The following is a 71,467-nucleotide window of genomic DNA, read 5'->3' as shown; positions in this document are numbered from 1 at the left end:
GAAAAGCTACCTAATTATTATTATTATGGATTATGCCAAGATCATTTAAGGTTTGTAAGATGTTGTGGTATAGAGGCAGAACATCCCGTCTTTCAAGTTCAAACATATGAACGTCAGATTGAATAAAAACTCTAAAGTCCTGATAGATAACTGTATAATAGAATTGTTGCTGTGTTTTCATGTTGTAAGCTAATTCAGTGCTAAAACAACCTCGGAATGAGCTTAGGCTGTTTCGGGGGAAGCATTGAAGCTCCTGGCTGGTCAAAAGAAAAAAAAAGAAAAAGCAGTTTTAGAGAACAGCCGACATAAGGATCTACGATATGCATTTGAAGGATATCAAACTGCTATTACATTGCAATGTGTGCTAACTTTGCTAGCGGGGCTGATGAGCTAATAGCCATTAGCGTATACATTTTAATACACTCCATCTTACTGAAACAGTTTAAAATGACCGCACAGAAGTATTTACCTTCCACAAGCCTCAGAATGCTCTTTACCTGTAGTTACACAATGTCCGCGCGGTAACATCATGCTTAGCACCAGATAAGCATCTAACGTTTCTCTACCACTTCTTGACGATGCACAATACGGGGTCTCCTTTAAATGCTGCCCTAACACCGTTTTGATTGGGCTCATAGCTCATTAACAGATAATACAAGTAAAGAAATGACCATGGACCGTATGACCCTCTTTATGGTTTGGTAGAAAACTGAGCAGCTACTTTTTTTTCTCTTTTTATTTTTAACTGAGAAAGTACAAACAAACAAGGCCTCTTTACGTTACTCATTCACCTCAAGTTGATCAGTATCAAGATCAAATCAAATACAGAATGGCTGAAATAAAACTAAATTGAAAATACTTGCATAAATAAAATATAAACATAAAACATCTCAAAGTAACTTAAAGCATGAACACTCTACTATTATGTGTATAACTACTAAACTGCTTGAGCTGCAATTAACTTTATTTATAAAACAAATATTTCTAGACCAGCAGTTTTCTGTTATAAGCTGTTACATTTACTATGAGCTGTATTTAAACAATGTAAATGAACTAGTAAGTCCAAACATGTTAAAACTAAACCATCTGTTGCTGTTATCATTTACTTAGTTGCAGTGGTGGGCCGTCAGGGCCTGCAAAGCCTTTTCTGCTGGCCTAAACAGAATCACAAAGTTATAGCTATTTTATAATTTAATAATTTTTCTTAAATACACTAGATGTATCATAATTTATACAAATATTTTTCCCATTATCTTATTTTGTCATTGCACAGCTACTGTGTTCCTCAGTTGCTCTGCTTCAGTGCAGCTTGTTTTAAGTAGAGCTTTTATCCAATCAGATTTCACCTCTGTGTCTCTAGGTAAGAAGAGAGGCCCCAGCCTGCAGACTCACCAGTGCCTCCATGTGTAGGTTAAGTGAATGGGGACGATATTGTTGATTGGCATAGTGTTCAACCAATCAGATCTTTAGTTTGAGATTCTTAGCCGGCCAGAGCGGCCTGCAGGCCTACAGCTACGTCAGCATTACTGCAGCTCACTTTGTAGGAGTGAGGTGCAATGTGTGCTGTGATTGATCAGTGGGCGAGCACGTGACTATTGGAAAACGAAACTTAACTTGCCAGCAGAGCTTAGTTGGAGGAGTACAAGTTCAAATTGAAAGAAATTATAACATTTTTAGGGTTTTGATTGGTGTAGTTTATTTATTTTTTTACCTAGCTTTGTTTTTTTAGCACTCAATGGCTGAATAAGGAGGAGAAACAGATTTAGTGGCGGAGTTACTGACAGCGTCTTTCTCAAGAAAGACATTTCAGGAAAAGCTGGATATCGTAAGAAATGGTCAGTCAACGCCACAGCTGGCAGCCCTGACTCAGCAGGAAAAGGATTTGTATGAACGGTGTTTCTTGCTGACAGCGTCGGAGAAGTGTTGCACAGTTTATGGCTGGGTTTGGAGCTATGCTACGCTAACCTGAGGACACCATAGCATTTGAAAACTTTTGGAGAGACTCGAGTGGATCTACAACTCAACAAACACTTTCACAGGGAAACATCTCCACAACCACGGCCCGACGTGCGGTCAGCGCCGGTGGGCTCCCGGCCCCGCTGCGAACCTGCCGCAGCAGACCATACAACTGAGGATCGACTGTCATCACTATCTCCATGAATCGAGAAGGACTATTGGAACTGAAACGATGTGCTGGGATTAAACTCTTTAAGTTTCGGTAAGTCACAAACCGCGTCAGGTTTTTTACATACTAACGTTACTCATGTTCATTTGTCTATTGTATCGTTTTTTTGAATATTTGAATGGCTCGTGCTCTTGTGTGGTGGAATGCGTGGATCCGCTGCAGGTTTGCTGGATTGATGCGTCATAATGAAGTTATTAGGAGGTAATTCAACTGTAGTAGGACAGCACAGAAGGCCCAGGTATAAAATGCACGGCCCACCACTGCTTAGTTGCCTATAAATGTAATTAATAGACTGGGCTACAGCAATAATCAATAATTCTGTGTGAAACTGTGGCCTGGATGCTATAACTGATTTTGAATAACTACTTGAGAAAGAAAAGGTATATGTTAGCAGCCCTCGGCTATATTTTTGCTCTGAGTTACATTCAAATTAAACAGCTGCTTTAATTTGCTCAGTTTCCACACATTTGAATGTAACTTCAATACAATGACACCCGTGTTCCTTTTCATTCAGATTTTGAGGTGAGCAGTCATTTCATTCTTCAACGAAATGCCCACTTCCCAGCACATCTCGCTGAAAATTCATTGCACCCAAACCTACTTAGCATAGATGCTGGGGGGCAAAACTCGATTGCATAGGCAGAAAAGAAGGGACTTTTCCACATTTACAGCGAGACTGAAAGCTCAGTCAGTGCTTGAAACATGCATTGATCCGGGGCCAGAGAAGCTCCCTTTTTTTTACTGCGAAAAGACCAGAAAGTCATAACGGTTGAGCCAGGGGAACAGGGATCTGCTTCCCTTACGATGGATTATATAGCTGACGACAGTGAATCGTCCTTTATTATCCATATATTCACGGTGTCTACAGGTATACACTAGAGCTTTGTCCCTTTGTTACCTGGAGAGCACATCTAATGAGAGTTAGGATGTCAGGTGAGAATTGCTTTCCCTTGGCTATCTTAAAGGATCATTTTGATTTCTTACAACTTTAGTTTTGGCATTAATTTCTATTGATTATGAAAACATTTTACTGAACAAAGTAGTTGCGGAGATTCTTGGAGAACACTGCAACTCTGCTACAACAAAGTCCAACGGGGCAAGAAATGAGCAGCAGCATTAACAGAGAAGTTGTAAACCTGCCAACAGTTTAGACAGATTATCTAAACCACAAGGGAGCTTGGCCAAAATCCCTGTAACAATCCCTCTTTGCACACGAAAATACACTACCGGTGAAAAGTTTGGAATCGCCTGCAACCTTTTAACAACATATGTGTTATTTCATATGAAGGGTCTGCTGCAAACGTCATGTTTTGTACGTGGAGAACAAAATGTAGAAGATAGGTTCAACCAGACTGACTGAAAATACAGAAAGAGACAATGATCCCTCTGAGCAACAGATGAGTAAGAATAGAAGAAATCTCCAGTCATTGGCAAAGAAACTGGAAGCTTAGCATCACAATGAGTGCAGATGTAGGAATAGGAACAGCTTCCTGTTTCAGTGTCAAGTGTTTCACAATAATGGAGCCTATAACAAGCTGGAATTAACAGGCAACATGTTGCTGTCACAAAAGATAGAGAAGGTTGGTGTATTCGGTTAGGGCTGTTGGAATTGGATCAGGGAATATTAGCATATGGACTGGTAAACCACAGTTTAAATCACAATATTTAGAGCCTAATTGCACCGTTTTGTCATTTAATAGGGATCTAGGGTCACTTACACAGTATTTGGGTAAAACATGGTTCCAAAACTTAGGGGACATCGACTAAATGTACGTTTGAATCATTTAATTCTTCTTCTTTTGGGGCCAAAACTAATTTAAATGTGAATAAAATATATTTGGTGCCTGAACTGGTCTCTTTTTGTTTCTGTTAGAATAGCCATTGTTGAAGGAAAGAAGAAGAAAATCAATATAACAGGTGCTTCCAAACTTTCCAACGATAGCGTCGGTCAAAGTTCCTTCCCCAGATAGCAACAATTACCTTAGTGAGCCCATTATTGTATCTGATAGGAATGATAGCTAGAACTACAAAAAGTAAGAGCCAAGTTGTGATAAACTGGAATTATCTTTTTAAAGCTGCTCACAGCAGTAGGTTTAGTGATGCATCTTGTCTACCTGGCATCCCTATATGTGTGTGGTGTGTGTCCAGTTTCAGGACATGTGGTGATAGCTGCTCGTTCCCAGGCTGGAACGTCTGAATGAGAAGAGATGCTGATTAGCGTCCACACACAAGCATGTGTGTGCGCACACACACACATACACGCAGGCGCAAATTCAAACAGCCCAAACTAATCCAGCCATGTGTGCCTGGGAGATAAGGTGCATCCTGCGTACTCTTTCTACATACTCTCTCTCCTCCTCTGCCTCTCTCTTTCCCTCTCACTCTCCCTTCGTCTCTGCCTCTTTCTCTCTCTGGGAGAGTAGCACCTAATTCCCCCTAATTCCCTAATCCTGAGCAGGGCCACTGCACATACAGTCAGCAGTGACCGAGGCAGTACACACAAAGCAGCAAATGACGGGGGATTTTTCTCGCCATTTCTTTAGCCAATATCAATAACTGGTGTGTGTGTGGGGGGGGGGGGGAATACAACCACAAATATATAAATCTCTCTACCTGTGAGAATTTCTTCAGGTGTTACATGAACTTACCTTAAATTGGTCTTAAAGTAATTCTGGCAAACTTGAAAGTTACTAATCATAATAATACAAACTGTAGCTGTAGCTGGCAAGCTAAGCGCTAATGCTGCATTCACACCAAACGTGGTGCGAATTATTTGCGCGAGTAGATTACATACAGTCTGTGCACAGACAAGATGAGACTGGAGTGACGCTAATTGGCGATGGCGTGGCGCGATTGTCGCAAATTAGAATTTTGTTCAACTTCTGCGAAAAAATTGTGTGCCGCTGCGGCACGATAGCCTATCAGCGTTGAGATGCTCCACCTGTCATCACTGACGTCCTGCCGTTGTTGAATCAGGAAACAAATACTGTAGCCGTCTGTGTTCACCCAGAGCTCTACGCTACCTCATATTAATAGAGACCGGACCAAACATATGTGTATATGTACAAACAATGAATAGACACTTTTTGATAGAGCTGTTAGCTTAGCCTAGCACCGATCGATCCGAAATTTTAAAAGTTATTTTCTTGTCATCTTGCAGAGAGAATTAACAAAACATGAATTCAAACTTTTTACAAATCGGCATCATTACGTAGTTATTTCAGCATCCCTTATTGTTCGTTTATTGCAGTTAAACCACAGCTAAATCAGTTTATTTTGTGTTCATACAGCTGTAGTAAACCAGCCGACGTCTGGCTTGCTAGACACAGTGAATACAGCTCGATAAAATCCACGGAGCTCCTCCGGACTATGTTATGAACCCAGACAAGACGGCGTTTAGTTTCCCGGGATATCTGGGACTTCCACAACAAGTACTAAGCAGAAATAGAGGTTATTTCTTCCATAGTTGATGGCGGAAAATAAATGGCTTAAATTAATAACGGCTTCCAAGGAGATAAGCCACGCCCCCTATCCAGCACGTCTGGCGCGATTCACGCAAATGACCACAAATGGTGCCCGGCGAGTAACGTGACGTGAATGGCGCGACTTAGTGTGAACGCAGCTTAACACTCGAACCAGCCAGGAACATGCTAACTAGCAACATGCATTTTTTTTGTTTTTTCTCTGTGTTGTGTACTTTCCAACTGTTATTTTGTTCTTGGGATCGCTCACAATTTCATCGTTATTGAAGAGAAAAAGGCTCCTTAAGCTAATATGCGCGATAACCTTTTACCACCTTTTGTTTATTAGTCAGTTCTGGGGCTCCATATTTTTGGCTCTCGGCCATCTAGTATCAATGCAGTATATATCTGGACACAATTACACACTCAAAGACACACACATCCAAGACCTGTGGCGGTGTGTCTAAGCATATATATCACATCCTCCAAAGTGTAAGCGACTGAGAGAAACTGTGTCAGTAACCGGGGCTGGCTGACTGACCAGGGCACAGAGGAGGTCGACAGCTTCCAGGATGAGCTCCTGATGTCCTATTCTGGTGACACCCAGCTCCTCCAGCTCCTGATGGGTGATGTGCAGCAGCTGCTCTCCCCCCATCTGCTCCCGCTCGAAACTCTTCACGTACTGCTGGAGACAGTCATCCAGACCTGAGGAGAGACACAGACGGACACAGATTAGCCAGTGCTGAGGCATAGTACTGTGTGTATACGATAAAGGGCCTGCCGGTCAGCCTCGGCCAAAGAGGACAAAATATTCTAACTGGTCTAGTTAGGGTTTTCAGAGATTTTTCTGTGCCTCCAGAGACAAAAATGTTAAGTATAGGAAATATTGATAACAGACTTGAATACAAATTTTAGTTCCTGTCTGTCATGTTGTGCAATCCTGGTTCAAATAGCTGCAACACAGAATTAAAAACATGAGTGCAGACACCCACACATGCACAAGTCAATGCGAAAAGTCTGCCAAATAAAAACAAAAGCTAAACACCAGCCTAAAGCCAGGAATTTCATCAATGCTTTATTGTCAACTTTCTCTCACCTACAAAACACATATCTGTTGGTTTGGCTTTCCGATATCGGTTAATGATTGAACACCATGCCTTTTTTATTTGACATGCAAAAGAATTAAAAGCAATGCATTTTTTCGTGTTTTTCAGGGGAAGGCAAGAATACAGACGTTCAAGCATTTACATTCTGAGTGATTAAGGGTGTGTCCAAAATATACCTGGAGAGATGTGAGCAACATATCGACGTATGACTTTCCGTTGTTAAGCCGTGGCCGCCTGCCACGCAGAGGGCCAATCAGCCGCACATGGACGCGGTGGGTCCGGGATAGTATTGATCACTGTGAGCCTCAGGCTTTGAACCAAACAAAGTCAGCAGAAAGCACACCTCCCCACAGACTTAATGAACAAGTCCACTCCACAATGAGCACACGCAGAGCAACAAAAAGCACGAGAGGAATCCACACACACACACACACACACACACACACACATGTGGAACCACTGCAACACACAAACGCTGCACACTGTGAACGCAATCACACAAATACAATTAGGACTGCTGCTGTTATTCGGGGGGTCTCGACGCCTCTGTGGAGGCATGTTGTTAAAGAAGAGTGGAGCTGTGAGGAAAAACATTGATGCCCAAGGGAGGCGATGCTGACAGTGTGGTAGCACCTCAACACGGTCGCCACACACACACACACACACAGTCGCCACAAAAGGATGAGCGGGAGGCATCTTGCTCTCGGTGGGCCATGGGACATCACAGACGTAAGCCCTGCTGTTGCTCCGAGTGACACGGGCAAACAATCGCGTTACATGCAGCACAGAAGAGCAATCGTGACTCTTAACACGTCTGTAAGAGGCTCCGCTTTGGAGAGCCACAAGTGGAAATTGTTTCTAGGAATACATTCCCCATGGACAAACTCCTCATATCACACGTGTTAGTGTGTGTGTTTCACGGCTGTTGCGACCTGAAGTTTGTGCATGAAGTCAGTGGAAACATGTGAAATCAAGTAGGTACATGGGATGACTTGTTTGTGCACGTGTCATTTGGTGTTATCTTGTTAAGAAATGAAAAATGTCTTAAAATAAAAAACTGCTTCAATATTAAAGTGTGGTGGAATGTTTGCTGATTTACTCAAGTACTGTACTCATATTATTTCACGCCTGCGCAGTAAGAAGTAAACACAGCAGTGGCCTTGCGATTCCTCCAGAAACTTCAGCCTCAACAGTAACAACTCTGGTGTTTTGTTTTCAGTTATTTGCGTTGGTTTTTAGCTGGAGCTAGTTTCACAGAATGGTTCCTAAACATAAGGACTGATAAGCCACTGGTTTAATCTTAAACAACGTTTTGTATTTTATGTGGTCATCATGTTTTTAAATGTAAAATCTGAATCTGAAAAGTAACTAATAATTATAGCATGTGAAATAAATGCCGCGGAGTAAGAAGTGCAATACTTGTCTCTGAGATGTACAGTAGAAGTGTCGAGCAGCATTCATTTAGAAATACTCTAATAAAGTACAACAACCTCAAAATTGTACTTAAGTGCAGTAATTTAGTAAATGCACTAAACTACTCTCCACCACTTTATGTGCCATTTGTAAAATTGTTTTATTTTTCCAAATCTGACTTGCACATTTGTTCTCTTTGAGTCATCATGTGATCACATGTACATTTTTCATTTTTTCTGTTGAAATCTCTTTGAATTGTTGTTTATTCTCATATCCAGTTTCTCGTCTTTATTGAGACAAACTAAAAAAATATTATTTTCAATACAGTTCTGCATGTTTGTTTGTTTCCACAAGAATCCTCTCGGTGACAAATTCTTCAGGAAGAGTAAGTGCACTGCTGCGATTCCAGCATTATATTCAAATTAGCTGTTTGTCTCTGCTTTCAGTGTAAAATGTGTATTACAGTGGGGGAAATAGTCTAGTGTGGTCTAATAAATCATCACCAGTGTTGGAAAAAGTGGGCTGACCGTTCAGACTTCTTTAGCGAGCCAGCTTTTAAATCCAGAGACAGCCATGCAGGGAACATGGAGGCAGAGCAGAGAGAAAGACTGCAGCTAATGATAGGACTTCTGAATGTGTGACTCCTGACCCCCCCCCCCCACACACACACACACACCACGCGAGAGGAGACACAAAAAGCGGTGGTGGCCGTTTCTCAGAATTCAAATCTTTATGTCCACACTTAATGGAGGTGAGCCTCTTGAACCAAACCACAATACACGCTTCTCATTTCCTCTGCCGCTCTCACGTGTCCTCCCCCGTCTGCCTCTCCCTCTGGCAGCGCTTTTTAATAGCAGCCATGTCGTACGTTGTGGTACGTTATGTCGTCATGCGGATGCAATATCTGACCAATATTCCAAAATGATGCCATTGCAATATCTTAAGTGCGCGTTTCAGATTCTCTGCAGGGGAAATGAACTGTATGACACTTCTTGTTGTGCTCGTCACTTCAGCCCTCTTCCTGGCGTCGAATCATTAATAGTTGCACCTTTTTTTACCCCCTTCTCTTTTTATCCCCTCTCTCCACCTACAGTTAGTATGAATTATATAAAGAGGTGATGAATAAGGAATCAAAGAAGTCCAAGCTGAGCACCTCTGTTCCCTATGGGAAAGCCCCCCTACCATAGCTATGTCCTACTTCTGCAACACACACACACACACACACACACAGATGAATGAGCTGCCGAGTTGACAGCGGTGCATCTTTTGTGACGTCCTCTTAAAGGTATGCTGGGATTTGCTGTTTCCAACGAATCACAGCGCATACACTTGCACGAGTATATATGCGAGCTGCGCACGGACACAAACAGGCATGCAATCACACATGTGCATATACACGTTGTGACACACAGCTGCTAGCCAATCAGATGAGTCAGAATGCCTCCCCTAGAGGCCAAACAGCTGATCTGGGTTCATCTGCTGAGTTCATATGCCAGCTGGAAATAGCACATGCTGCTCATGCTGCACACACACACACACACGCACACTAACCAACACATATGGGCGTCAGGTTAGTCAGCACTACACCTCGCAAGTCAGTTCATTATGTAGATGTGATCAGTCAAAACCTGCACCAAACAACAACAAATACCCTTCTCTGCCTCCCAAGTGCCTTCTCACATTCACAGTAACTGCAGGGAACATAAGAAACTGATGTAGTGTAGTAGGAGTCCTAGCCCGCGTGCAGCCGAAACAAACAAAAAAGTAATTTTGCATGAGTAATGTCGGAAGCGTCTCTCTGTGTAATCAAGTCGTAAGCTGCTGATAGTTTCCCCTGGGAGCGCTGCTGACTTTGGAATGAGATATTTCATCAGCTTAGCCAGAGATAGCTGAAACCCGGGCTTCCACCGAGCCGCTACAGCGTGGCTGGCTGCTCGTGTGGCGGTGGCAGGCCACACTAATGCGTTTCCTGTAAATAATGCCTTTCCTGCTGCCATTCAGGAACTAAATATTGAGCAGTATTTGCTGAGCCAGGGCATCGCCGGCATATCTCACGCATCCATCACTTTGAATAGCTCGTCCCAACACACATTTGTCAGTTGTCAACAGTCTGCTTTTTTTTTTTTTTTACTTCCCACAGTCTGATAGAGATAATACGATTACTGCATGCAGCAGGTACTCACAACCTGCTAAATGCTGCTGCGACACAGGGATTTTTCACTTGAGCTGAATGAGAGCCTTTTTCAGGATATTTACTAATAAGTGCTGGCGTCTGGAACCACTCTCTCTCTCGTGCTGCTTTTCATTGTGAGTTAAGGGATCCTGCATAAATACACATCAGTGTCATAACTATTTTTGGTTACTTCACTTAAGAGATTCCTGTATTTGTATTTTCGGCTTTGCTCTTGTCACTAGTTTCAATTGGACGGGACTCATTTGGGAAAAGCAGAGTCACCTTTTTTCATCCACCAATCAGGAAATCTGATGCCATTGGTTTGATGGTTGCTAATGTTGCCGGGCCACTCTCACTCAGATCTGATCAAACGGCACCAGCACAGTCCCCATGAAGTCTTTGAGGGTTGACCCCTCCATTGATAATAGGAGCTTTGATCGCTGTTTAGACATGAACATGTCACGTTAGATAGAAGAACTTTGGATTTGAAACCAAGTTTTCAGGGGCTTTGAGCTCCAACTATCTCATCAGATATTTTCGTTCTTCTCTCTTTGTAATTGACGTTAAGCGATATTCATGTGGCGAGGGAGAAAATGTGTTATCCGTCCGTAATAGCTTGAATTTTCGTTCAAGACGGACAATGTCAAAGTAAAGAAACGAAGCTGCCAAAAACATGCCAAATTCGATTTTGAAAGGAATTGTCAGTGTAGAGTTGTCGTGTTTTTAACAAATCAAAATCGGTCAATCAAAAAGATTCACATCCTGTAACTTGAGTCTACGCTTTGTATCTTAAGTACTGTTAAACTTTACCATAGAGCAAGATCTTTATTCTTTCTCTTGTCTTCCTACCCGCACGATGAGGTATGCAAATATGTCTGTTAGCAGACCTGAAACATCTCTCTAAGACACACTGAAGAAATCCCATGGCCCCCCCCCCGACCGTCAGCAAATCCCAGCGTGCCGAGGCTTGAGCGAGCATCGCATGTTGACAGCTTCATCCACATTTCATGCAATTCCCTCCGATCTTTCCCTCTTTCCTGAGCAAAATAAACGCCTCCCCTTCGGAAGACATGAGGGTTGCCAGGCAACCGGAGCGAGAGAGAGAGAGAGAGAGAGAGAGAGAGAGAGAGAGAGGCCTCCGAGCAGAAGTGAGGGATCAGCAGTTGCTGCCCCTCAGGTCCCTGCACTGATGCTAGGCTAAGGAGCACACACACACACACACACACACACACACACACACACACACACACACACACACACACACACACACATACTGTAGCCTATATACTGTATGTGTTCCACAATAGAAAAGAGCAGTCACTTTGCATTAACATCCACTGAAATCACACCTGTGTTCTTTGGGGGGGGGGGGCCTTGTTTAGGTCAGAGTAAAGCCTGTGCTAAGAGCGACGGCAGGCAGCTATGACTCCTGTCCCGTCGCCTTGCACCCCCCCCCCCCCCCCCCCCAAAAAAAAATAATCTGCAAGCCTCCAGCTGGAGTAAGTGCTCCGGTGAGTGGGAAGAAAAGGCCCAACGCTCACTAAAAATATTCCTCCTGTGAAATATTTATCACATCATGACAGAATATTCTTAAGGCCGTGGCATTTTCTCGCTCCCCGGCATACGGGCTTTCAAGTGCGCCACAGCCTCCTTCTCGACGAAACGAAGGGAGGTGTCAAGAGGCAATCTGAAGGAACACGAGGACGGGAAAACAGGGTCAACCGGCAAAAGCTGCGAGGAGTTCAGAGGCAGAGCTTGACTCTGAGGATCTAACCGGCCTCGGAGAATCTGAAATGACCCTGACCCCAGCAGAAGTAAGATGTTAGCATGCACTTTAGCGTTACCTATCAAGAGGGAGCGTCAAGGAAGCGCACTTGAGTGTCACATGTTGACACGCTAATGCAGGTTTAAGAATGAAATACGTATTCCTTTGGCTGCAAGCAGTGTGATTGGTCAGTGTGTTACAAGTGCACTATGTGTGCACACGCTTCGCTGGGTTGTTGTGGTTAATACTTAACTCATTATTTGCTATTAGTGCCATGTAGTGTATTATAAACACCTCAAGAGCCTTGGTGCCATAAAGTCATTTATTTCATGATTCTGAGGCATTATGTTAGAACAAGCTGTTGGTCTGAGCTTCAACAGACAAACTAGCTTTGCAGTGATGTTGACAGCTAAGCTACTTCCTGGCAACTATAAAAGGATGACAGCTTCAAATCTAGTCTAATCTTTTAAGTCAGGGTTTAACAACATGCGCTGGCTTGTAAACCTAGCAATTAAGTTGTCACGTCAATTTGAATTTTCACACAATTGTTGCCATTTGTAGAGAGATCCCCAGTGGCCCTCCTCTGCTGCATCGTGCGACCTCATGTGGGGTCCCGACCCCCAAGGTTGGGAAACTTTGCACCAAGTTAATATATGTGGTCGTAAAACTGCAGCCCCCCGGAACAACAGGTGCAAAATCAACCCAGTAAAACACATACCAGAACACACACACACACACACACACACAGGCCCCTCTGTCCGAGCGCCCGGATAGAGCGGGTGCTTTGATATGATGCCCACTGCATCCTCCCATTCTCTGCACCGCTCTGCCACCGCCTCTGTGTGCCCCCCCCCCCCCCCCCCCCCCCCCTCTTTCTCCGGCATGCCCACCCTTGCACACTCGGTTCCTCCCCCATCTTAGGCTCCTCAGCCTTTCTTTCATTTTGCTTCGCACATCCCCATTTCTGAATGCCTGTCCCTGCTCTCTCTGCTCAGGGCCATAAAACAGGAGAGGAAGCTTGTGTGTGTGCGTGTGTGTGTGTGTGTGTGTGTGTGTGTGTGTGTGCGTGCGTGCGTGCGTGCGTGCGTGCGTGTGTGTGTGTGGAGTGCGGCATGTATATTCACATCACTATGCGTAAGTGTTCAAGGCGTCCAGGATGGAGATGTTGGGCATCTGCGTGCGTTGCTGGATCCCCCATCTTATGACATGTGCTCTGACTCCGACACGATCAGATCTGGTTTCCATGGCTACGGATGCCCCACTTAAAACCGCTGCTCCAGAGTTTGTGGCGTCTATGCATGCGTGTCAGTGCCCACGCACACATAGGCTACACGTACCGTATATTCCAGTGTGCATGTGCATTCCTTTGAGCGCCTGTATATCTCTGCATTTCTTTTTGTGTGTGAAAATCGAGGACTGTGGGGAGTTTCCTCTATATGTGTGTGCGTGTACGTGTGCGTGTGTGTGTGTGTGTGTGTGTGTGTGTGTGTGTGTGTGTGTGTGTGTGTGTGTGTGTGTCCTAATAAGGCACGCTCTTTAATCTTTAATGCAGCTGAAACTACAACAAGCACACAGTCGGAGCCAGGGGAAGCGTGTTTTCCAACACAGACTTCTTCATCATGTCAGCGGGAGACTAAATCACACAGTATGGAACGGTAGTAGACATGCCCCCCCCCCCCCCGTCCCCCCCCGTCCCCCCCCCCCCCCCGTCCCTTCTTTGGACACTCAAAGGGCCAAATAACATCAAGAGGATTCCTTAAACAGAGGAGCAAAGCTTGTCGTACCCCACCTGCTACGCGTTGACTTCCGTCTAAATTCGTACATCTCAGTCATTCACAGTCTCCTGCGCGGACTGAATTGTCACACGTCACCTTTATTTTTAGATGTGATGTTTGGGTTCCAATACATCGGCACGCAAAGAGGAAAAAGAGCGATCCCTGCAGGAAAAGTGAGCTGCCGTGTTCATTTTCCCGTCACATGCACGCATCCTTGGGCTGCCGGTACCGCGCGCCCCCCGGAAATCACAGGGTGATCTGATGAGGTGCACGCCGCACCGAGAGGATGAGGAGAAGTCCGGTTTCTTTCTTTCTTTCCTTGTTGCCTAACACGTTAAAGCACAGATCCCTACGCGTCATTCGTTTACACATCAGTTGCGTCTGCAACACACACACACCCCGGTGCATACCCCCTCAAACACACACGCACACACACATAGAGGAAACTCCTCCGGTGTGGGTGTTCAAATCAAAACAAACGCTGATGAGTCATCTTTCTGTGAGGCTCACCAGTGTTCTGCTGCTGGAGCAGTCCTTCTATGAGAGACACGGTAAATTGCTGCTCGGCCCGGTGGCGAGAGCTGTGTCAGGTTTTCTCCCGGATCGCAGAGTATCCGGGAGTGGACAGGAGTGGACCGATGAGGTAAAAAACGAGATCTGGATAAAGCTTGTCTTTTTTTCCTTTTTTTTTTTTTACCTTTTCCTCTGTGCAGGGGAAGGATGGAGTCTTAAAAAGTGTCCATGGTGTCCATCTGATGACATCTGGTCACAGAACTTGGTAATTACTTTACAATTCAAACTCTTATGACCCCACAAGGCCAACTATAAATGTAAATGTTCTTTTTCAAAGGTGGACGGGTCCATAGGGAAAGCCTCACTGACAAGGGATGGCCTGCAGTGCTTAAGCAGAATTTTGAGGAATTTGTGCTTAGCTTAAGTGTTATTTATTTACTCACATGACTTATTTCTTCTACTCCATTACATTTTATGGAAATATATTTATTTTATTCTACTCCAGAACATTTGTCTGACAGCTATAGTTACTTTGCAGACCAATATTTTACATACAAAACATGTGATTGATCTTGTAAAACATCATCTATTTTCATAGATTTAACTTCAGTAGATAATGCATCAGTAATATTAAATATAATATAAATATCTATATTTATACATGACCAACATAAAAAAAACATGTACTCTTTTTAAGACGTGCATATCCTGTCAATGTATAAAAGGGATTTATTTGAAATTTGATCAAATTAAAAACAAGAAATGTTTAAGATCGAAGTCGACTGGGATACACTCTTCACAGATACAAACAAATCATATCATGAAATGTTGGTAATATCTTACAAACAACTCATCTGCAATGTTTGAAATTTAAGGAAAGATTTCCATTGGATAACTTTAAATAAAACATTTCTTTCCTTCAAGCTAGTGAGACTGTGAAAAGTTTCTTACTTTCTGTACATCATGATATTTTGAGAGTTGTTGTTACATGGTACACACAATTCAGGGGCCCCCCCTCATGGCTGATCCCCAGTTCGGGTCCTGCTGGGGACCTTTGTTGCATCTCTATACTGGTGATGCTAGTGGAGGCATGCAATGCCCCCCAAAATAACAAGAATAAAATAAAAATAGTACACACAATTCAGCTACAGCTGTTGTTTTGTTGCTATACAATCAGAGACAATAAGGCTCAGTATCTCACGATGGATTGACAAACCGAGGACCATGATGACCCCCCCCCCTCTCCACAGAGAAACAATCCGCACCCATGCATCTTACACATTTATTTGTCTCTCTTGTAGAGAAGTCACTACAGTGCTTCTTAAGGAAGGTCTCAATGTCACTACTCCCTAAAGATGGCACAAGACTATACTTTGAACAGCGTGGGAGAGATGAAGAGCTTCCAGAAGAAAAAACTAAAGAGGCCAAAGTGAAGCCCCTGTAAGCATTAATAGCCTTTCTCCTTTTACTTTATTCAGAAGAAATCTGAAGATCTGAGCATATAAGCCTGCCACTGAGGCCCCACAGGACAAATACAAAGGAGGGGGCTTCACAGGAACAGGGACAACACTGGGAGACGTTGGCGAAACGTCGTTGTTGAAAATAGAACTCTGAGCCCCGGCTCTTCATGTGGAAGAGGCCGGGAGACCACGAGCGGAGCTGGAACAAGATGAAACACTCTTCCCTCAAGACTTTCGGTGCAAGTGTGTACAATTTTCTTCATCCTTACGTTGGTGATGACAAACCTAAACAGGCTGTTTCAGTGCACCCGGAGCATGTGTGGCAAATAATGAATTAGGAATTCAGCTCGTATAGGTCTAAACCTTTCCACTGCCGTGTTCAGCTTGACACTTCTCCCTTCTACAGTGTTGATTTCATAGTGATCACAATTGTATTGTACTTTCCATGTTGCAAACCTCTAACCACATTTGGCCTGTTACTAATCTCATCTCCAATCAAATTCCAGCTCTCTAAATGAACGGTGAGGGAGCAAAGCCTGCCCAGGATCAGAGGATGAAGCCGTAACTCCACACTGGCTGCTCACAGAGCAGGAGCATCATCGTAATCACTCAACGTATCGCATCCTAAACACTCCCTGGGCCGCGTCCCCCGAGGGTCTGACAACCACCTTGACTCCTAATCTCAGACATCAGTGCTTTACCATAATGAAAAGGGGCCTATAGTCTGGAGACACAATATGGGGTTTGAAGAAAATCCATTGCTGAAAGTGGTGACCCCATATGTGTGTGTGTGTGTGTGTGTGTGTGTGTGTGAGGAATTCAAATCACGAGTGTCTATAGGAGCGTTACATTGTTGCTTTGAGTCATCACACAGAAGTGATTTTCAGGAGTAAAGGGATTGCGGACCCCCCCCCCCATGTCCATTGTCTGTCAATAGGCCTACCACAGTTTCTGTCACAGCTCTGTGTCTGACCAGAGTGTGTGAGAACAGCTCCTACCACACACACACACACACACACACACACACACACACACACACACACACACACACACACACACACACACACACACACGCATGATTAGTGATTACTCATTCATACTGGCTGTTTGAAAGGACGTATCTCGTGCCAGCAAAAGAGAGCAAACAGGGAGAAAAAAAAAGAATAAAACTGAAGCGAGTGTGTTCGGCGCGGTTGCCTTATATGGTCGGAGGCATTGCGCTGTCCACGGTGCTGAATCCGACTGTACGGCTGGCATAGGTGGTGGTGGTGGCGGGGCGATGGAAGAGGGGGGGGGGGGGGGGGGGGGGGCATGCAGCTAACTACATTAATCAAACACATACGCACGCTCACACGCAATCACACACACACACACACACATACAGCGGGAGTGGGGATATGGGCTCGGAGCATGTGGCAGTGAGTGAAGGGGCAGATGACATACGTTCCACATTCATTGATGGGAGCTCTGCTGCTGCTGCTGCTGCTGCTGCTGATGGAGTCAGCACAGCAGCAGCAGAAGCAGCACCCCATAGGCTTGGCTTGCGCTCTCAAGCAAGCGAGATGACAGAATGCTGAGGCTCCACTCCCTGCTTCTTTTGGGGGGAGACATCCATTTCACCGCACCGGCCCAACAAACGCAATCCCTCTATAGTGACTTTAAATCAGGCAGGCTAAACGCACACGTCAGCCTGCAGGTTTCGGATGAGAAGGAGAACACACATGCACAGAGTGTGGCCCTCCGCTGCTCACCCACCACCACCACCACCACCACCATCATCCTCCTCATTCTCACCACGGGCAGCACGAACATCACCCAGCCTGATGCAAATGAAGGGATCCACATTTACCTTTCATCCAGTCCAGCACTTGCTTTGGTGTCCATTTACTTATAGGTTCCATAACCAAAGCCATGGTGTCACAGTCTCTCCGAGATGAGCGGCGCAGGACTCAATGCGGGCGACATAAAAAAAAGGAAACTTGTCAGTCACATCTGGAATGACACGGCGGTGGGCGAATCTGAGGGAAAAGAGAGGTTTGTCAGTTTTATTCTCTCCATCAGAGCATGGCCGCCTGCAGAAACGGTGAACGGGATGCGGTGGTGCAATCCACGCGCACACACGGAGACACGCACACACGCGCTCTCTCGCTCTCTCTCTCAGTCTCTCTCTCTCTCCTTTACCCTCCCTCCTTCTCGTTCCCTCACTCTCTCTCTCTCTCTCTCTCTCTCTCTCTCTCTCTCTCTCTCTCTCTCTCTCTCTCTCTCTCTCTCGCTCGTGCCTTCCCGCCAGCAGCCCGCGCGCTGTGAGAAGTGGATTCGGTGGGCGCGAGGGGATGGAGCGAGCCCTCCCCCTTCTCCTCTCCTCCTCCCGCCCGCCTCGCTGCAGCATCACAAGGGCCACCACTCATAACACGGACCAGGGAATGGTGCAACGCACACCATATAGGGAGGATCTCTCTCTCGACCCCCCCCCCCCCCCCACACACACACACACACACACCTTACACATGCATAGAGAGCAATAAAGGCTGTACAAAAATAACTTAAGCAGCCCTTCATTGAAATGCGTGGTAAAAACGCCATAATAGCGCAGTAGGGTCTTTTTTTAGTAACACATACATACCATAAGTATACATGACATATTACAGAAATGACACGTTTTCATGATTTGTATTTTCACAAACAATTCGTGTCATCATTAGCGTGACTGTTGTCTGCACGTTATGTGTGGTAGCCACATCACAAGGCAAGGCAGCGCTTATATGTCAGCTGTTTTTTTTTTCAAAGTTCACCACAATCTGTGGATGAGGAAATCAGCATCAGTTGTCAGGCGCTGCTGCCCGGTGCATGAGCTCCGCTGTGAGAAACAGCGCCCCCTGCTGCGCACCTGGGACACAGGTGACGTCATGGATTAAAGCAGCATCCCCTCCACGCGCACACACACAGACCACCACATCCACCAAAATAAGGCTCACTTTATAGATATATAGGAAGAAGGGGAAAGTAGCAGGAGGTAGGATAGACAGATGCACACACAGCCTAGAGTAGGAACAGATCACAAAACACAATGAGCATACTGTAGAATAACTTACTTTATTTCTGTTACACGGAACCGACAAACAAAACAAACTTAAGTTTCAAAGTGCAGGTATGCCACGTAGCTCCATACAAACCCTCAAACAGATTGGGAAGCTCTACAAAGTAATAATAATGTCTGGTGGAGTCCTTCAAATGAAAATGCATGGCACTCAGCGGCTGTGTTTGTGTTATTGGCAAGGTACCTCTAAAGGGGCAATGTTTGTTTCGACCTGGTTCAAAGGACAGAACATTTATTGCACCATTTGCCATGGCTCGGATTGCTGGGGCCAAATTCTTCATGCATGCTCTGTGTCCTACTGCCATGTCTCTCTCCTTGATACACATTGTTAGCCGTACTGCAGCAGAAATGCTAATCAGCTATTAGACTGTAATAACTCGTATTTCTGACGGTGCGGTATTACCTAGGATGAAGAGATGTTAAGGACCAGAGTGATTTGTAGCTAAATAAAACATCTGTGATACTGTTTCTCTTACAGTCGTTTGATGACTAAGATAAAAAAAAGTGATACAATTCAATGCACGACTATAGCTTAGTGCAGTATTGCCAAAGCAGGTTGCACAAGGTTTACAATGTAAGTATATCTGAATGTAAATGCAGATTTTAACATTCAACAAACATCAATAATGCACAAACTTTTCCTGTCAATAATAATAATACATTTTTAATAAAAACAACATTTGCTATCTTGATCACAAAGTGTCATAAGTATGTATAGTGTCACTCTAAACATGTTCTGTTGGCAACATTTACAGCACCTGCTGTACATTCAAGCATAGTTTCAGTGACAGCCTAAACTAAAGAAGCACTTCAAAGGATACTTTGACATGCTGATGAGGACACAGGCCCCATTCCCTATCCAAAGTTTCGTGTGCTTCCATGTCTGTGACCTCCTCCTCCTCCAGCAGCCCACTAAACAAAGTCAATGGTGGGCGGGACCACGGCGCTCAGTTTTCAGCCCTTTCCGAATGTCACAGCGATGATCTTGAGCTCCCATTGGCTCCTGTCTGCGAACACGTCACAATCATGATTAGAATTGATGATCGGACGTTCTGATTTCATTGTCTAGCAAAGGGGACTGGTGGAAAAATCTGCTGAATTGGAGCGCTCGTCTGATTTTGACATCAAATATGGTAAGTGGGAGAGTGACTTCACTTTTCACTTCGGGGGGGAAAAAAAAACCGACTTGTTTTCGTTCGTGTCCGCCCGAAGCCAGGGGTCAGCGCGAGCGACCGCGCCAGGGGTCGGGAAATCACAGATTTGAAGGAAAAGTTTAGCTGCAGCTATCCACGGGGGGAGAGCTAATGCTAATGCTAGCATAGCGTTTGGCTGGCTCAGATATGGCCGCTCAGGCCTGCAAGCTAGCGCGAGCTGTTTTGAGTGGCCATTGTGCTGATGCGGCGCTTACCCCCGGTTTGTTTACCGTCTGGCTCGCGGTCGTAAAAGTTATGGCATGCGCCTCCTGTGCGGGATATTGTGTGACTGAGTCCCCGGGCTGTCGCCTCGGCGGTGTGCTAATCTGACGTGCCCACAATTTGTTCGCTAATTCTCTCTCCGTAATGTTTCCATATTGGCTGTGGCCATGCGCAGTCAGCCTGCCAGGATAAACCCGCTGGACGCTTATTGGTCGCACAACATTCCCGTATGTGACATATTTCTGTCTTCCTCGGAAAACCTCTGCTCCAAACGGAGCAGTGAGAGTGTTTCTGAGGTGACTGTAGGCTGTTTCCTCTCTCTCTCTCTCTTTCTCTCTCTTTCTCAATGAGTGTGCACACACAACACACGCTCGTGAAACTCGTCCCACCGGATCTCATCTCAATAATAGTCCTGTGAGTGTGGCACATTGAAGAGATAGCTAGCTGTGAACTGTGAAGACTGTCACCAATTGTTTTTTTAATTTTTAAGGTGTAACTACTAAAACTAGATTATGTTCGTTAGATTTCTTTAAAAACTAACATCTGTAGCTGTATTTTGTTTAACTATAGTTTATGATACATGATCAACTTTAGGTTTTTTTTTGCCAAAAGGTCAGCCATAACTTGCAGTTAATACATGCGTAATTGTAACTCCATAGCTTATGCATTTAAATGGTTTTCAGTTGATGAATAGATCAACGTTTTGCTGGGGACAACATCGGCTATTAGCGTGATTGATCGTGCTATTGATGCTACACAGTGGCTTGTCACAGCTGCCACTGTGTAGCATCAATAGCCTATTATACTTTGACAGACAGCGCGTTGTGTATTTAACGGCTGCACAATGCTTGCTGTAACTGTTCTTCAAAATGTTGTAATATATCATATGGCAAAGTGTTGACTGGTTGTCTACCGTTTGATGAAACTGATCCGTGCACATCAGAAAACTAGTCTTTTGTTGTTATCGAAAGCCTACAGAAGCATGTCACGGATAGAGTTGTCATTACTCTGTCATACTCTTCTTTAATTTGTTTTATTTACACTCTTAAGCATAGCGTTGTCTGCGTTGCTTTCTCCTCAGCCACATTACCCAGCGGTGTGCCAGGTTCACTGAGACACGATGAGTGCAATCGAACCTGTGCTGGCCTAGAAACATGGAGGTTTTGCTGTGATCTGCATGGCTGCCCCGTTCCCCTCCAGTGGCAGAATGGATGCATGGGCACAGAGGCGCGGCCTGCAGACTGTGAGTATCTCCAGAGTTGTATTCCAATGTGAGCTGGAAAATAAAAAGACAAAGAAAACGTGGCTTGAAATCATGACAAATGAAGAACAAAGCACAGGGACCGCTGCTGCAGTTGTCATCTTGAGACTGTGACATTGTCATGGGGGCAGAACTATGTAATAGTTGATGCATTTGCTAAATTAGTGTTTAATATGATAAAATGTTGTGATATTTAGAATTGGCTGCAAAAACCTTCACATTACGTCCCATAAAGCAACCAAAGAGAGGAAGTTGCCCGAGTGTCATGAAGTTGTAAATTCGCACTAAATGCTTTATCTCTCTGACCTCATCATTTCCCACAATCCGCCGGTGAGTTCTTTATCTCATGTCATTGTCTCTCAGATGAACCTGCGGTCGGTGTTTACGACTGAACAGCAGAGGATCCTGGAGCGCTACTATGATAACGGGATGACCAATCAGAGCAAGGCCTGCTTCCAGCTAATACTGCAGTGTGCTCAGGAGGCCAAGCTGGACTTCAGCGTGGTCCGGGTAGGCCCATCAAAATGTGCTCGTGTGTTTCTGTGAATGAGCAAACAGGGAAGCACAACTCTGCCCTATGATTTGTGGCGCACCGTTGCGGGGGAGGGGGTGGGGGGGGGGGGGGTGTAATTGAGACTGTGAGTCTCTTCCCTCTGAGTTCTTCATCTAATGCAGAGTCCTCCATTATTATCCAGAACGTTTTGTTAAGTGACATTACTGAGCTGATTGCTCTTCTTCCCCCCGCAGACATGGGTTGGCAACAAAAGACGTAAGCTGGCCTCCAAGGTGGAGCAGAACGGAGGCATGTCTCATTCCTTTTCCAGTCACGGACTCGCTGGGGGATTGCTCTCCAATCACTCGTTAGCCGGAGGTCCGCTGTCCAATCATGGCCTGGCGGCAGGGCCGCTGCTTCCCGCCGACCTGGCTGCGGCGCGGAACATCCAGAACCGTGTCCACCTCCTCCCCCCATCCTCGTCCTTCCCCTCTTTCTCGTCGACATCTTCCTCCCCGTCCTCTTCCTCTCCCCACAGCAGCGGAAGCAACAACAACAACAACGACGTCATACTGACGGGGATTTACTCCCTCAACTCCGTCCCCCGCTCCCGACCGAGACCCCCGGCGCCCCCATCTCAGTCAGACTCCGAGCCCTCGGCACACACGTCCTCGTCCCTGTTCAGCCGGGCCCTCAGCTCCGCCTCCTCACCCCTCCACTCCAAGCTGGTCTCGCTCTCTCAAAACCTCGCGCCCCTCACATCTGCCTCAGGGCCTTTAGTCTACACTGCAGTCAGGAAGGGAGCTTTATCCCTCGGGGGGGCAGGGGTAAGTGCAGGAGCAGGGGTAGTACCTCACAGCTGGACTAGGCAGTACGGTACAGCGCAAACTCGCCCTTGGTCCTCTTCCTCACAGCCCCAAACTCAGCCTCAGCCCAGACCTCACTCCAACCCTCAACCTCAACCTCCTGCCCCTCAGAAGACGCGGGTCTCCCTCCCGGTGCAAAGCTCCGAACACACACCTCGTATCCAGCAGGTCTTCACCTTGTCAGAGGGAGGCGAGGGGGAGAGACTCAGAGTCTCCCCCCCTCGCTCGAGTCATGAGTCTACCCGGAAAATCCAGGAGGCGCCCCATCCCCGGGACGCCAGTCAGAACTTCTCCATCGCAATGGAAACCGGCGATGAAGAAGATGAGTGGCAAAGGGAAGAGGAGCTGGCAAACATGGCCGCCCAGACACACCTCCACAGGGAGCAGACGTCAACCAGCCCAACCGGGGCTGAAGTGTCTGCGGCGAGGGGAGGCCACACGCCGCCTACGCCGAGACCCAGACCCGCACTGCTTCACGGCAACACAACTGTTCAGGGCAGCTACTCCGTCACAGCACAGACCTCACTCACAGGAGAATCCGGCTCACAGGTAGGACAGGTTGTAGCGTTGTGGCCCCTTTCCTTCAACGTGAATCCAAAGACTTGAACCTGACTGTGTGTGTGTGGGTGTGTGTGTGTGTGTGTGTGTGTGTGTGTGTGTATCTCTGTGTATCTCTGTGTGCAGACTTCACTCGGTGTGTCTGCCGGCCCCTGGATTATCAGCAACTCCAGAAAGAGAACAGTCAGTACTTTTGTTTTTGTCCCTATAAACACAAAACATATGTATTTAAAAAGGTACCAGGTGTACTGTATGGTTATTACACACTTACACTGACGCGGTCTGCTTACCATCAAGCGTGAAACTTCTGTAGTTAAAAGCAGGTTTTGTTGTTTTCAGCTGCAGGATCGGACCCAGTTCAGCGATGGGGATCTCATCCAACTGAAGCGCTACTGGGACCGAGGCATGACCAGCCTGGGCTCCGTCTGCAGGGAAAAGATCACCGCTGCAGCCAACCAACTCAATGTAGACACTGAAATAGTCAAGGTAGTCCCTCCTGGCATATAATGTCCGCAGTGTACTTGAAACTAGAGAGATGTTTTGTCGAATTGTTCTCACCGTCCGGCCACTCGTCTGACATTTAGTGAAAACACGACCATTGGACTGAACTTTAGAGAGCTGTAGGAAAACAGGAAAGAGCAACTTTTCTAGGTCACTTACTTGCTCAAAGTTGTGTAAAAGTCACTCAGTTATATATCAGGGCCACCGTAGGAATGCTGATGGACTAAATATAGTCTCTCAGTCCTGACACACCCATGACCCGCTGCCATCTCACTTACTGGGATATTTATTACAAGGAAGGAGAAACAGTACACCACCATCAGGATGATCTTCAAATCACTGCGATAATTAAAACAGCTTAATATTAATTTAGTTGAGGCTCTATATTTATCTTGACTTATTAACCATCACATTCATCACACTTTATTTTGAAAAGCGTATTGGTATCATTGCAGTCTGTGACTCTTTCCGTGTTGTCTTATTCCAACCGGCAGACATGGATCAGTAACAGACGGCGGAAGTACCGTCTGATGGGTATTGAAATCCCTCCACCTAAAGGCGGGCCCGCTGTATTCTCCACCTCGTCCCCGGGAAACGAATCTCCGAGGGCCCTCAGCCCCGACGACGTGGGGCTCAGAACGCCCGACCTCGGAGATGACTTGAATGACGAGGGATCTGTCTGCCTGTCTGAAGGTTAGGCCGGTCACACAATGCACACACACACACACAAACACTGGAGGGTGCATAATGAACCGTGTATCTCAGCATCCGCCCAATCTTCTTGCTTCTAGACGGCACGATCGGATCGCAGCATCGAGACGAAGAAGACGGGATCGATGTGTCCACTGCTACTCCACTGGCCAATAATGTGGTACGTCGTTATTACAGCACAGCCTCGTTAAATGTAGTCACGTAGGAACGGGCGCTACTCAAACATATAAGTTCATATATTTGTTTGTAGCAACAAAACTACACCAGCGGTACGTCAGTTTGGCACATTTTCCCCCATCATGCCTGGTGTTTTAGTGCTTTATCCCACCATGTGTTTACAGCACTGTTGAAGACACAAAACGGATGCACACAAAGCATCTTACATGACAAAAAAACATGCAAACAAAACACAGATTCTGTGTGTAGCAGAACACTTTTGTATCACCTTTCATCCATGTGTTTTACATAATAATAATTTGCATAATAATACAGTAAATTACAGAAACGGAACATAGGGAATAAAACCCAGAGCAGGACTCTCTTCTTGATCTAATCTCTGTGTCTTTTTTTTTTAACAGAAGATCGAAGTAATTGATGAGGAAGACGAATATGGAGACTATGAAGATGGTGACTTAGTGGCTTCAGACCTGGATCAAATGCAGAGCCTGCTGGAATTCAAGGTGAAGACGAACAAAGGGCGGTGACAGATATTTAATACGAGACGCGAAATGAAAAGCACTTTCAATAACTTCTTGCCTCTTGCTTTGAACGTTTCAGCACGAGGAAGTGCAGTTCCTAGAGATTGAGCTAGAGAACCAAAAACAAAAGTACGACGAGCTCGTCAGCTTCACGAAGAGCCTGCTCAGCGCCGTGAGGAGCAATGACCTGGAGAGACAGCAGGTACGTTCACCGTCATGTTCACGCGCCGACAGCGCGAAGCGAAGCGCCTTCCCCCCCGTCGGTAGACGTTTCTCACCCGAGGCCTGCTGTCGTTTGTGTGTTTAGGAACTCGTGGCCAGTCTACCTCAGCCTTCAGACCAGGACTGGGACATGACGGAGGAGAGAGGAACGCAGCCCGCTGACGCGTCGGCGGACGCGTGCTCCAACCACAACGGCTCCCCGATGGCCGGGGCGGAGTCCCCGCCGGCCCCGGCAAACGAAGAAGTCCCGCTGGTCCCAGTGAACAAAGACGACACATCGACTGAAGTTACTGAGCCCTCTGCATCAGAGGAGCAGCTGCAGGAGGCGGCGACAGAACAAAAGTGACTGTGTCATGTACATCCGCTCACATAGGACTCATACAGATGTTTCCACACTCCACGTAGAAGCCGGTATCGGACTATACGGTGTTACACACATTTACACAAACACTCTGGTAAACTCATGCTCCACGCCCAGTGCCTGTGGATCGACGCTTCACTACGACTGTTGGGCTGACAAATGCCTTTTTTACTGCATATCATCTGCCTTGATCTGGACCGGTCCGGAGAGAACAATAAACAACCTCTAACTTATCCGTGTGGCTGTTGTGTTTCACTTGTCTTATGTATCAGCTCAGCAAATGTAGAAAACGACACATGTTTTTAAAACCCCAACTGTAGAAAGGATGTTCACATACTGTAGTGGCTTTTGTTATTACAGTTGCAGTCATTAATTAAACTATGGGACCGACATGCAATTAGTCCAGATTCCAATCATAACATTCAACCATGATAATATAATAATATCTCCAATGGCACTGACCTTTGATCATAGGCTCCAGTTCAACTTGAAAACTAGGCCCATGGTGACCTATCTATTATACTTTGAACAGACCAGCACTTTTCCTTGAGAGGCTTTGGTAGTTGCCGAATTAATTAATTAAAGTTTAAGTTGTGACCATAAACAAATAAAAACGTGTAGTGTATTACATTACCTCACCACACACAGACGTTGTGCCTGTGGGTGGGAGAGAGAGTGAGACAGAGCTGGAGGGAAAGTGGATGAGTTTTAAGCCTCTTATTTCCACTTGGACTCGGGATGGACAGGCTTATGGAACAGTGGCTTTAAAAAACATTCAACTTACACCCTTAAGATCGGAGGCTAGGATTTATGGCTCACCACAAGAGGTGTCTGTTGTGCCCCCTAATTTTACCCTGCGTCAGCCATAAACTAAACTCCTTTGTGACTATTTCAGTCGCAAGCAAATGGTCCATCACCAGGACGCATGTGTTTCACACGCAGCATGTCGCACGGCATCAAGTCCCCCCACACCACCACCACGTCCTCTCTCCCGCCTCTCTATTTCCAGATCCGTCGCTTCGGTTTGGACGGGGGGAAATCCTTAACTGAATTGCGTCATCAATACGTCAATAAACTCTCATTCACTGACGACCAGGTACCACGATAGCCGCCATATTCGCATCCATGGCAGGGTAGCGGTGCTCTCGGCAAGCGTATGGTCCAGTCATCAGCATCAACTATCCCAACTATCCCCCCGCGGCGACCCCCCCACATCCCAATCCCGACAGCGGTCTGCTGCCACACGGCTAGGATCTGGTCACCAAAGCAGAATAGCCGGACTTCCACGGAGGGGAAGACATGCAACGTGGAGCGGGGGTCTAGGTGGACTACGATGCCTTAGACCTCGAGAGGAAACCTGGCACAAGATGGAGGTAAACAGCGTTTGTAGCGAGGTGAGTTGACAAATGCGTGCGTTGAATACTCATTTACTTCATTGTTTTGGTTTGTGCCGTCCCGTTAAGTTAGCTTGCCCTGCTAGGCTGGGTAGAGCTTAAATTCGCGTCACGACATGCAGCGCACCGTGATGCATGCTAACACGCTAGCTAATGCTAACAGCTGGTTAGATGTTTATTGTTGTTGCTCCGGTCGGGTTTATTAGTTCGATAGCTGCCCGTCCGGGCTTTCGCAGCCGCTCGTTGTCCCGTACAGGTGACGGGCTCTCGATCGTGTGGCGCGTGACCTCCTCCTAGCTTGTGTTGTTATTTACACTTCTCAAGAGGAGTTTTGCCTCCTAGCTAGCTTAGCGTATGTAGCGTTAGCATGTAGCTAGCCTGCTAGCTGACAGCTTGCAGGCTTGAAACTTGGAGACAAGTGTTGTTATTCAGCCTCCACCGGTCGTGTTACTGAAGAGCTGGTGAAGTGTTTCTATGTATCTATACGGCTAAAGAACATTTCAGCAACGTTACATGTATTCAAAGTGTAACACTAGGGGGGTTAAGTGTGGTCAGCCAGGGCTGGCAGCAAGCACAAGTGAATCAGTGATGCGGCTGTTAGTTTTAACTCTCGTTTTATAAACTACGTAAAAACTCATTTCCTGTTTTTAAAAAGCTGTTCATCAACACATAGCAGACGGTACATTAACGTGTATTAACTGCATTAGCGAAGTGAAGCTGTGATTAAACGTTCCCGCTTCATGTTCTGTCCACCAGGTTCATAACAACAGGAAACTCTTAAACCGTTGTCTTAAACATGAGCTAACTCATCACCTTCAGAGCCTTTTCAGTGAAACCAATGATACCTTTCAAAGACTCCTCTAAATGCTGTGTTGTGACAACTGTGGAAAGGTTCAGGTCGCCTCTGTACGGGCCCCACGGTGAGGTGTCTCTTCATGTGCAGCTAAGCCAACCTGACGTCCTAAACCTCTCCGTCTCTGGGATTCTTTGCAGTCTTTCGCAGCTACAGTCCAAACTGTCTGTGTGGCTGTTTGTAGAGCCGGCAGAAAGCTATTGCAACATCCATTTCTGACCTCGTCCATTCTCCGTTGAGCTAAACTTTAAAGTGTTTCATCTCTCGCCACACGTAAGCACTTTAATCATGGTTTAAGATCTGCCGAGATAACAGAAGCAACATAGTAAACAATACGCGTATCCACTTATGCTGGGCTAGTGGTCACGCTGATTGTTTAAAGCACTTCTTATCAGTTCTGATTTTGAAGTTGATATGCAATCAAAAGGATTGTGCGCCGGTACCGGTGACTGCGAGATGACATTGTGTGTATGTGTGTATGTGTATTTGTGTGTGTGTGTGTGGGTCTGTCGGGCATCTTTTCAAATGGCTGAAAAAAAGGCTCGCCCGCTTGTGCTGCAAGTGTAGGCCGCGCTATGAGCCACAGCCAAAGGTGGGAGTGAAAATGTATGTGTGAATTATGACACGAGCACTGCCCTGGCTTCAGAGCTGCACCGAGGCTTACGTCTTGACATTTCTGTCCGCGCGACATCTCTTTGCTTTTGAAGAGTACACCGCGTGACTGAATGTGTACGTGGATGGCGTCATTCCACAGTGTGCCATAGATATTTGTAAAGTGGTTTGCTGGCCTCTGTTCTGTGGATGTACGTGAGTGTATGTTGGTGGTGGCTCCACCCACTGAGTGGGCTTGCGTAGCGCTATGACTCATCCACCCCCCCCCCCCTCCCCCCCTCTCTTCAGAGGCTTGATGGAATTCAACACACAAACACACTGGACTGAATACATCATGCAGTGCTGAGCTTTGGCACAGAATTGAAATGTGCAGACCTGGTTAACGTTACAGCGGTCAGTTTAATTGTCCGATTTTACTTGCGGTTGCTGGATTATCTGACATTCCTCTACTGACAATATCACAGTAAATGTCTATTTAAACAAACAGGCACTAATCAGGCTCCTAAATGTCCAACTGTGGTCTTTTAAAAGAAAAAAAGTAACAAGCATGTTGCCACCACCATCAGCCCCGAAGCCCTGAAAGAGCGAGGCCCCAGTTTGTCCTGAAGAGGCTGAATGCTGGCTGCGGCCCCAGCAAACATCCGACTCTCAGAGCCAGTCAGACATGTTGTTTTTTGCCCTGGCTGGGGATTAAACTAGAATGCTAATAATAAGGGGCTTTATAGGGACAGGATGAGCGCTGGACAGCTGGACGGGCTCAGGGTATGTACTCCATACCGTTTGACAACAAATAAAGAGCGTGAGTTATCAAAAGTGAAAGTGCGCTGTTATTGCATGTGACTCACGGATTTCATCTGTTGAGTCCTCCGTCATACATGTGGGCGAGCAGGCAGCTGCACTCACAGCCCCGCTCAGCTAAAAACAACAAGGATGAGCAAGCTTCGTGGAAGGTGCTCGCTGTTGCCGACTCTGATGAGGTCTTTTGCTTTCGCTGCAGGTCAACGGACATGAGATCATGGACGAGCCCATGGAGGAGGGAGAGTCTTTCTCACACTGTGTAAGTATAGCGATGGTCTCGGGGAGCGTATAGGGTGACAGACCTGCAGTGCTTTTTTTTAAATTGCGCTCATACCGATGCTGTTTTTGTGTAGGACGAAGAGACGTACGAGGAGATTCCCATCACCCACCATGTGAAAGAGGGCTGCGAGAAAGCCGATCCATCTCAGTTTGAACTGCTCAAAGTCCTCGGCCAGGGCTCCTTCGGCAAGGTGAGGAAACGGAGCCGACAAATCAAATGTTTTCCACCGGTTTATTTTTATCTTTCTCAATTCCCCCCCCCCCCCCCCCCCCCCCCCCTTTTTTTTTTCTCCTCAGGTGTTTCTTGTCAGGAAGCTCTTGGGTCCAGATGCGGGTCAGTTATATGCAATGAAAGTTCTAAAAAAGGCATCTTTGAAAGGTAAAGCAACTTTGTTTTCGGTCCGGATCCACCCGAGTCGCCCACAGCGTTGTGTCCCTCAGTGCTGAATCTCTCTCCCTCACTGTCCCCCCGTCTGTTTTGTCTCTACAGTCAGGGACAGAGTTCGCACTAAGATGGAAAGAGACATTTTAGTGGAAGTCAATCATCCCTTCATAGTGAAGCTGCACTACGGTAAGAGAAACTCTTTTCACAATAGTGCGCAGGCGTTTATATATAAATCCTACAGATTACATCCCAGTACTACAGGTAGGGATAAGCTGCTTATGTGCATCTTCATGTTCCAGCCAGAAACATTATTTATCAGAATAGTTTGAGTTATAACACAGATATTGAACAGTAATGAGTCCTGATTAGTTAAGTTTATATAAGATAAAGGATCAGGCTAATATCTACTTTTATTCTGTCACCGTCATTAATTGACTTTCTCCCTTCTGTCTCCCAGCCTTTCAGACAGAAGGGAAACTGTATTTAATACTGGACTTTCTCAGGGGAGGGGATGTATTCACTCGCTTATCCAAAGAGGTAAGCTGACGTTGTGTTGCCCAACATCTCATTATACTTGAAGTGTATTTGGAGCTGTTTCTGAAAAGTACAGCATGTCCTTGTCATTCTCGTATTTAATGGTCTTTTTTTTTTGAGATCCCTAATGTTTTAAACATGTTTGTGAAAATCAGAACTACGTACGCCACAACGTTATTCTAAAAAGCCCGTGGAATTGTTAAGCTGACAGCTACAAATGGAACCGGTGCAAATTTGGTATGCCAAAAAAAAAATTATTCATTTCATAAGAGCATACGCACGGCCAAGTCATTTGTCTCTCGTGTTCTCCGTTTGCTTTTTATTCAAATTGCAACTTTGCGGAAACACGAGAGCTTTTGCTGGAACCTTACTTTGCCTTGAGATTGTCGTTTGTCAGTTCGAGGCTCAAATCAGCCCTTTTTTTTCAAATGCGCTCAAGGCGTGATTGTCCTCCAGATAGACCTTGTGTTGAAAGCCAGCCTCGGAGCCAAAGCGATCGCTGCCGGCAAATGTCAAACCAACAGCTCGCTGAGTTGTGTAACCTCCTTGAAATGTTGATATTGTGACAATAATAACACTCTGCTTTCTCTGTTTGTGGTCACTGAAGCTTGATATTGAAGTTGTCTTTTTTTTTTTTTTTTTTTTTTTCTTTGCTGCTGAATATCTCTTCTCTCCTTAGTTCAGAGAGTAAATTTGTCCAGTTCTTATCAGGTTATGTTTACAGAGGAAGATGTGAAATTCTACCTTGCAGAGCTGGCCCTGGCCCTCGACCACCTGCACAGCCTGGGCATAGTTTACAGAGATCTCAAGCCAGAGAAGTAAGAGTCCTAGACCTTTGACCCCTCACACTCCAACCCTCCCCCCACTGTACAAAACCACAGATGTTTGTCTTTAACATGTAAACTACATACATACATTACTGTGATTAACACAGAACATCTTTGTCCGTATTTACTATAACGAAATAGTGGCTGAACTGTGCACTTCTCAAAGACCTAAAAGCAAAATGATTTGTCTCGCGCCACGAAGAGGAGATGATGCTACAGCAGAATGTACATATGCTGTATGTATAAAAACACAGACACGGCATAAGGCGTTTAACAGATTTCATACCAGATATAGTGAGGGAAAAAAGGGCCAAATTCAAGGAACATTTGTTTTTCCATCACTTACAGATAATAACAATCATATGCGTTCATTAATTGAATGTGTTGCAGTGTTTTCCTGTACTTGACACGCGACCCTCCCCATAACGTCACTAAACATCTATTGTCACACTGACCCAAACCAACTCACACATTGCTGCCTGAGTAGTTTCACCATCTGTGACTGGATGTGTACAATGTGGCTTTAAACGGAGTCCTCCAACCTGTTATTCCTCACCACTAGCAGTCCATTTCAAACCCCCAGAGCTTAAGAATATAAGAGAAAGATTTCCCAACACCTCCAAGTGATTTTTTTAAGGCATGAGATGACTGTAAGACATGTTGTAATGCTGTTTGAAGCTCACCTCCACGGGAAACCTGTTTCTTGTCTTTCAGCATCTTACTTGATGAAGCTGGACACATAAAGTTAACAGGTATGTTTCTGACTCAAAGCCTAATTGTAAAAATGTATTTTTAAAATCAAAAGAGTAATTGAAGAGTCTAATCTAGTTATTAGCCTGTAATTACACTGTTTCATGTTAAATGTGTCTTTACTGAGAATAGATTCTGACTTTCCTCATCTTTTGCCGACACCTAAAAGAATAAAAGCTCTGCACGGTATAAAGACTGGATGTGGCCGTCCGTCCGGCTGTGTGTCTCACCATTTTTGCTTTGCCGTCGCGCAGACTTTGGCTTGAGTAAAGAGTCAGTAGATGCTGATAAGAAGGCGTATTCCTTCTGTGGTACGGTGGAGTATATGGCCCCTGAGGTGGTCAACAGGAGAGGACACACACAGAGCGCCGACTGGTGGTCTCTGGGAGTGCTTATGGTACAGAAACGCGCTGCTTTCATCAATATTGACTGGAAAAAGAAAAAAAGAAAAAACCTGTTGATGGTATTCCCTTTTCTTTCATTGCAGTTTGAGATGCTAACGGGGACGTTACCGTTCCAAGGGAAAGACCGAAATGAGACCATGAACATGATTCTCAAGTGAGTCGCTGGGCGGCTGCATGACTGAGAAAGTTGAGCAAGAAATGATCTCCCCTAGCTTATCTTTGTGTCCATATCCACCTGTCGCTCTCTCTGCTCCTCTCTGCCCCCTCCAGAGCGAAGTTGGGAATGCCCCAGTTCCTGAGTTTGGAAGCCCAGAGTTTGCTGAGAATGCTGTTTAAACGTAACCCTGCTAACAGGCTAGGTGAGGTGCACCAGTGAGTGCGTAGACCTGTTGAAACTAAATAAAATACCGTGTGTGTTTGTGTGTGTGTGTGTGTGTCGTGTGTCTATGTCGTTCCTCACATTGCGCCACTCGCTTGAGCTTGTTAGCACCCGCTTGAATCACATGCTGAGAGGAAGAAAAGAAAAAAAACGTGTGAACGTGTTGTTGATCCTTTGCAAACAATAAAAAGTGCCCTGCCAGGTTAACTGAACCAGAGCGATCTGTGTCTTTAGGGGCCGGGCCCGACGGAGTGGAGGAGATCAAACGCCACGCTTTCTTTTCCACCATCGACTGGAATGTGAGCACACACACACACACACAGCCTTCTAATTCCTCTCTCTCATACACACACACACACACACACACACACACACACACATGTAACTCTCCAGCTTCTGTTGAGGCTTCACACCTAACAAACGGTTGGCTTGGTGAGTTCTGGCCATCAGTCTTGGCCACGCCAGCTATGTTTTTCTGTGTGTGTGTGTGCGTGTCTGGGCAGAGGGCCAGTTCTCACTGTGTGTGCGCTAATAGCGCTGTGTGAGTCTTTAAGAGCCTGCAGGATGCTATTGGCTGGACCGGGCTGAATAGAGCGGGATGGGAGCGGGTTAATCTGGGAAGTGGTCTCCTTGGCAAAACAGCCTGTGGTGGGGTTTAATTTCTAACAAGTCTTATATGTGTTTTCTGCGTGTGTGCGTGTGTGTGTGTTTGTGCGATTGGATCACCTGCAGACACTGTACAGGAGAGAGCTCCAGCCCCCGTTCAAGCCTGCGGCAGGTAAACCAGATGACACGTTCTGCTTTGACCCAGAGTTCACCGCTAAAACGCCTAAAGGTAAATTCACACCGACACACACACACACACACACACACACACACACACACACACACACACACACACACACACACACACACACACACACACACACACACACACACACACACACACACACACACACACACACACACACACACACACACACACACACACACACACACACACACACACACACACACGCTTCTCAGCTTAAACACAACAGCAACTCCTGCAGCCATGGAAACTGCAACTGAGCACTGACTACAAGAAATAGCTCCAAATTTTAGCAGGTGTGTGTGTGTGTGTGTATGTTCATATGACCATATATATTATGAGTTGTCTTTTGTACATCTAGACTCCCCAGGTATCCCTCCCAGTGCTAACGCCCACCAGCTCTTCAAAGGCTTCAGTTTTGTTGCTCCAAACCCGATGGATGAGAACAAGAGCTCCCCGCTGCTCAGCATACTCCCTATCGTTCAGGTGAACACACAGCGTCTTTACTTTGCAAATGTCCTCCCATCACAATTTACACAGGTTAATTATGCGCATATTAACCTGCATGCATGAAGGTCACACGCAGGTATTGTTTTAGTCTTTGGCTTTTGTGTGACGCTCAGTCGCTGCACTTTAGCAATTTAACTCTTCTCGGGGTGCTAACACACTTCATTTCTTGCCTCTGCCGGCTGCCTTCGCTCACAATGTTCACTGCAAACTTTAAATGTGGATTTAGGGTCTAGATTAAGGACATGATGGCAGACATGAAACTCTTATGTCATGGTTCCACTGCAGCGCTTACACCACACACTCGCACTCGTTTGTCCTCCCACGTGATGTGTGAACAGGGAGCCGAACACAACAGTGGTGGTAAATATGCGACGACAGTTTGACTGCTGAGCACGTAATAACATCACTGCTACAAGTTCCACTCTGGCTTTTATTCGTGAACCAGAGAGTTGAAGCCAATAGCCGTTAGAGGAGCACACGACACCCAAGTTTATGGTTCATTTATTCGGATGTTTAAAGAATGTAGCGTAACGGTTCAAGTCTTGTTCCCTCCAGATGCACGGGGGCTCGACCAAGTTCTCCGATCTTTACGAGCTGCAGGAGGACATAGGGGTCGGCTCCTACTCCATCTGTAAACGCTGTGTACACCGAGTCTCTGCCATGGACTATGCTGTGAAGGTAGTGAGCCGCTTCCTTTTTTTTTTAAATCCACTAAGCGCCGCTCCGCCACAGTTACTCCTGAGAGTTACCTGATGAAATCGCACTATGGTTGGCTGCTGAGCAGCCTCGCATGAGCAGCTAAACCGGTGACCTTTCAGTAAGGATCCCGCTCCTCCGACACTCGGGCCACCGATGCGTTATGAGTCATGTTCAGTATCAATAGTTGCATCGAGGCACCTCTTGAGTACCTGTGTATGTTTTTATTGAGATAAAAAAAAGAACTAAACTGCAATTTTAAGCCGATTTTAAGTAAATTAAATGACTGTAGTGTGAATTGCATGATATTCATATATTGGTGTCTGTAGAATGTGGGTTCATAAAAGCTTCTGAACCTCAAGACTGTATGAAATTGATTAAGCGTGCCTGTTGTGGTTAGTGTTGCCATCACAGCAGCAGAGGGCAGCAAAGCTGAAGCCACGTTGCTGTTCTCTCAGCTAGTTTTAGATTTCTAAATTCCTTTTATTTTCCTATTCAGCCAGTAGGCTCTCTAATTTGACTAACTGCTCATATCTTTATTGTTTCCATGTGTCTCAGATTATAGACAAAAGTAAGAGGGACCCCTCTGAAGAGATCGAAATCCTGATGCGATACGGACAGCATCCCAACATCATCACTCTGAAAGACGTCAGTATAACCTAAGCTCGCGAGTGTTTCCCAATCTAACAGTTATTAGTTTCCCACCGTACTGACCGTGTGTGTGTGTGTGTGTGTGTGTGTGTGTGTGTGTGTGTGTGTGTGTGTGTGTGTGTGTGTGTGTGTGTGTGTGTGTGTGTGTCTCAGGTGTATGACGAGGGCAGGTATGTCTACCTGGTGACGGAGCTGATGAAGGGAGGGGAGCTGCTGGACAAGATCCTCAGGCAGAAGTTTTTCTCTGAGAGAGAGGCCAGTGCTGTGCTCTACACCATCACCAAGACTGTTGACTACCTCCACTGCCAAGGGGTGAGCGGACGCATCCGTGCACACACACACACACACACACACACACACACACACACGAGAGCACAAGTGAGAGTTTGGTATCTGCTCCTCTTAACGGTTTCCCTCTCCTCCCCTTTTCCCCAGGTGGTGCACCGAGACCTGAAGCCCAGTAACATCCTATACATGGATGACTCGGGAAACCCCGACTCCATCCGGATCTGTGACTTTGGATTCGCCAAGCAGCTTCGGGGGGGCAACGGCCTGCTCCTCACCCCCTGTTACACCGCCAACTTTGTGGCGCCAGAGGTGAGAAACGACGCTTGAGGGAATATAAGACTTGATACCAGAAAGAGAGGCTACATAGATGAGAGGGTATGAAGTGTGAGGGAAGAGCAGCTTCAAAGACGTTGTCAATATGAGTCCCTAACGGTTTGCCTTTGTTTGGGTTGCTCCAGGTACTAATGCGGCAAGGTTATGATGCAGCCTGTGATATATGGAGCCTCGGAGTTCTACTGTATACCATGCTGGCAGGGTAAGACTGATCCTTTGCTTGTGCTGTGAATGTTATTACTTTCTAAACTTTTTTCTTTTTTTTTTTTCTTTTTTTTCAGTTGCAAATTTCAAATAGTTGTAGTCGTGCTGTGTTTAATCCCCACAAAGCTGCAGTTTCCTTACGGCTTGTTGTTTAACCTCCCGTCAGGTACACGCCGTTTGCTAACGGGCCCAACGACACGCCGGAGGAGATTCTCCTCCGGATAGGATCCGGAAAGTTCTCTTTGACCGGTGGCAACTGGGACACGGTGTCGGACACCTCAAAGGTACGCGATGAGGCGGTGTGTCTCTGAAGCTAATTTGCATTGGCGCGGTGACTTTAAAGCATATTAAAGTCTCGTATCAATGATTTTGTTTCCTCTCATGTCTGTAAAGCACTCTGCTCAGTGGGAATGTGCTACAAAACCCCTAATTTGGCTGTTCTATGTAGATTTGATCCTATTTGGATTCACTCTGTGATTGTGCGGAGTGATAAATCATGACTCAAAGCTCTGTTGTAAAACAGACAAGTGAACATCAAAGACAGCATCTTTTTCTCATGCACGTTTAAATGGCTGAGACGCATTGTGTGTTTATCGATCAATTAAAAAATAAAATCTCACTGTTTTGGTCCCACGTATACTTTTTAAGACTGGATGTTCTCTGTGCGTTCCAGGACCTGCTGTCCCATATGCTCCATGTGGACCCTCACCAGCGATACACAGCAGAGCAGGTCCTGAAGCATTCCTGGATCACCTGCAGAGACACGCTTCCACATTTCCAGCTCACACGCCACGACGCACCGCATCTCGTCAAGGTGGGCACATATATATATATATATATATATATATATATATATATATATATATATATATATATATCTCTCTCTCTCTATCCTCCCGTTAAAGAAACTTAAAGGCTAGTGGTATCTCAAAGTTGGGATCTCAGATGTGTTGGCCTGATGGGTAATACCTAATCCATCGGGTCGTATTTTTGACACAACGCGTTTGGGGCTCAAATGATTTGAGTCGTGAGAGCACTCCATCATCAAGTTTAGGAATGATGGGACGAATAGGATAAAGAAAGTAAATCTGTTTGTTTTTTAAAGAAAAGGAGCTTCCAACATCAAAACATAAGCGTACATCACAAACCGTGAACTGGAAGTGATCAGAAACTTTCCACAGTAAAAACAGCGCAACAGAGCAGGTCACCCTTCTCTCCATCACCTCCCTCCTGCGAGATCTCACGAGTGGTGCAGTCTCTCTATCGCTCCATCACCCCCCCTACAGAGAGAGGTTGTCTCGAGCGGCTGTATGTAGAGACGGGGAGAGAGAGGCCAGCCCTCCTGCAGAAGGAATCTGCCTCTCATCTGTGATGCCGCTCTTTCAGATGCAACCCAAAGCCTGTGGTCGTCGGTGAGGGTCTGAGCAAAGACCAACAGGGCATTGAGAGCGTCTCTTTGTGTCTCGGTTCTCTCTTAACACCACTTTAACAACATCAAGCCTCGCAGTCCTTTTGACCCTCAGCGAATGGCCTACAAATCTCCTCCTTGGTGACAACATAACTATGGATGTTTATCCATGTAATACCATGTAAACCTTTTTTTTTTTCTCCACGCTACAAGGAGGATTCGTGCAGTGAACGACCTGTTCCTCCACCTCACATTTCTGAGGTCTGGTGACTGTGAGGGCCGGCAGCATTAGGTCACTGTCATGACTATGGAGCGATTTGAATGCATGTTGTTTTGACATTGCACCATTAAGGGACGCTCCTGGTCATGGTGCGTTCAGATCTATTGATATATTTCCAGCGTCACTGACGCCCCGCCACCAGCAGACCGCACAATCATCATCAAGCAGGGCGGACGGTTCGATAGATTCACGGCCGCATCAAATGTTTACCTTTCTGTTGGCACGACGGAGACCGTGCACAATTTTGCCATTTTTGGTGTTGCTGACTGTGGACTCGTCATCCTGCTCTTAGTCATGAATCCCACTGCTGTCACAGATCTATTTTTTGCTCTGCTCCTCTCTAGCGCATGCGATTCAAGGTCTGACGAATAGTTTTGTATTGAACGGCCTCGCTGCACACTCCGCAGCCATCCTCCCAGGTTATTTGCGTGACTGCAGGCCTCTTTGTTGGCTTGAACAAGTCCCGTCCTTGAATTCTCAATTTGGCATTTTCTCTTGTCAGAGTTGGATGTTCCAGACTCTTTTCTATCAACTGCAGAGGCACACTGATGTGTGTGTGTGTGTGTGTGTACCCGAGGACGTTGTGGTTGCATGAGCATGAGTCACTGTAGCTGGGTTTTTAAGATGAACCTACAGATGTTGAAAGCCCAGTGTTGGGTCTATGTGCTGCTCTCCGTTCTGCACATTTTCAGATGACACCGCGCGTCTGATTCATCTCTGGATAAGTGGGCGGGACGAGATAAACCAATGTAGCGCAATACAACGTTGAGTCAGCACGATGGAAGAATGGCTCTGCTTCTTTTGTTGAGGGGATGTATACAGATGTTTTTCTAAATTAACGGAGTTGTCATCAGGCGGGCAACATCTGGTTTTAAAAAGTTAAGCCAATGTGGAGGTGCTTTTAAACTTGCATTATTTCTAAAGGCCAGCGGGGGGGCGACTCCTCTGGTTGCAAAAGAAGTTTGATTGTATAGAAGTCTATGAGAAACCTACTTCTCTCTTGATTTATTGTAAACATTGAGTTTATGGTCTCAATCACTAGTTTCAAGTCTTCTTCAATACAGCATGATGCTCATTTAGTAAACTATGGTCCATTTAGAGTCAATTCGACCATAAAGCAGGGAATGCTTTAGGACGTGGCTACCTTGTTATTGACAGGTCGCCACCACGGTGTTGTCCGTCTTTTCGTCTTACAACTTTAACCCTTTCACAGTGAGTTTTCAGTTCATGAAATGCCAATCTCAAGGCTTCAAAACAGCGATCCACAAACCAATGGCTGACATCCGCTACGTCCACTTCTTATTCACAGTCTATGGTATTATCATGTTGAAACGAGCATCACAAACTCGATACCAAAACTTCCGAAACTCCGATCTCCTGACCTGCACCGGAATGTAAGAATGCAAACTCGCAGCGCAAGCGGTAACAGAAGCGTGTCAAAGCCGGGTTCTTTGTATCTATTTAAAAGTTAAAACCGCGTGTTTATGTTGTTGTTTTCCAGGGAGCCATGGCTGCAACCTATTCAGCCCTGAGCCAGAAGACGACTCAGCCGGTGTTGGAGCCCGTGGCGGCGTCCAGTCTAGCCCAGAGACGCAGCATGAAGAAACTCACCTCAACTGACATGTAGACACACACACACACCCACACACACACACACACACGTCGCTCGCCCTCCAGTTTTGACCTCACGCTCAGTCGGACTGTCATACGCAAACACACACAGACCGAAGTCCTGGCCAGTCAGACCTACTGTCTCCCTTTTTTTTTTAAATCTATTTATTTGGCGCACCCGACATGTGCTCGCACACACACACACACACACACACACATGCACACTCACACTGGACGAGGTTGCATTGTGAAGAAGTCAGCTGAGGAGGAAGAGGAGAGACTCACATATCTGTTACTGCTGGGGAGACAGACTTGTATTTATTTCCACAGCTTTCATATGCACTTGCCCTCCTCGCCTTTCATTCTCCCTTCCTCGCGTGGGGAAGAAACACACCAGCTGATGTGCTCCTTCACTGTGATTGGCTGATTCCGAGCTGCTTTTGGTAAACTGTGCCCCATACTCCCTCACTCTGCTCTTCATCTGCGCTCTGCTGTCCTCCTCGGTTCTGTCTCCTTCCCTTGTCGTCTTGTCGCTGTCCTAAACTTCTTTCCTTCAAAGTGCAGTTAATGGTTTGTGTGTGTGAGAGTGCTGGCAGGACGATGTGGACTGAGGGACATCGCAAGACTGTTTCCTCTCTTTAAAAAGAATGACACAAAGTAGAAAGTCTCCTCGGGATCAAAATCGTCCGCCAGCACTTTTGTTCCATGAATGCATGTGTGGACGGAACGTGTATTTCTTTTCCCTTCAAAGTTTGCCGTCTGACTCCTGTTACTGTGTGATGCTAGCAGTGTATCAAAAGAGAAGAGAAAAAAAAAAAAGCTGCAGATGTTAACGTCTAGAGTTTGAAGGTGGAACGATGTAACAATAACAGAAATTCTAGTTTGCAAAAAAAAAATAGATATAAATATATATAGATGATGAGGAGCATGTGGGGGAGCTGTAGGGATTTCTCTGGGGGGGGCGGGACGCACCCCGTCGAACCAGAGGCTGAATTAAAAAGAAAACAAAAAAAGATTCCATGGATATCTCTTCAAAAAGACATTGTGGAAATTGTATGATATTGTATTTATTTCATTTGATTTTTAAGATTCTATTTTTCTTTCAAGTTCTGTATATATTGACATTAAAGATCATTATTGACATGCACCCAGGCCTGAGCTGGTTTCTTCTGTTGCAGACGTCGGGCCACTTGCCAGACATTAAAAAGGGACGAACTCTAAGAAGAAGAGAGCCGATAATCAATGTATAACGGCAAGATTGCTCAAACTTTTGCCGAACATTGTGTTCACAAGTGGAAATTACAGGATGACACATTGATTTCCATGAATGTTTGGGTGGAGAAGTGTGTTCTCTTCTTGTTCTACCTTTTGGATAAAACAATTGAGACGTTTATCTGCGACATGCTGAAGCTTAGTTTAACACGAGGAGAGAAGACTGACTCAGTGATGTGAGTTACACACAGTGATGAAGTATTCAGATTATGGAAATACAACTAAAGTAAAAGTTCTGCATTCTAACCCTTTTACTTCAGTAAAAGTATGAAAGTAGTATCAGCTAAATGTACTTAAAGCATCAGAAGGTGTGCAGTAAAATGTTCCCCGTCAGCGTTTTACTATTTTTTTTATATATATATAATGTTTCTGCATGAATATTACTGCTGTATTAATGTGTAAATTGCATCCTTTATATACTGTTGGCTAGTTTAATCGACAACAATGCATCATATTCTGTAAAATCGTCATACGTTTTGCTGCGTCGTCGTCCTGAGAACAACAAATATCTAAAAAGTTAACTTTTCATGAGTTTTCAGCTTTGCTAAGATGCATTTTCCAGCTGATCCAAGAGGCTTCATACAAGATTTTATTTAGCTTAAGAAGTCGAGACAATTTTCTTAACAAATAATGGAACACTTCATCCTTCAGTTTTTAGAAATAAATCTTATTTTAATATCAGAATTGATGCATAGTTTTCACTGGACAGGAAGGGTATGAAAGATTATAATCTGAAAAGTAACTAAAGATAAATGTGGCACAACAAGTACAATATTTGCCTTTTAGTAGTACAGTAGAAGTATAAAGTTGCATTAAATGGAAATTCTCAAGTGCAAGTACCTTGAATTTCTACTAAATTAAATTCCACTGGTTTGCTAACATTAGCCACCATCAGCTACTGCATCAGAGTAGTGAGTTAGTGAATGTATTGAATGAAATAAGAGCGTTTTATGCTCAACATTTCATCTTGTCCTTTGTAAGAATGCGATTGAGTAATGTCTGCTCCTTAAAGCACGGTTTAGTTTTTCTTAGATCGGTCTCCAAAGACGGTGCTCTTGCTCTCGATAATCCACAGACTCCACTGAACACGTTTCATGTGAACTTCTTGCTGCCAAAGAGTTTGTGTGACTTCTGTGTTGGGCTGGCTGCAGAAATGTAATAGACGGATATCTGGAAACAATGATGAATTAATGGAAGTGGAACAAGATGTAAACGCGTCATTATCATATTATCCCTTTTATTAAGGTCATATGTTGAATGTGTTAGCAAACGGCTAACTATTTACACATCCAGCAGATCCGGAGCAACATCGGGGTTCATTTGGGGTCGTGTTTCTGGCCCTCCGGCAAGTATACGCTCTCCTTTTAGCTCTGTTTTGGTCTCTGTCGACCTCTGAAGAAAATATCTGTCTCTTAGTTGCAGAACTAACACTATAGTCGTTAAATTCGTCGGCCATTTGGTGCTGGTCAGGTAGCACACAGTCTGTTTATCAGACCAGTTTTAACTGGATGAGAGCCTTGAGAATCAACCAAAACTAGAAATGCTCCCCCGAAACTCGGTTCTAAACGGGAAACGGTTCTAAATTAGTAAAAAACCCGGAGTATCGATAAGGTCCGGGGTTAGTGGTTCTGGTATCTCTACTCTAGGTAGTTACGGAGTGAGATCTCCTCAAACCTCCTCTCTGTCTCTTTGTGCTTTACTCTGACACACACACACACACACGCACATTTAGACATATAGACTCCGGATCAGTACTTGGCAGAGAGAAGAAAAAGATCCAAAGTGTGGTTACATTTTACTCCAGTAGATGCTGATTACGTTGACGGTTTGTCGAGCAGCCGTCCGTCCTCGTCCACTACAGGTAACGTTAGCCACGCCATGCGGAGTTTGATAAATGAAAGCTAAGCGCTAATTGTTCAGCTGCGAATATATTTTTGAGGTTTTTCGAACTTCATGTGTTGCTGCTCAAGAAAGACTATTTAGTTACATACTAGAATAATAAAGCGATGTCGATTATTTTCTTAATTAATTGGCTTTTTCTCACAGAATAATCAAAAAGATATATAGAGTATCCATAAAATCCTAATGATAACCAAAACGCTTAAGTTGTGGGCTGTAAAACCAAAACAACGAGCTAAAAGAGGATAAAACGCTTCACCCATCACAGGGCATCTGCAGAGTTTAGTAATAATTCATGAAAAGTGATCACTTTCACAGTGCACGTAGTTGGATCGGAGGAGTGCTGACAAAAAAAAAAATGTTTCTGGTCATTTATGTCAACAAACTCTTTAAAATGAAGGCCCTCCTCCCCAGCAGCTTCATTCCCCTTTGTGTCCTCCCAGAAATAAACATGAATGAGCTGCAGAGCGCGTCAGCCGCCACTAGGTGGTAACACAGTCCAGCACTCGGGACGGTACCGTGGCCCTCGAACACACAGCGTCCCTCAGTGGGTCTCTGTGTCCTACTCTTATGTAAATGATCGGCCTCGCCCGCTTCCATTTTGTCTGTCCAACCCCCTGCTCCCCCGAGAGTGTGAGCTCCTCTAACCAGTGGTGTGTAAAGAGAATAGAGTGTGTGTGTGTGAGAGAGAGAGAGAGAGAGAGAGAGTGTGTGTGTGTGTGTGTGTGTGTGTGTGTGTGTGTGTGTGTGTGTGTGTGTGTGTGTGTGTGTGTGTGTGTGTGTGTGTGTGTGTGTGTGTGTGTGTGTGTGTGTGTGTGTGTGTGTGTGTGTGTGTTTCAGAGCTGTCATGACCAGACAGCAGAGGATGGAGATCTAGGCAGGAGAGCAGATGGATTGAGGCGAGGACTGCTCCCATCACAAACACACACACACACACAGAGAGAGGCCTATGGACCAGCTGTTGTCCTTTAGTCTGCAACTGTCTGAGTCGACTCCATGTCCTTCTCTCTCTCTCCCCCTCTCTCTCTCTCCCTCTCCCTCCCTCTCTCTCCTGGATTAGATGCATTTAGCAGTCAGCCTGGGAGCTGAGAGGTAAACAGTGGGGCTAATTGTTTTGACATACTGCTCTTTGTTTTGGCCTCCTGGTGCTAATCAACCACTCGGCTAATAAGTCTGCCTGGCAAGGAAAACACAACTGTGTTCAGGCTGCTAGGGAGGGGACAGGGGTCCGTCAAGTCCACTCATACTCCACAATAATAATAATAATAATGCAATAAAGGGGGCCGCGGTCATACGTTTGCTCGCCATGCAGAGTTCCCACAGTGCCGCTGTGGCTGGGTAGCGCCCCCGCTCAGGTGTGAATCTATTTATCCTCATTAACGAGCGTCTCCCCAAAGTCGGCCAATTAACACGCTGCTCCTAATGAAGCCATTAGCTGTCAGATGAGGTGGATGCAGCGCTCGTCACCGGCCCACTCTGTGTGTGTGTGTGTGTGTGTGTGTGTGTGCGTGTGTGCGTGTGTGTGCATGTCTGTCTCCACTCTTGCTGCTAATAAAAGCAGGAGAATTAATGGAGTGAGCGTGTGTGATAATGAGTTAATGTGGAACAAGCAGGACGAGCAGTGATCAGCCCTCTGTCTTCAATGAAGATATCAGACACAGTGATTTACTCTCTCAGTGTCATAAACAGGCCTCTCGCATACACCACACGTGTGTGTGTGTGTGTGTGTGTGTGTGTGTGTGTGTGTGTGTGTGTGTGTGTGTGTGTGTGTGTGTGTGTGTGTGTGTGTGTGTGTGTGTGTGTGTGTGTTTAATGGGCATGCCGGCAGGGTAAGTGGGATGATGAGAGCTACCGTTCTAAACAACAGCGCTTGCTCTCTCTGTTTTTTTTCTTCAAATAAGGCCTCCTGACTGCGGGTGTGCAGCCACTTGCCACCACCTCAGACATCAAAGTTGTGCGGTTTCAAAATAAAGTGTGGATGTCACTCGGAGTTCGCTTGTTCCTTAATGGAGCTATCATCCCGCGCAACCTTAATATGGTTTTAATTGTCAGAGTAATTGCAAAGACATGAATGCCACAGCCTCACCAGAGAAGAACAATGAGATCACAGAGGCAGCTGTTCTACTGGCACCATTTCTTTTTTTTTAAACAATTAATTGCCAGTGACTGAACATAAAAAAAAAAAAAAATGGAGGTTTCTGAGAGCCTGCACTGATCTTAAGGGGTGAGGAAGACCACTTTTAAGATAGTAGAATTTTAGACAAAGAACCTGCTTTTTTCCCCCTTCTATTCACGATGACACACTTCCACAGTGGGATCCCCTTGGCTGGCTGTACTGTATGTATCCCACCCCCACCCTAATAACTGTAGCTGAAGCTGCCCGGCCCCCTGTCAAGGGATGCCAGAACTGAGGATGTGAAATTGATTTTAGGTTATGCGATTAGTCATATTGCATATTCTTCTTCCATCTTCTTCTTCTTCTTCTTCTTCTTCTTCGACCCCCCCCCCCCCCCCCCCCACCCCCCCCTCCTCCTCCTTCTTCTTCTCTCCTTGGCTCTCAGTTACTCTGCAATTGATTGTGTCCTCTAATCCACTGGCGTATACCTGCAGAGCTCCTCTCCCCTCCACTGATCAGTGATCAAGTTTGGTCATATATTCACTTTGAAGTCGGTGGCCGGCAGTAGTTTGGCTGTTTGTTTGTTCCAGCGCGGCGGCTTGCGTTATCAAAGGGGGGCAACTGTGAGCACACATACACTGAAAATGTGATGAATCAGTGTGGAGATGCCCCCCCCCCCCCCTTGCAACAAGTGTGTAGAGCATTGATGAAAAAATGTGTTCAAAACATGCGGTTTGTGGTATGAAAATGTCAACATTTGTGCTTCCAAAACTTAAAGCGTATTATGGATATTGCTTAACAATTTGCTTAACCACAGAATCCCTATTGGAAGGTGATGCTCTGGTGATGCTCTGCAGTCAGGGACATACTTTTTGAGAGCTGGTGTTCTTTATCGGGACGTCCTGTATTATACATCAGCCGTATGTGTCCGTAACAGCAGAGCCCCGTGTGTCTGATTCACTTCTGTCATTCATTTTTATAACACATATAAACACCGTGCTGCTCTACTGACGTACGGAAACTTTTGTTTTCTTAAAATCACCATTTTCATGAGGGAGTTTGGTCGCCACAAGGTAATACTTTGGGGAATCCTTAGTTTAGAAATAATTTAACACACTCATCTCAAGTAAGAGACAACTTTACTTTTTATTAGCATTATGAGCTTTATTACTAAATTTAATATATCTATTTTAAAAGAAAAATAGTTTTCTAACTTTCATTTGTTTGGATATAATATACAGTGAGTTACTTTGTTTGTTTGCTTTTCTTGTAAATGATGTGATTTATAAATGTTTAATTGTGCATTTTGTTTTTCTGTTTAAAGACAGTAATTCAGAATAAGAACATCTAAATTCCTCTACTCTGCTTTTTTTCTTGAGAATCACTGGGGTTGAAGGCATCACAACTAATATAAAGTATGCAGATTATGAAGGTTCACGTGTCGACATAACTTTATTTTAAGGGAAAGCTTCGGGAACGAGCGCTTTAAGATCAGACCAGCAGTGGCCTGACAGAAGAGGTGTGAGAATACATGTAAGGCCTTACAATAAGTTCATGGTGGAGGAGAGACTTGGGAGAGGGGGGGGGGGGGGGAGCGATGTGGAGTCGGCCGTTTCAGTCCAACAGTCACACGACCATGTGGCCGAGCAGCAGCCGACATTCATTATTCCCATGTAGGAATCCTCTCATGTGGGTTGCTGTCTGTGTTCTCTGTGCGACATCTAGACTGCAGCCCTCTGCTTTCCCCCCCTCTCCAATTAAAGATGAATGTGCTGTCGAATGTCCTCCATTTGACCCCCCCCCCCCCCCCCCCCCCCGCATGCCAGTTTTAGTGCAAACACTACATCAGCGACTCGCAAAAAACTTTTCCTCTTCCTTCTTTCTCGGTGAATTTGTGCCACCCTGCTGTAAAGTTACTCCCGTTTAATGATAGCGCGTTTTATTCACGTTGTTGACCTTCAGATACTTTCTTTTAAAAACCTCGGGGAGAGGGGAGGAGGGGGGGGGGGGGGGGAAATAACACTATTAATGAAAGCCTTGGAAAACAATTTATTTAGAGGAATTTTGTTTTGTCTTTTTTTTACACTTTGTGACTTGTTAACTTTCAACCAAAGTCTTTGAAACGTGGATACGGAAATAATTCAAAGAGAACAGAAGCTTTGAGATGAGATGCAATTATTGAAGAAGGTGCACGCGAGTCAGCCGAGGCCATTACCCCCCCCCCCCCCCCCCCCCCCCCCGCCTCTCCTAGTAAACAAGCCGCTCAGACTGCTACTGCACAAGTCACTATACTGCTGCCTCCCTGTTGTTGCTGTCCCGTCTGATGATCAGTCCGCTCTCACTCAGGATCGGATTCAGAGGCTCAGCCGTCTGCCCGAGAGTCTCCAGCATTCTTGGAGGAATCACAACCGGAAGTTCTTCGTTTCATATACCTCCGAGAAGCGCTTTTTCATCCTGCACCTTGCTGTCCGTTGCACATTTTCCACAGTCAATCATTTCCCCCCTGGTAACTTATTTACGTGCAGGTGTCCGTTACTCTTTAAGAGACGCATCTGGAAGGAGCCATGTGAAGGTGTTTAAGCATCCTCACACACCGAGGCCGTGCGAGGTGGAAGAGGCTCAAGGATACTGCAGTGCTGCTCTGGACCTTGGCTCGCTTTGCATGTTTGCTCGGCTGCTCTCCCCCCCCCCCCCCCCCCCCCCCCCCCCCCCCCCCTCCCAGAAATCAGGGATTATTTCGAACTAAAATAGATGGATGGAATCAATCAGCCTCGGTTTTACTTTTCTCTTCTTCTACATAACCGCCCCCTTTCACCTCCACCCTCACACCCTTTTCCCCTCCCTCTCCCGTTCCCCTCTCTCTCTCTCTCTCTCTCTCTCTCTCTCTCTGTCTCCCCCCCCCCCCTCTCACTCAGGGCTGCAGACTGAGGAGATGCATAAATTCAGATGCATTAGTATTCCAGTCAGGCTCTCCATTTCAAGGCAAGGCCTAGCACCCTTCCGCCTCTCCTCTTCTCCTCTCTCCTTCACTCTCCCTCTCCAGCTCTGTTTTTGAATCATTTAAGCACGTTGCATCTATAGGCCTACTTATTACCAAAAACCACCCCTAAATTATTTTTAGCCATTATGACTTTTTTATATTTTAAAGGAATATAGCTCTATTTTGCCCTTGCATGGCCAATTATACGCAGCCGTAGTCTTTGAAATGAGATTCATCTGCTTCTGATTGTCGGTGTCTGAGTATGTGTGTGTGTGTGTGTGTGTGTGTGTGTGTGTGTGTGTGTGTGTGTGTGTGTGTGTGTGTGTGTGTGTGTGTGTGCGTGTCATTGTGTTTTGCTGTCAGGCCCAGCGGCCCAGGCGATAAATCACGCATGTCTGATTGAGGAGGGCAGAGGGCCCGGACAATAACATTTCGGTGGAACTGCTGGAGAAAGCGACTCAGTTTGCTTGATCCGTAGAGGCGAAGGTCCTGCTGAACCACTGGATATTTTACAGCTGCTAGTGACACCAGAGACTGGGAAAAAGTTGCCCTTTGACATGACATTGAGGCTAAGTGAAGGTTATGCTGCTCACGCACAGTTGTACACATACATAATTGGGGCATAATATTCTCTTTATAATCAAAATTAGACACAATTTTAAATTGAACCCATCCTCAAATTGGGTAACATTTTTAAAGACATGTTGAATAAACACAATGAATTACATTTGAATTAGTGCTTTCACTATTTAAATAAATGATAATAATAATAATCAAAACTTTTGTATAATTATACTTCTAAAGATGAATTCACCAGAAGTTAAATTCTGTTTTGGACAGTGAACAGTTGTAGCAAGAAATTGTTTATTACAACATACATAGTTTATTTCAAAACATAATACAAGCTTTATACTGAAAATAAATAATTACTTGAGCTGTCATCGAAATTTGGAATAAAACCGCAGAAACAGTTCAATCTTACTGAAAATATTGTGTGTGTATTTTTTTTACATTGCTAATTAAGTGCATGAATAACTAAGAGCATTTGTTTAAATTAATGACTTCAAAAGGGTAATATATAAAACTGTACAATATTCAAAAAAATACTTAAGAAATAAACCAATAACAGGAGTATTTAAGATTATAAAAATTTGATACTGAACGTACAATAAAATTATAGGCAGGTGTATAGCGTCGTCAACCCCTCTTTTCTATTCTCGGCTCTGCTTCAGAGTCCACACAGTGTATATGGTCGAAGATGATTGAAATCAGATATAAATGCATTTTATAAATAGCTGTGACTGTGTGTGTGTGTGGCGTCGTGAGCTACAGGCCATAAGGGAGGAATTCAATAAAAAAAAAAGGAATAATAAAAACCTCCAAGTGCTATTATGTTGGTAGCAATACCTCTACGACTGGAATGAGGGCCTATATTTGCATATGCGGAAAAAAATAATTACAGAGCTACGAGTGTGTTACAAAAACAATGAGTGTAAATATGGTGAGAGCTAAAGCGTCTGTGTGAGCCCGAGGGAAGCATGAGGTGGACTGTAAAACGGCCTCCGGTGCTGCAACAAATCAATTATGAAAAGTGATATTATTGTTTGTTTCAGTCCGCTGATCCACCAGAAAAAAAGCCCCCCCCCCAACAAAAAAAACAAAGCGGCAGTCCCAACCTATCATTATTACCGAGCAGATGAGAAATCGTGACACAAACCAAAGGCGCTGGCAGGTTATTAGGCACATTTTTGTATTTATATCCGTGATGTAGAAAACAATTTGGCGGGCTCCGAAGGTGATCTGAAAATGTTGACGTCTGATATGCCGCTGTAGAATAATGCCCCTCGTGAGAGTCAGAAAATGACGAAGGCTGAACAGGTATCTCTGTTATTGTTGTTGTGGTTCAGTGCTGGGGGAGTCTGCGCCGGGACGGCTTGGAGGTGCCACCGCGCGCGCCCCTGCGCTCGAGAGTCCGTGCCGGGGGGGTTCCCTCCCGGTGCTTTCGGTCAGAGATCGTGGCACGAGGAGGCGTCCCCCGCGCTCCCGCCGTGAGAATAGGGTCCCTCGTGCGGCAGCTCTCCCGGCGGCGTCATGCGCTTCTCCTTCTGCCTCCGGTTGCAGAACCACACGCGCACCACCTCCTTCTCCAGCTGCAGCGAGTCCGCCAGCGAGGTGATCTCCGGCGCGGCCGGTTTGGGACACTTGAGGAAGTGCGTCTCCAGAACCCCCTTCACGCTCACCTCGATGGACGTCCGCTTCTTCCTCTTCCTCCCCTGAGCCGCTATCTTGTCTATGCTGCTGGCGCTGCCCGTGGTCGAGTCCGCCTCCTCCAGCCACTTGTTCAGCAGCGGCTTTAGTTTGCACATGTTTTTAAAGCTCAGCTGCAGAGCCTCGAACCTGCAGATGGTGGTCTGGGAAAAGACGTTACCGTAGAGCGTGCCCAGAGCCAGACCCACGTCCGCCTGCGTAAAGCCCAGCTTGATTCTCCGCTGCTTGAACAGCTTGGCAAAGAGCTCCAGCTCGTCCGAAGTCGGCGTCTCCTCGTCGGAGTGGTCGTGGCAGTGGTGCCCGCCGAGGTCGCTGTGCTCGGGGCTGAGTGTGTCCCTGAGGCCCGGGTGCATGCCTTGGCCCTGCGGGTTGGGTGGCGGCGTGAGGCCACCGTGGTCCAGCATGCCGTTGACCGTGAAGCCCGCCTGCGCGTAAATGTTGATCTGCTGCCCGCTTGTGATGGAGGAGTTGTGGGACACCGGGGTTCCCCAGGCTCCCGGGTGGTTGCCGTGGTTGTTGTGATGAGGGGAGTGATGCGCTACGTGCGGGGAGCGGTGATGGATGATGCCGAGCTGCAGGTCCTCTCGGCCCGGTTTCACGTCCTGCTGCTCCATGGAGGCCGACCAGGGGCTGCCCTCCGACAGACTGCTCGCCCACTGGTGCCCGAGGGGGTGTCCGTTCCCCTGGATGCTGTGCAGGTAGTCACCCTGGAGGAGCTTCTGGTGTCCCCTGTAGGGGCTAGCAGGCTGCATGGCCTGGCTGTCCGGGTGGATCATGGGGCTGGAGCTGAGCAGGGTGTAGGGGCTGGAGGCAGCTGTGGCCATGCTGGCTGCTGAACCCCACTAGTGCTACTGAAGGAAGGGAGCAGCTCAGCCTCTGACATCTCCCTCTCTCTGGAGCCTCGGCAGCAGCCTGGCTTTGACTGACAGCCTCCACCGCCACTCACAGAGCAACTGAGGCGCAGTGACGGCGCGTCTTGGCCAATGACGGCGCAGATACCTGAACCTCCGCCTCTGGAAGCGGAGCTGCGGATAGGAAAGGGTTACAGCCAGTCGAACCGGAAGTGAGTCGGAGTGCTGGTCCAGTGGGTCTGGCTGTGGAACGATGTGCGCGTGGAGCGCAGTTCCTGTTTATTAATTAAAGTTTCCAACTGATTTACGCACGAGTTTATTGCTGCTCCTGTCACCCTTGAGCGCGTGCGAAGGAGGAGATTAATGCGCAATGGCATTTGTAAGACGTGCCAGCACTTAATTTAGAAGGATACAATCAAACCAAGAGCATGTTCTCACTGCTAAAGATTAACTTTTAGAGAATACTTCCTCAGGTGTTTATAGAGTGAGCTTCTCAACATGGGGTTTTACGCACAGTACATTCTTTATCCATGACCATTTGGTTCAGACCAAAATAATGCATACTGGGCCTGTAAATGCTAATTTAGTATTTTAAATAAGATATAAAAAAATAACATTTCTCTGATGGACTAAAAATCACACTTTTTGCTCCTGGAAGCCTGAACTCGCCAAACATGTTTACAACCTAAACTTTTCTTTGGTCTCATTTTCTCAAAGAAATAAATGTGTCCTCGAGCACTGCACACTCGTACTCTGTGTTTAAGAATCTCATCATGTCCTCTCAGAGTTGAAAAAAGATCTATCTGCATATCTGAGAAATAACTTGGCTGCGTAATCATATTTGCCATTAGAGGACTGCGTCCCAGTCTCCTTATTGGTTTGAAAATTCCATTAAATATATTGCTCGAGCTGCCAGGTTAAGCTTGATTTAAATTTGCATACATTTTCATACATTTAGGAGAAATAAAAGAAGGCTGCAGCCACCGGAAAGTCATTAAAGAGCGCCGGGGCCGAGGAGCTGCTTTTATGGAGACGGCGGCAGACTGAGAGGAGGGCCCCGCGGAGCAGGTGAGCTGAGTTGCGGGCTGGGACGCGTGGACGGGGCCGCGGGGAGGGCATACGGGGCCCTCGGTTAGCCGGAGGAGTGACAAGCCAGCGGCAGTGAGGGAAGGGTGACGACAGGGACCGTCTCTAGCCTCGCGTCGTTGTAGCAAACGGGCCTCTCAGAGAGGTGGGGAATAATCCAACACATGTATGTGTCTGTTGTTGTGTTCCCACTCTGGCGTTGCGTGTAAATTCTTCATGTCGACTCTTTGAAACTTCATTAAAAGTGACTGAATATTTGATGGGATTGGCTAATCCAGTGGCCTAGTTTGCTGAACCGGATTGCTTCGTTCCGAGTCGTTATGGGTTGGAATTATGCAGAATTATACGCTAAATAATAGCACATTTCTGGCACAATGACAGTAGTTGTGTTTCAAAACAAGTCCTGTATTTTACGAGTCGCATTAAATGACTGGAGGATGAATTCAGCATTTAGGTAAAAATATATCTAATTGGAGTTAATTTGAGCCTGTCGGTATTAACTAGTTTGAGGTTCTAAAATTTGGTTCCACGCGCAGAATCGCTTAAAAATACATCTTAAATATATATATTTTTCTCCCTGTTACAAAAATAAAGTGTGCTTTTTTGGGGGGGAGCATAAAGCAGACAGGAGAGGGACTTGGAGAGGGGGTTGTATTGCTCTCGATAGTCTAAGTTTCTAAGTGTAACAGATGCTTCTCTGGAAACGCTCCTTGTGCCGATTCCTTTTATTCACATCAACATTTTTCTGCCGTCGAGCGCGTTTCCATAGCGAGGCGAATAAAAGGCAAATCCCCGCTCCGCGCCTCCAATAAAGAGCCCATTCACAGATAACCCGAGCCAGCCCTGCTACACTTACACCATGCAGCACTGCGGGCTCTCTCCACATTACTGCTGAACAACACCAACTAATGAGTCGGAATTTCTTTCATTTCGTCTGTATATCAAATGGCAGTTTGTGGTTTGTTTGTCATGTTTGTTTCGCTGCATGGTTGTGTTTATTTTTTGCGGATTTGAGTCAATCTATTGCGGATTTTTTTTTTATGACTCCTGTAAAGCAGGAGAGTAAATTATTTTTTTTTAAAAAGGGGGATTTGTTAACTATAAACCTCCGGTATGGTGATCTTCATGAATCAAACAATAGAAAAAAAATCCTATTTTCAGCTAACAATGTGTAGCCTGTTGATGCCTTTCCCCCTACAACATACACCGCATCTTTCTATTGGCCAATAATGTAACGCTTAAATTAATATTATAAAGATTAAGAGAGGAAAGTAACTATAGTAATAGTTATTCAGGTCTAAAAAAATCTAATGACTTCCTGTTTGTGACACACTGTCATGGGCTTTTACAAAACAGTGATATTTGTGCTCATTACATTTAGGGAGGAAAGATTAACTCGTGTTGCCAGATCACCATGTTTTCACAAACTGAGGATAATAAAATGCTAATTTTCCTGGAGGTTTGGTGTGTTTCTCTTTCCCAGTGTTTGTTGTTTGTGGGCATTTGTAATATTTCCTATCTCGCTATAATAATGACTCAACAGTGATCCAGTTTTGTTTTGTAGGCCTATGCTATTTCATTCTAAAAAGTGTGAAAAATAAATTTTAAAAAAAGTTCATGGAGTTTGGTTTTTGCTTGAAAATCTAAACGTGCAGCTCAGAGTAGCCTCCTGGGGTGTTTTTTTTTGGAGAGAATTGAATATATATATTTTCTATTTCATTATACTGTGCTTCCTTTGCCAACACGCTCTCCTCTCCAGTTTGATGCAGCAGGCTGCAGCCTACAGATAAATCAGGTTTAGTCTGCTATTGAGACAGCGTTGGGCCTCGGGGCGGGACCTGTCACTTGGTGTCATGACCTTTGAAAACTTTCCCCGTGAAGCCCACATCTCTGCTCCTGCGTGCCAGGCCTCCACTTCATTTATTTTATTTTTTAGGATTTTACAGCCCCGATTATGCATGTGTGTAATGTGTGCACTCATTTGAGACGTATATGTTGAGCCAGATAAAAAAAAAGAAGAAGAAGAAAACGGGCCTTTATTTTTCTAATTCACAATGTTAAGACCATGGTTACAAATCCACGTTGGGTTCGATTGGAGCGGAGATGTTTGGTTTCCATCCACGGGGCTGCCGTGAGTTTAAACTCCTCTCATCCCCGCGACACACACTTCACAGGCTCCCAGACAGCAAAATCGATATCCCCATTAACCCGTGACGTCGCTAATAAAAGGACAGTGACACCGTGAGTTAAACACGACGGCCCTTCAGAAGAACAGCCCGAAACTAATCTCACATCATGTCGGCGACGAGCCGTTTTGTTTTCACCATCAACTTGAAACAAAAAATAAACACAATTGGAAAAAAAAAAACGTCCGTTTGCGTCTCCTGCAGGCTGATCCACCTGTCAGACATGTCAAACCCTCTGCCTGTGTGTGCGTGTGTGTTTGTGTGTGTGTGTGTGTGTGTGTGTCCAGCAGGGGCGAGGAGGAGGAAATACGTCGGACACACCAATAAGTGAATGTATATTATGCTAAAGCTCATCCCACGAGAGCACACAAGTGTAAATGTACATTCATAATGCACGAGGCCCCGGTGCGTTTGTTTGGTCTGCGCCGAAACACCCCGGGTTCAGGGGTTATTATGTGCGCGTGCGCGTGGTTCTGTGTGGCAAATTGAATGGTTTATGCCTTTTTTTTTAACGAGTTCATAAGTGAAAGTCCTCGATTTTTTTTTTTTAGGAAACTTTAATCTGTCCGTGGAGAAAAAAAAAATGAATGTCTGAATTTGTTTTTCAAAGTGTCCTATTATACATTTTTAAAGTACCGATTCTGGTTGAAATTGCTAGTTTCCATGAAATGTCGCGAGAGAGAAAAACAACTTCATCCGTGATATGTAGCTATAACCCGAGCATTAACATTCAATACATATACAATCACGCCGAGCGACATGTGGGATTAATCCAGGGGATTGAGTTCAAACCGTGTTGTTGTGATATGATTCTACTTTTCAAGCGAACATGCAATCTCGTTTCCCCACTTATTATCGCCGCGTGAGAGAGGCAATTAACAGGAGCTTTCTGTGATTCCCATCATCAGATAGGTGTAATGTTCTTTAATTTGGAGATAAAAGATGAATAGGTAAAAGGATGAAAAACAACAACACCTGAGCTTGTTGGGAAAATTGAACACTTTGTGGCACCAGCAGTGCTCTTGAAATGCTGTTTACGTCACTGCGTTTTAAATACGACTCCACACTAATGAGTCAGTATTGTTTAAGGGTCACATTCATGAAACACACAAAAAAAAAGCTAACAAACTTGCAGTTTGCACAGCAGATCTGTATATCATCCGGGGGAACGATTATATATATATATATATATATATATATATATATATATACACATATAATAAATATGAATCAGCTGAACGGTCATTTTATGGACCGTCATGACAAGAGAAAGTTTAAAGAGAAATATATATATATATTTTTTTTTAAATAAGATTAACTTGTTTTGAATTTCAAAGTTCCCTCAAAATTCAAATCATTTAATTTCCTGGAACGACTGAAAGACATGAAGTGCAATGTGAAGCTTCAATTAACGGTCTCACGTCTGGATATTAGTATTCCAACAATGATGCAAATTCCAGCGTAAAATCACACTTGGAGTTTTCTAGTTAATGAGAAAATGAATTCGGTTACGACAACACACAAGCCTGAGGGTCAGAGAGTCTTCCAGCTCCGCTTTTTACACTTGGACAACAAACACTCACTTTGCACAAAGGAAGTCCAATATTATTATTAATATTTTCTACGGCAAGAATTTGAAACACCTGAACTAAATTGAAAATGTTTTTCCCTCTTGCTTTCCCTCAAACGAAGAGAGTGTTTGTCAGAGGGAGTATTCACAGTGTGTGTGTGTGTGTGTGTGTGTGTGTGTGTGTGTGTGTGTGTGTTACAGGTGCTGTATGCTGAAGGGGCTCGTATATTGTCCCTGGGTCAGCGAGGGAGCCAAGGTTGGTAAAAATCTACATAACATTAGCATCTGTTAAACTTCAAACTGCTCAAACACACACAGTATCCTATAGAGCAGCGAAGAAGAGTCTATAGAAATGTAATGTATGCTCTTCAGCCCCTCTCCAGCTCCTCTTCCACGTCCTCCTTCTCCTCCTCCTCCTCTGTGCTGAGAGCAGTGAAGAGCTCGGGGGGGGTCGAGGCCTCTGCTGGCACCAACGAGCAAGAGAACGGGACACGTTTGTTACGAAAACTCCTGAAAAATAAGAAATTTTTTTTTTTCTCTCAAACATCAACGTTTAACGAATGAATTTCACGTGGAATATCTGCAAGTTCTCTGCCACAGTTAAATAGCCAACCAACATACTTTCCCCTGTGGCCCACAAATCCCCCCCCCCCCCACACTCTCTCACACACACACACACACACCCACAGACACACTCACAGGTCCCTCTGAAGGAGCAGGCGGAGTCGGCAGTTGCACATCTGCATTTCAAACACAGACTCTCTGGGATTCATTATTAATTAGCCTGCTGAGCCCTGGAGGACTAGTGATGCTGCCATCTCTCTCTCTCACACACACACACGCACGCACGCACGCGCACGCACACACACACACACACACACACACACACACACACACACACACACACACACACACACACACCTTGTGACCCCTTTGCCCCCTCTGCTCTACAGTTAGAGTCCTCACCAGAATGCTGAGCCGTACCGGAGCTTCCCTCCCTCCAGCCACATCACTTCCACCAGCTTAATGTATGGTAAAGGATGATGAATTACAGGAGTAGATAGGTTTTATTAAACCCGCCGCAGCGAAACTGTGTTTAAAACACCACATTCGATTGCGTTGTCGAGTACAGAGAAGATGAGAGAAGCTAGAAGAGCTGTACTGGTCCTCACGTAATAAACAAGAAAAAACTCCACTCTGCCTTCGTTTGCTTTATTCTATTTGTGGAGAATAAGATTATTGGGTTTCGCTTGCCTCTAATTTATGTGTGTGTGTGTGTGTGTGTGTGTGTGTGTGTGTGTGTGTGTGTTTCTGTGCGTGCAGCTCTGTGCATTAACCTCCACCAGCGGTACATAGAGGCAGAAGAGAAATACACACAGTGATTATGCATGAGGAGTGTCTCCAGGGTCTAGAGAGTGAGAGAGAGAGAGAGAGACATCAAACACACTGCAGTGAGAACCCTCTGTCCACAACACACGTCCCCACCGCTGCACAAAGTTGGGGTTGTGCAGTTTACAAAAATAAACAGGCGAAGAAGACAACGGGGTATAGGGGGCTTCAGCCTATTGTGCCCCTTTGCTGTCGCATTAGTATGCAGGGAGCCGACGACGTCTGATACGAGAGATCGCTCGAGAGCATCATGCTCGTGCGCGACCTCACGCTTTGTCGACGGGATGGTGCGTCGACTGCCGAACGTCTCGACGCAGAACGCAAACGAGGGCACTCTCCCTGGTGCTGAAAACAGAGGAGGTTGTTAACTTTTTAATTTGGCGGCTGATAGAGGAGATTATAATCCACCCCCCCCACGCAACATGTGGCTACCGTCAGCTCAGATAACATTACCGTGGCCACTGGGGCTATATAGGTGGGACCTATGTGTCACACGTCAACACCTCGCCGGTTGGCTCGCTCCGGGCCACAACCCCTGGCTCTGATAAGGAAGAGGGCTCTGGCAGTGATTTGGATGTAATTGCGTAATTGAGCGGGACTCCACCGTCGTCCCCCTGCTGCCTCTGAAGTCTTCGGAGTCGGGCCTCGGCGCGGTCGGCTGTCGCCTTCCATCTCTATTTAAGCCGATACGGAGTAAAACACACTTTTAGGCCGCGGCGTCCCCGTGAGGATTAGAGCCTCTCGAAGTGATCAGATCTGATTCAGAGCCAGCGGCGGACCTCCGCCAAGCACACACACACACACACACACACACACACACACACTTCCTGGTTTCACAGAGGATTCTGGGTAGCGGCGCGGTGAGGTTTGCGTAGGGGGTGGGTTGGGGGAGACGGCCACTTCTCGACAACACAGCGCAGCCTTTGTTGGGTGTGTAACGCGGAATCCGGGGCAATCGAAGAATCTGCACAAATGTTGTTACAAGTTCTCGCTCCGAAAGGGAATTCTCGTTCCCATTTCGGAGCGTTCCCCTCGGCCCCCCGCTCTTTCATTCAAAGGAATGCGCGTATGATTTTTGGTTTGGTACCAATTCCACCTGGAGTCTCGCAAGGGAAGAATAACAAATATGGGAAACATTTAATCCAGAAAAATATGTTTATCTAGAGACCTGTGGACTTGGGGAGGAATGGACCCCCCTCTGATGTGGTCTGCTGCCAGTGTGTGTGTGTGTGCCGGTGTTTGGGTTGGACGTGTGAGACGGGTGAAGAGACCCTCCACCCCCCGGAGCCAGGAACTCTGGGTGAGGAGGAAGAGAGGTCTGACACACTCTCGGATTTCCAAAGTGCGTTTGTGTGCGAGCTTTTGTGTGCGTGTGTGATACAGGATGTGACAAACGCAAGTCGGTAGTTGGACCGAATTGCAGCAACAACTAGAAACATCTCAGCTATGGTGGTGCTTCTCGCAGATTTTTTCGGCAGGAAAGAAAATATAAATGTAATCTCCCTCTGTATTTTTGCTAGCGGGGGTTAAGTGAAAAATACTCTCAGAACTATTTGCACGTGAAAAGTCAGATTTCTAACGGTTGGGATTCACTTTCATAGCTTTTCTAACTAAGAGCTGAGATTTGAGAACCAGACGACATCGCTGCAATAAACTCAGACGGGGACATGAATGTTATCCGTTTGCTAACAGTTTAGCCAGATTATCTAAAACGACTTGTTTTTTTAAAAAGGTAAAACTGCACGTGAGTGAACCCAAAATGAAGGTAATAATCCTCAGGTCAAAGGTCAACAACAAAGTCGGTCTGTAAACTGTGATGGATGTGTAGAACTGACAGCGTTTGAGTGTTTTCCCTCCAAATGAGCTTGGCTAACCTGAGCACACACACACACACACACACACACACACACACACACACACACACACACACACACACACACACACACACACACACACACACACACACACACACACACACACACACACACACACACACACACACACACACACACACACCTGGTCACGTAACATTACGTGTTGGTCCGTGTCTGAAAAAACACCTGAGTCACTTTTACATAAAAGTCATGATGGCGGTTTTACTATGTTGGACCCCAGTAAACATGTAATCCAGGTCTTGTTCCACCCTCTCAATAAATCACTGAGTTATCATCTCATATACTCTGTTAAATAAACCTAAAAACACTGTATATGTATACCACACACACACACACACACATAGATATTCTCTCACGGGACAAAAAAAAGAGGTAAAATAAAAACCTCGAAATCTTTGCGACTTTATTGTGGTATAAGATCCTTTGCACAAGCTTTGCATCTATTCCTACAATGGTCCAGCCTACAGAACAATTACATTATAGACACCTATACCTCCAGACAACTTCAGCCAGCAATGACACGTATTCCGTGTCTCGTAGGAGCTCTGGAGGTGTGTTTAAAATGGGTCTGATGTCTCACTGCTTGTGGGGTATTTTTGCCCAGTCACAATTTAGTGATGTCACAACACTCCCAGCACTCAGAAATCACTTTTGGTGATCACAGCTGATGGAGATGATGGTTCAAAAAATGGTTTTCTTTTTCTTAAAAACACGACGCTTCGCATGCATGCTAACTCTGCGAGTACAATGTTAACATCACACCAGACGGGAATGATGCATAAAAAAGGGATTCCACACACTGACTCATGGAAGTGACACGACTATCTGTACTACTACTACTACTACTACTACCACTACTACTACCACTACTACTACTACTACTACTACTACTAGTTCAGTACGCCAAAAAGTACCAAATCCAGCTCCCTTTCTCCTCTCTCTCTCCCTCTCTCTCTCTCTGGCTCTGATTTCTCTCCTTCTCTCTGAAAGAAGGTCTCATTGTGGCGATGTCAGCTGTCTCAAGGGCATCCAGAACAAAGACGCTTTTCACCCCTCTGCATATCCTCCTCTCATCCTTCACTCTCTCATTCCGACTCCCTATATCATGAAAAACCTCATTTGTTGTTGTCCCCCCCCCCCCCCCTCCCCTCCCCTCCTCCCCCCTTCCTTTTCTAACTCTTTGTTTTGGCATTCTCATGCGGGCCGGAGCAGGTTGAAGTAAACGAGACGAGGATGGCGACACGGCTGGAATATTAAAAAAAGATAAATCCGTTGTCGAGTTGCTTGATTTTGGACACAGCATATTTGAGATCCCTCTGCTGCTGGTAGTGGTGTGTGTGTGTGTGTGTGTGTGTGTGTGTGTGTGTGTGTGTGTGTGTGTGTGTGTGTGTGTGTGTGTGTGTGTGTGTGCGTGTGTGATATACGTCCTGTATGTATCTGTGCCTGGCAGACTATGGAGGCAGGAGGAGAGGGACGTGTGAAGGCAGCAGCAGCTGGTGGAGATACACAATGTCAAGAGAGCGAGAGAGAGAGAGAGAGAAAGCAAGAGAGAGAGAGCGAGAGAGAGAAAGCAAGAGAGAGGACAACAGAGGATGCCTCCTTGGCCGACTGTGTGGAAGGGGGACAGTGGAGCATAACAAACAGGATCCACCTTTCTGCTTGGCTAATTTTCCCCATTAAAACAGCCCAGCAGGAGCCTCAGCAGTCCACCAGCTGGAACAGAGGTTATTTTAGAGCCTGTCTTTCAGCAGGGTGTGTGTGTGTGTGTGTGTGTGTGTCGCTTCTTGCATCTATTTTGGCGTGCGGGGCTGAGGTTTGGGGAGGCATAAAGATCTTCCATATAGGAGCGGATTCAATTCACTGATATTAATTTCCTCCTCTCCAGTCATGCATAAACAAAGAAAATCTCGGCGGCTGTCTGCAGTGTGCGTTTTCGCCCTGCTGCGCGCCGCTATAATGTCCTCGCCGCTGATATTGATGTATGTGCCCATATTTGCCCAGTCATCTCTTTATGTGGCAAGCCCTCCTCTCCTCTGTCTCAGTCAGATCCTAAACTAATCCCCAACCCTGCTACTCTGACAAGAAAATCCCCTATTTTAATGCATGCACACACACAACCCCCGGCCACACACCCCCAAACACACACACACACATTTTCTCTTTTATCCCTCTGTGTACCTGGACACAGCATCTCTCTAGTCTCTTTACTTTTTGGGAAAGCACGCCTTGCATGCAAGTTACCGTTTGTGATGAAATCTTCACAGCGTGGTGGCGCTTCTGGAAATACATAATGTGATAAAATGGTTAACCCAAGTCTGCTACAGTCCATTTACTGTAAGAAAACATAATCAGATAACAGACATTTGTGATTCAAAAGAAGAAGAGAAAAGGGGGGGAGAGGGGGGGGGAGATGTTGCGTTACTGAAACTGAGCATCAATAATGCAAAGTAATTTTTTTCCAAAGGGTCATAATGGTTGTTGATAATAGCGAAATTACATATTGTAGTCAGAGGGTAGGGACACGTTTCGAATGGATTTCGGAGGCAGAAAGCTCCAATAAAAATGAACTGAATTCTGGCTAACGAGGATCTTCAAGCTAACGAGGTTCGCTGTTGATTATGTTTGTGTGTTGCGTTGAGTTCTCTGCAGGAGAAAAATAGGGTGCAAAGTTCAAAAGGCAGGCGGCAAACTACAAGACAGGCAGAGAGGTTGTATGCCTTCATTTTATTTTATTCTGCCCCCAAAATAATAGCCAAAATACATCATATCGGAAAAAAAAAGAGTAAACGCTGCCTATGGAGGGGGAACAGCAGGCTTGTACCAAAATGTGTTCTTTCAGCTTTAATCATCATTACTAGTTTGTAACTTTACTTACATAAATATGTCTCTTTTTTCCTTCTACTATTAATATTCTTAATATTAATATCAATGTAATACATTGATTTGTAATTGAACAGATATACATATTTGATTTTTAATGTATCTTAGCCATAACGTATTGAATGAATTCCACTAGAAGCAAAGCTGACGTGGCAGTTATGCTACTGCTACTCTGCTAAGCTACGTACCATCAGCAGCACTTTAGCTAGGTTTCTATTCTGCATCATGATTGAACTCAATGCTACTGATACTGCCCCATTCAAAAACCTAATCTTTATTTTAATGGTCATTTACATTCAGGTGCATACATGAAATTTGACCTCTGCATTTGACCCATCCTAGGATGCAATGCTGATGTAAAGCACCCACGGAGGAATGGAGGGTTCAGTGACTCGCTCAAGGACACTTCGGACAGGATGAGGAATCGAACTGCCATGTAGTGGTTAGAGGACGACCCGCGCTCAGCTACAACCGCACGAGTAACAAACCGAAAGGATGTAGGTTCATCAAATTGGACAACTAGTACAATTAATTTTAGCTTTTGCTAAAGCTAGCTGTCACTAGCTAGCTTTGTATTTGTCTGTTGTAAGAGTCCAGTCTCTACGGTTTAGCTTCATATTTCGGCTCCGTTTTGTATTTACTGCAAATTTTCCCAGTACAGATTCCAAAAAGTTAGATTCAGGAATAAACTTTCCCTTTTTTTAAAAAACAAAACAAATATGTAGTTTCCCAGGAGTGCGCAGCGCGGCCATGAACTGAACCTAATGCATACGTACAGCTGGGTGCGGCCTTGGAGCAGTTGGTGCGGTGTGGCCTAGAAGAGTGTATTCTCAACCCTTCTCCCTTGAAAAACAACCACACAGAGAAGTTGGAGTAAAGGTCTAATTTACGCCCTTGTTGGCGTGTCAGGAGGTTCGCCAACTCCAGCCCGTTTGTATTTCACACTGTTATTTAAAAAGGCTATAAAACGTTTTATTTCTTATTTCTGTATTTTACAGCATACTAACGCTGATGATAAAACAATACTATTAAGCTGTAACCCTATACCACGCAAAGATTATTTATGTTTAGTCGCAGTAAATTCAGCCTGTACCGATGACCAATTAGTGCGCCGTACACACACACACACACATAGAAACGTGACTATCACACTTAGAACTGTGAGCTAAACAAATGACAAAGGGGTGGATTTCATCCGCGTTACACTCGGCATGTGAAAGGAGCGTCTGCATTTACCAGCCGGGCGAGATGAGGTGCGGTTGACCTTGGCATGTGTGCGAAAGCAAGCACACAAACGCAACGCACGCACACACACACCATGTAAGAGGGGGGGGGGGGGGAGGCTGACAAATGGCAGTGCAGCAGCTCAGTTAGATGGTAAATGTGTGTTTAAACAACGCAGAGTGACGCTTACACACGCAACACTTAGTGGCCGGTTCGGTGATATAAGATTGATTTGGTTCACTCTCCCGCTCTCACTCTTTGAAACGCACGCACGCACACACACACACACACACACATACACGCACACGCACACGCACACACACACACACACACACACACACACACACCCAGTGGAATATGAGTGATGTGATTCAGGACACCTCTCGGCAGCCACTCTGCTTTCCATCCGAACGCCTGAGCAGAATACTAATCACTGGATCACATTACAGAGAGCGAGAGAGAGACAGAGAGAGAGAGATGGTTGCAGCTACAGAAGGAGAAGAAGCAGCATGGAATAGCAAGGATTATATCAGATAAAAGAAATACAAAGGTGGGCTTCGCAAGCCGGGGTCGTCTTCTTCTTCTTCTTTTTTTTTTTACTGCTTTCCTGTGAGCAGCATGCAAATGCTGTGGGTTAGTGATGAAAAAGTAATGTCACGGGCAGGTGAGAGCAAAGCTTAACAGCAGGGTTGGAAACATGCTGGAAACAGATGAGGAAGGGAAAGAAGTTCAGTCCACCTGCATGAAAGTCACGTACGAGAGCTATTCCCAATAACTGCAGTTAAAATAAATTATCAAAAACTGTGTAATCTCTATTTGAGTACTTTCATTTTGTGCCACTTCTCAAGCTTTTAGAGGCAAATACTGTACCCCTTATTGTAACGCTAGTTACTTGGAAAATCACATTTTATAAAACTTACTAACGACCTGTAAATTGGTATGGAAATATTCAACAGTGTGTTAAATAGTTTAAATGACCTTTACATCCACCAATGTATAAGTAATAATAATGATCTATTATCATAATCTAGAAACAGATAACACCGAACGTTAGAGGGGATTTCTTTCAGTGCTTTAGTGTACATACATTTGGCTATCTGGAGAAAACAAGTGATTCAACAAGCCATCCGGATTTGGATCCCCTCTTCCTGCGTCACATGTCGGCTCATTAGAATATGAAGTCCACCCGCATCTGAGTATCTACACCCAGAGCTTGAGAACTACCTTTGCGAAGGTGCGCCATATCATTTCTGACAAGCCAATCAGAGCAGACTGAGCTTTTTCAGGAGGAGGCCTTAAAGAGACAGGCGCTGACACGGAGCGTGAGGCAGCGGGTGAACACAGGCGTATTCAGACGGTATGAGGAAAAAAATAATGTTTTTTTAACTTTAAAGCATGTAAACATGTTCTAGTTGAAACCCAAAGTCTGAAACTGGAAATGAACATATGTGCCCTTTAAAGCTGCACTAGCCAATGTTTACATACGACTACCTTGTGTAATGTGAAAGAGGTCATCTGCAGGGAATGTTAGGGTCTTCCAGCTCGTTGCTTTTGTTTTCCAGCCAACAACTTGACCGTTTTGGTTCACTCTCATGGCTCTCAGCAGCTTTAAGTCAATGTTGTCTTTATAGGACCTGTTGCGCTGCCTCAAAGTGGCCAGAAATTGAATAATGCTTCTTTAAGTATATTTTGTACATTATAATAATTGAAATTTTCTTTAAATAAAAACGTTTGCAGGACTTTTACTTATGGTAATGGGGTATTTTTCCCACTCTGAGGACGTCTTCCACCCGTTTGAAACAGCGCGAAGAAAGGAGAAGCTCCATCCACCTGTATGAGGCTCATCCTCAAGAGGCAGCCGGTAATGGAGACATTTAGTCCCATTAAGTTATCGGAAATAATTGCGGGAGTCATTCTTCATGAGCAATGACTCCGATTAAAGACTAACCCGGAACCATCAAACGCCAGTTTAGGCAGCGCGGCGTCCTTTATTCTCAGCGCCGCGCTCGCCTGTATGGCCAACATGCAAAACACAAACACTCATTTTAAATCTCGCACACTCTCCTCCTTCTCCTTGCCCTCCCTCCCTCCCTCCTCCCCTCCCTCCTCCCCTCCCCAAACCCCATGCTGAAGCAATTATGTCCAGTGTGTGAGTCTTCTACAGGCAGTGTGAGGGTGATTGATGATGCTGTCAGCACAGGGAACATGTTTTAACGTCAGAATAATCTCCCTGCTAATATATTACATCCACTGGATAGGGTTCAATCATTACTAATAGCGCTGCTAAGTTGGTGAGAGGGGAGCTGGTGTTGTGAGCACGTGCCTTCGTCTGAGTGCATGTGTGTGTGTGTGTGTATCTCATTAATCAGAGCAGAAGTAGAGGCAGAGGAAATCTAGTAAGGCCAACCAATAAACAAGTGTGCCAGTGCAAGGTGGAAGAAGCAGCCAGCGAGAAGTGTTTACTTCTTACATAATTACTCGCACATATCCCACAGTCGGTGAATGGGCTGAGACGCTTGCCATTGTGAATGTGAGAGCCTTACCACCGCTTGATATAATATCGTCTTATGAAATGAAAGCAGTGGAGAGAATGGAGCACAAAGGCATCCGACGCTTCAGAAAGAGGGAGCCTTGTGGCGCCTTAATCCGCGCCGTCTAATCTCTCAAATTGCTGTGACGTTTGATGAAGGGGATCGAGCTGGTGCGAGGAGAGAAACGGGCCCAGTCAGAGAGGGAGAGTGTGTGTGTGTGTGTGTGTGCTGTTTTTCTTTTTTTTTTGCTGATGTGTACAGTACAGATCCAGCTGTGCCCTCCGTGTCTGAACAAATCCTTCTTTAAATACGAGCCGCGTTGTTTACAGCAGTTCTCTGCCTCCAGACACCGTCCTCTCTCTCTCTCTCTCTCTCTCTCTGCCTACACTGCCTCCGTTCATTTGATACTGCCTCCTCTCTTATCTGCTTTACGTACTGCTGATCAGACGCACCATCCCCCCACTTTCCATAGCTGGGTGGAATATGCATGTTGCATGCACACACGTACACGTACACATCTGGGAACGTGGGAGAAAGCGAAGAAAAAAGAAAGAAAAAAGAAGAGAGACCGTGTGAGTGTTTGCAGGAGAGAGTCTGTGGGGATTGGCGTTGTATTCTGCTGGTGTCAGCTGGCTCGTGGCCTGCAGATTAATGTGTATGTGTGTGTATGTGTGTATGTGTGCACACACGCATATGTGCGAGACGCAAACAAAGGCGCCCTCACAAACACCCGTAAACAGATTAGCTCGTCTGCTGAGAAACAAAGGGTTAAGAGAGAATGCAGATTTCACAGGGAAGGGGAGGGAGCCGAGGCTGTGCATCTAGTTTTCGTGTGTGTGTGTGTGTGTGTGTGTGTGTGTGTGTGTGTGTGTGTGTGTGTGTGTGTGTGTGTGAGGGGTGAGTGGGGCCAGCGCGGCGGTGGAGCGTCGTGATCCCTCTCCCTAATACTGTGTGGAGAATCTCCTCGCCGGGCTCAGCTGCCAATTCTCCGACACTGTAACAGTTCCATTCTCCTCCTCAGCCGGTGAAACAATGCGGCCGTGCCTTTCTGTGCGTCTCCACACAAAGAGCCCCGCGCTGAGACAGACGCTCGGAGTGAACTGAGACACAGCACCGGGGACAATAGACTGAGAACGGTTTTGTTCGGCATTGTGTTGTGTGTTTGTGGAGGCAAACAATAAAGAAAGTTCCAGGGGACGGGAAACTTTCTTTCTCTTTTTTTTTTGTCTCTCCACATTGTTGAGACTTTAAGAGGATGCACAGTTTACAGAAGTGGGAGCTGGGGATTTGCTCCTTTGGAGGATCCGTTGGTGAAACTCGAGTGTGTCGGTGTCCTCAAAGAACGTTTACTTGGAAAAATGACTTGTTTTCCAGCACATTCTTTGCATGAAATATAACCGGGGTCTGATGTATTGACAGCAAGGCCTGTATCTCTCCATCCGGTCCTCTAAGACATACATACATACATACACACACACACACACACACACACACACACACACACACACACACACACACACACACACAAACACAAACACACACACGACAGGTACAGTGGCATACTGGAAGTTCCCCCTCTACTGGTGGCGGCGGATGCTGAGACGTACTGCCCCAGAGGACCACCTCCCTGGGACCTTGAGCCAATCACGACAGCCGAAACAAGCCCTTTATCTACAGGGGCTTATTAAGCTAATTGAATTAGCATGTTGTGGTTTCTGAACCCAAATACGATTAGCCTGTTATTACTGTGTTATCAGGGTCCCTTGTTACAGTAACAGCAGGTTACTTTTGGCTGCTTCATTGGCTCTTGTTTTTTCTCTCTCTCTGCCTGCATAACACTGGAGCTTCTCACATAATCACATAGCAGCTATGTGGCTACCTGGCACAGCTACAGTGTGATGGAAATGAAAGATAAAGTGCATCTCATAGCAGTTAAAGCTCCATCTGCATGTTCAAATGTGGTTTATTGAGTCGGGCAGCACACTATGGGGTCCTTAAAGCGCCAAACAGCAGACAGACAGACACTAGCGGAGCTTTTAGAAGCTAAAGAGACAGACATCTCTTTTCGGGGTTGGTAGAGACCAAAAACAGAGCTACAAGTGAATATCGGACTTCAGATTAATCGGGTGTAGGGCTAGGGGGGTGTGGCCAAAATCCTACACACAGCTTGTTGAGTTGCATCCAAGTGGATGAAAATCAATAAATTTACATTTTAGTTAAAATGGAACTGATAAAAACAATGTGTTTAATGTCTTAAACTAAAGGCATGTTGTAGGGGAATTTGTTTCAATCAATCAATTACTTTCATGGCTCACATCTTGTTTTTGGAATTACACTATTCTGTCATTAAAATGAATGTCACAGGTGTTTATCATTGTACTTCATCACCATTTACTTGGGATGATATGACAATAACAATATAACTACACAGAAAATTGCCTCACTGAGATTTAAATCTCTCCTTACAAGAGTGTCCTGGTCAAGCAACATATAACATAGAAAATGAATTCACAAGTTAAGAAATGATATACAACTAATGGATGAATAAAAGCTGTAGTGTTTGGACCCAAAGCAAAGAAAAACTCCAGTGTTTGGTGTCAATGAACCTGTGTGAACACAGCGCTCCTTGTGCACCGAGGCTCCCTTTACCAGCTGGGCAGGGAGTCATAGAGGGCGGCTTCAGTGGGAGAGGAGGAGGTGGGCAGACTGGGTGGAAGGAGGTGCAGGGGTGAGGGAGAGAGAGAGAGAGAGAGAGAGAGAGAGACCAGGTTGGGGAGTCAGCTGGTGTCTCAGAGGCTGTGATTAATACACCGGGGCCACTCTGCACCACCTCCACACCACACTGTCCTCACCTCCAATTAGCATGCTAATGAACCTGCACATGTGCGCCTGTGGGTGTATATGTGTGTGTGTGTGTGTCACCTGAGGGCTCTTTCTCAGTGTGCATAAACAGAAACAGGCTGGCATTAAGAGGAATGGCTGCCGCTCTGCTAATTGAGACTCTGTGTGTGTGTGTGTGTGTGTGTGTGTGTGTGTGTGTGTGTGTGTGTGTGTGTGTGTGTGTGTGTGTGTGTGTGTGTGTGTGTGTGTGTGATGGGCTGACCTCCGACTTACCCGCTGCTGTTATGGTAACCGGTGGAATAGGAATGTTTCCTCTGTCTAGTTATACCTGTCATGGTGACCTTTGTTCTCTGTGATTGCTGAGAGGTGGACACGAGCAGTCAAAGCTCGTTCTCCACGGGTAACACGATTTACTGCCCACAATGAAACAGGAGGGCCGTAAACACACGACGCACAGTCAACACTGTATCGAAGTATGTGTTGGGGAAAATCTTCGAGCACTTTTGAAATGAATAATTAACTTAAAAAGGGTGCTGTGTTTTGCATTGTAAGATACGAAGATTCACACAGACGTCATGTCTGAGTTATTTTCTACCAGTGGACAGAGCCAGGCTAGCTGTTTCCAGTCTATGTGCTAAGCTATGCTAACCAGCTGCTAGTAGTAGCATCATTTTTGCTGACATCTTCATGATAGCGTGATAGCAATCCCTTTCTTCTTTGAAGCTTTGTTAAGTTTACACGATAGAGCAGTCGCTTGGTTTTTCGAAATTCAAACTTTCAATTGAAAAATAAAAAAATCAAAAATTCACACTGATGATCTGTACAAATCTCAAATGTACAATGTATAATAAGCGCTACAGACTATTTGAAGTAGTTTACCTTGAGGGCCAGTAGAGGGCGCTCTGAAAGGTCACTATCACCTTGACCTGTTGCATGTCCTGGAGAGGCGAAGTCCCGCCCCTTCTGCTGGACCACCGGGACCTTATTTTGAAAGAAATATGTACGGTGGACAGAGGGGGAAGACGTAAATTACACATATGATGTTTGCAAATTGAAAGATAATTTTGCAAGTCAAGAAATTTGGTTGTAAAACTGTTGAAATATAAGACAATACGCAATTAATTAAGCTAATAAAGTTCTGTGGTTTAACGGTTTAGCATCAATAAATCCTTAATGCATTCACTTTGAGACGTTTTTAATTAACTAAGTAAGTAACTGTACATGAGAAATGACAGTGTGAAAAATCTAAACCATTGCTGAGAGAACTCTCTCTCTCTCTCTCTCTCTCTCTCTCTCTCTCTCTCTCTCTCTCTCTCTCTCTCTCTCTCTCTCTCTCTCTCTCTCTCTCTCTCTCTCTCTCTCTCTCTCTCTCTCTCTCTCTCTCTCTCTCTCTCTCTCTCTCTCTCTCTCTCTCAAACTGTTTTCAAATAGTTGGGCTAAAATAACTTTAATCATTCATCTTCATAACTAAAGAGAAAACAATAGTGGAGGCAGGACATAAAACATAAATGGTATTTAGGAAAACACAAATGCTACAGGGATGTCACTTCCTTGTGCTTTTCTTTTTTTGAGGTGCTGAACCGAAACCATAATTTCACAGCATCCAAAATGCAGCTGCATCAGCTGAAAATACACACATCTCCATTGCCCCAGTGTATGTTGGTGGTGCTAAATTAAAGTGTTTACCAGTCCTTCGGCCTTTTTGGACACTAAAATAAGGACCAATCCAAGTGCTTTATGGTCAGAATAACAACACCTTGCTTACAAATAGTACAGTACATCAAATAAGATCATTTACTCTAAATTCCTCATGAACCACAACATTTTAGTCCTATTCGCATTTGGGCCTTCTGAGTGCACATGTATGTAAAGGAATGTGCATTTGTGAGTGTGTGTGTGTGTGTGTGTGTGTGTGTGTGTGTGTGTGTGTGTGTACAGATACAGGCAGGGAAACAGTGAGCAGCAGTGCTACAGTAACCTTTGCAATAATCAGTTCTGTCTGATGGGCCTCTTTAATTAACCTTGTAGGAAATTAATCCCAGTGTTAAATGGACAAGAAAAAGATGTTTGATTACCACCGCGAGCCAACTGGGACTTCTCTCTCTGTCTAATTGCCCAGGAAGAGAGAACAAGAGAAAAAGTAGCAAGACTGAGAACGGGAGAAACAGATAGCGAGAGAGAGGCGAGAGGCGAGAGGCGAGAGGGGAGAGCCGTGCGCCTCGAATCCTGTGGTGTCATTAGCGCCCGTGTGAATGTCAGTTAGTCCCTGGAGCACTGATAAGGCGAGAGAGAGAGAGAGAGAGGACAGGGAAGAGAAGGACATCGAGGAAAGAGAAGGGAACGTTTTGTTACACTGAGAGAGGCACCACACTCTACATAAATGTACAGAATATCCTGAGTAGTTACTGGCCAATAAGTGAGGAACTAACTGTTAATTA

The 71,467-nt window shown here is 45.5% G+C and overlaps 4 protein-coding genes across 5 annotated transcripts in view; 2 read left to right on the top strand and 2 right to left on the bottom strand.

Moving 5' to 3' along the window:
- The window catches only part of LOC306702272 (connector enhancer of kinase suppressor of ras 2), a gene marked incomplete at both ends in the record, with an annotated part of 55,016 nt that extends 37,252 nt beyond the window's left edge, over positions 1-17,764 (bottom strand). Inside the window, 2 exons of the mRNA XM_079167848.1 lie at positions 6,188-6,351; positions 17,701-17,764. Coding sequence (XP_079023974.1) covers positions 6,188-6,351; positions 17,701-17,764 — 228 coding nt within the window. The remainder of the gene's footprint in view (positions 1-6,187; positions 6,352-17,700) is intronic.
- Positions 17,765-18,969: 1,205 nt separating this feature from the next.
- hdx (highly divergent homeobox) lies at positions 18,970-26,251 on the top strand. The gene is made up of 11 exons (XM_079167026.1): positions 18,970-20,081; positions 21,445-21,606; positions 21,988-22,134; positions 22,372-23,532; positions 23,668-23,724; positions 23,881-24,027; positions 24,537-24,735; positions 24,834-24,913; positions 25,332-25,433; positions 25,531-25,653; positions 25,759-26,251. Exons 2-11 carry the CDS (start codon positions 21,541-21,543, stop codon positions 26,017-26,019), a joined length of 2,343 nt encoding a protein of 780 aa, XP_079023152.1. The 5' UTR covers positions 18,970-20,081; positions 21,445-21,540; the 3' UTR covers positions 26,020-26,251.
- Positions 26,252-27,148: 897 nt separating this feature from the next.
- rps6kal (ribosomal protein S6 kinase a, like) lies at positions 27,149-41,182 on the top strand. Of its 2 annotated transcripts, none has more exons than XM_079167316.1 (22): positions 27,149-27,428; positions 29,891-29,950; positions 30,045-30,161; positions 30,268-30,349; positions 30,461-30,541; positions 30,813-30,892; positions 31,601-31,707; positions 32,431-32,468; positions 32,721-32,863; positions 32,954-33,024; positions 33,141-33,229; positions 33,484-33,548; positions 33,982-34,084; positions 34,422-34,546; positions 35,126-35,248; positions 35,825-35,914; positions 36,071-36,229; positions 36,353-36,514; positions 36,664-36,740; positions 36,909-37,026; positions 37,416-37,556; positions 39,932-41,182. In XM_079167316.1, the coding sequence occupies exons 1-22, from the start codon at positions 27,402-27,404 to the stop codon at positions 40,055-40,057; spliced, it is 2,184 nt and encodes a 727-aa protein (XP_079023442.1). In that variant the 5' UTR covers positions 27,149-27,401; the 3' UTR covers positions 40,058-41,182. The 2 variants fall into 2 exon arrangements, with proteins under 2 accessions (XP_079023442.1, XP_079023441.1); XM_079167315.1 differs by lacking the exon at positions 27,149-27,428 and adding an exon at positions 29,189-29,655.
- Positions 41,183-50,314: 9,132 nt separating this feature from the next.
- LOC306702462 (POU domain, class 3, transcription factor 4-like) lies at positions 50,315-51,400 on the bottom strand (the record flags this gene model as incomplete). The annotated part of the gene is made up of 1 exon (XM_079168093.1): positions 50,315-51,400. One exon carries the CDS (start codon positions 51,398-51,400, stop codon positions 50,315-50,317), a length of 1,086 nt encoding a protein of 361 aa, XP_079024219.1.
- Positions 51,401-71,467: the final 20,067 nt, after the last annotated feature.

The sequence above is a fragment of the Pholis gunnellus genome, assembly GCF_910591455.1.
Source record: "Pholis gunnellus genome assembly, chromosome: 10".
Classification (NCBI taxonomy): domain Eukaryota; kingdom Metazoa; phylum Chordata; class Actinopteri; order Perciformes; family Pholidae; genus Pholis; species Pholis gunnellus.
The sequence above is the reverse complement of the archived record's forward strand: the minus strand, read 5'-3'. Positions and strand labels throughout refer to the sequence as shown.

Coding starts and splice junctions, on each gene's coding strand:
- hdx (XM_079167026.1), top strand. CDS start 21,541: ATGGCTGCCCCGTTCCCCTCCAGTGGCAGAATGGATGCATGGGCACAG. Junction 24,736..24,833: donor ATCTGTCTGCCTGTCTGAAG/GTTAGGCCGGTC, acceptor TCTTGCTTCTAG/ACGGCACGATCGGATCGCAG. Junction 24,914..25,331: donor CTCCACTGGCCAATAATGTG/GTACGTCGTTAT, acceptor TTTTTTTAACAG/AAGATCGAAGTAATTGATGA.
- rps6kal (XM_079167315.1), top strand. CDS start 29,626: ATGAGCGCTGGACAGCTGGACGGGCTCAGG. Junction 30,542..30,812: donor CATAGTGAAGCTGCACTACG/GTAAGAGAAACT, acceptor TCTGTCTCCCAG/CCTTTCAGACAGAAGGGAAA. Junction 36,741..36,908: donor CTGTATACCATGCTGGCAGG/GTAAGACTGATC, acceptor ACCTCCCGTCAG/GTACACGCCGTTTGCTAACG.